Genomic DNA, 72089 nt, shown 5'->3' on the forward strand with positions numbered 1-72089 from the left:
GATTACCATTAAAGGTTCAACTACGGGACTGAGAAACTCATCATTTGCTTCGTCTGCTAGTTCAGAGATGAAAAAAGTACATATTCCAAGACATATTTTTGTTACCCGGAAAATGACACCCTCAATGCCTTATTACCCATAAACTAATCTCCTTCATACTAAAGCTCTTTGTTTCAGGCATGTGCTTTTGTACAGGCCTAAGGAGTTATTGCAGAAGCAAACCCATTTGTGTCATTTCATTCACTGCAGCAGTCAGTCTTGTGGAAAGTTGTATTCTTTATCAAAGCATTTCAAACTGGCAGCCAATTTCGAATCACAGAAAGTGGATTAGGGAGGGGGGGGGGGGGGAAATAAAAAAAAAACACTGGGATTGTCCCCCTAGGAATTGAAGCACATGAAAGACTTGCGCATTTTCATTAAAGGCACTTGTACTGTAGCGCAAATGAACTTTTACAGGATCAGCACTGGCTTCTGTTTCCTGGCTTCTCCTTTTTGTTTTTTTTTTTTTTTTTTGCATTCCTTCATTATTCATTGCTTCGAGAGCGTAAAGGATCCGAAAACAAACATGCCAGGGCGTGCCCTCCCCCTCTGCGGGCCAGAAAGCTCTTGAGTGGACTGGGTTGTGCGCTGCCAGGCCCGATTCCAGTGAAAGGCTTCTGGCAACGTCCCTAAAACATGCTCAGGAAGCAGCAGCAGGAGACAGAACTCCGTTTGCAGTTCCACCGATGTGTGTTGGCCCAACGCTACCAGGTCTACAGACACGCAGAGCAGAAACACTGCTGGACTGACGCCGCCTTCTAGATTTCACACACACACACACACACACACACACACACAAATTAGTGCAAATCAATTACATTTCTAGACAAAAGTACATAGCAGGACCGGGTTTTTGATGACCACAGCAGGGCACATGCTGGCTGAGGTCTGTAGGATATGTTGCGCGAGATCAGAATTTCTAATTCTGCAGACTTTGTTTACCGTATGTGTTGGAGAGAACACGTCATACTGGCACCTTTTCAAACATCATACTCAAATCAGTTTAGTAGTGGTTAGGGGCTCAAGTGATTTAAGACGTCACCAGTATGAAGAAACAATCTGACTATCTAGAGGCTGGCGTGGTACTCCTACAAGTGTTGTTTTGGTACTACTGCAGTGGGGGAGGGGGTAGCGATCTTTCAAGAGCTGGCTGTGGAGGGTCATAAGGCAGAAGAATAACCAAAAGAGGGGCAAGAGGGGCTCTGTGTGTGTGTGTGTGTGTGTGTGTGTGGCAGAAGGCAGACCGGGCCCTGGTCCTTCACGCAGCCAGGCCCAGGTGCCAAACCCCGGTGCCAGTTTCTGGATGGAGCAGCACTCATCCGTGTAGAGCAGACAAGCCGAGGGCTTACAAACAAGCTTCTCTCCCCCCCCCCCCTTCCTTGCACTGACAGCTACTGTTTTAGACACATGACAAAATGCTAAGTTACAGCTCGACAGACAAAGGCCAAAACCCCTGTACAAAGCATTCGGTTTACCATGTTGCAAACTCAAAACTTTTAGCACACGGAATTACTGACGTCCCTTATTTTACTTCTCTACTTTTTACAAATTTTCATAAGAATCTCTACATATATATATATATATCATATTAAGAAATCTATGTAGATATATTTTAATATAGACACCGCACAAAACCGAAGGGTAAAAAAATAAATAAGTTGTTAAAGTCAAGCCAAAATTTTGTCTTTAAACAACTACTCCCAGAAAGAGAACCTAGCACTTCAACAATGTTCCTTTGCATTGATCAGTGTTTAAGTTAGATGTACAATACTATGATGCACCTTTAAGAACAGGTGCCGTTGATCCCCATATTCACAGGTTGCGCGCGGAGACTCGGTGGACACGGTACAATCCCTTAGGGTGAGCGGTGCCCAGAGGAGGTTTGCAATTGCACATCACCTCCTGTACTCTGCAGCAGGGGGTCTGACACAACTGCACAGGTGATTCCTACAGCTGTGGCCCATCTCTTGTCCTGCACAGCAGGGATCTGGGACAGCTGTTTTAACGCAAGCTCTGCGCCGCTGTTATGGCAGACTGGGCATAGATGGACTCTGGGCTTTACTGTCAAGAATACCGTGACAGCTCCGTTGTAACAGACAAACATTAAATGTGAGCACAATAAAGAATGCTGCTGCCAGGCAGAGGGGCATCAAGTCTGGTGAGGATGGACTTGCGTAGGAGCCAAGGGCACCGGGCCAGAAAGCAGAGCTCCAAAACACAGTGGGCCACCAAACCCAAAATGACAGCATCAGCATCCCTTTCTGTCTCCTTCCCTTGAGGGATAACATCATTAAGTCATGTTGTCGCTCACGTTCCTCTCCGTTTCTCAGCCATCTATTCATCATGCAAGAGGCTTCATCGTTGGTGATGGGTGGAACGGCCATATCGTGGTCACTGTGCTTTGTCCTCCGCGTACAGGCATCAGTGAGTGTCAGTCAATTGTTCAGAAACCCCACTCACTTTGTGGCCCGTAAACCCTCAGCCACCCAGTCCTGCTGAAGACTTTGGGAAGTCCAACATCCAGCTGGTTTCTATTGTAACAGACAGATAGGTGGAGGGATTCTGGTGCTTGAGTCTGAGGCATGAACCCTACAGTCCAGAGGAATTACTCAAACTCACACCAGACATTCACAGAGGGTCGAGGCAAAGCCAAAACTAGGGAGGATAAAGTCGAATGTGTCACTTGTCATTCAATCACTGAGCCTTTGCGTGCATTAGTCTGCACACTTACATGTGCGTCTGTCTCAGCACGCAGATGTGGACTAATGATCAAGCGTCTTGCCGAACGCAAACAAACCGTCGTGCGTCCACATCTGTGTGTCAGGAGACAGTCAGTGGATGGTGCATTATCTCCGGTAATGGTTGGGTGCATCGGCAAACATGTACTTGAGCCTGTAGGCTTCCGCGAGCAGCAGTCCCACTTCCTCATTGCCCCAGTGTATTGTGGGTAAGTTCTGTAGCAGCATGAGCAGACCCTGAAAGAGTCCCAAACAGGATGCCCATCACAACACAGAATTGAAATGGGGAAAATAAACAACCAAAGACGGGAGAACAGCATGGGCAACCAGTAAGAGAGGATCTCCTATCGAACCACCGAGGTGCAAAGAACCGCTTGGGTGTGAAATCTGGCTACTGAGTGTTTCTTAATAGGAGAGCCAATTATTCTAATTTCAATAAGTATCTGACAAGGCAGGACATATTCACAGGGTGCCCTTTTGTGTATTTCTGACACGTGGGCGCAGCTCGAGCCGCTCTCTTGCGCACACAAGCACGCACACCCAGAGAAAGAAGACATTAAGGGTACCTGGAAGTCTACCATGGACAGGATCTCTTTGCGCCACTCGATCAGGAATGCAGCACAGACGTACAGGTGGAAGTGGGAGAACCCGTCAGCTTCAGCCTGTAGAAAAACATGGGGCAATCAGCTAGGAGAAGACTTTCTATTCCCTCCCCCCTCTCTCTCACACACACACACACACACACACACACACACACACACACACACACACACACAGAGACAGTAAAACCTCAGCAACACAAGTCTGTGTGAACTTTGAGGATTTTCCCCTGCTTTTTGCCTTAGAGGCAAAATGCAAACGACAGTACGCTCTGCTAATCCAGGGTATGAAGCAGGGATGAAAACAGAAAACTAAAGGTAGCGCAGTGTCGCTGTCATACGTGTCACACGTCACCCTCTCATCCGATACCTCTCAGCGTCTGATACGACCTCTCCTTCTCTCTTCCACCCGCCCTGCGCACCGTTCACTTTATCCACGGGAAATAAAACTTTGGTTTTTTTTGGATTCACTTGTCCCTCCGAGACTGGGTGCGAATCGTTGTTTGCGGCGACACGATGATGAAAGCGAAGGTGAGAATGAGTGGTGCACAGAGAAAGAGACAGAGACACAGAGAGAGAGAGGTGGGCAGCAGTAAAGATAGGAAACAGCTCCAGATGGAGTGGAAGCGAGGAAGTGTGACAAGGCGGCAGCAGCGAGTTAGCGACAGACAGCGCCGGAGAGAAGCGGCTCGCTCTGTGGACCTGTCTGGCTGCCCTATGGTGCACCTTGAAGATGTGCGACGCTAATGGCCTGGAAAGTAAGACGTAGATGCTTTATCTCCTAGCACAGACAGCAACACTGCTCCCCTCTTTGTGTCCCGCGCCTCTCTCTTCTCGTCTTTGTCTACGGCTCTCTGCGGGTGACTAACGGATCTTCGCAAGCAGCCTTTTGTGCTCCTGCCCTGACACCACAATTAGCAGAGCGATGCGATAAAGGAGCGCCGAGGAGAATGGCTGAAAGGTGCCGAGGACACTCTCCGCATTATAAATTCTACTGCGAGAGTCTTCCCCCATTGCCAACCAGGAAGACGCGCCACAGCTGCCGGTACATTCGCTCGGTCACAGTCACAAAATAAACAACGTGAAAGTGGGAGAACGTGTTGCGAGCCCTGGAAAACCAAGCTGGAGTACAGCTGTGTCGCTGCAGGGGGGACACTCCTTATACAAGGCACTGCTGCATACAAATGGATTAAGACAGGCAAGGTCTTGAGTGTTTTGACTGCGGTGCCTTACACCTCCGCAGCTCCGAAGTTGGCAGACAAGCGGATGGCTGTCCGCGCATATAGAAAGAGCGACGAGAGCCAGGAAACAGTTCATCCAAAGATTAACCTCAACAGGAGTACCTTGCACTATTACAACTGCACTTGCTCCATTTGGTTCACTAAAATTGACTTTATTGATGGCACTCCCTGCACCGCGTTTGAAGGGAACTGTTGATGGCTTGTCTGGCTGATGCTCACTTGACCTCTGACCTTTGCAGTGATTGAACTGCAGGAGCATGAAGAGGGATACAAATTCTAAGATTTGCACAAGAAAGACAGGGAAAAAGTCAATAGCGAGGAGGAGATAAGAGAATAAAATATAAAACTGAAAAAATGAAAGGGGCGCAAGTGTTGCGGTCACCTTCCACTACAGCAACAGTCACCTGGGAAAGGAGAATAGACTGCAGGGACTCTGTACCCTACCTCTGGAGTGTTCATCCATACCGTAAAGACCCACCATCGCTCAGGCATCATTCAAACTCTAACAACACTCAGTCATTACCATTAGGATCAGTGGCGTAAATCTAACGATAGTTACTCCATCAATCTTGACAATGTGTTTTCAACACCTGAACAGACTAGTGCTGATCGTGAACTGGCAATAACTAGAAGAATTCATTGTTTGGAGAGTTTGTGCATGGTTTTAAGGGTGCCTGGGTTTTACAAGCAGACTAAGGGGAATGGAAAAAGAGCATCTGCATGTAACTATTACGGATGAGCATACTCCGTAAGTAGCAATAATTAAATGTCTCCTTCAAGAACTTAAAAAAGCAGGTACTACAATGAAGCAAGATTACCATAAACGTTAAACTCGTACAATTTGATGCTGAATCACTAACTCAATATTTGCATGTCTGGATGTTTGCTCACATTACCACGCAGACAACTGTTTTTGCTTACCATAACAGTTTTTTATTTACTTTATATGCTTGTATAGTTAATCCACTGTTTGGCCTTTAAAACTTCAAGTATTAAAACCTAGAGGCTGGGGAAGCTGCAAATGTTTTGTAAACTGCTAATGATGAAAAGGAGTGGTCAACAGCAGGCAGTAAAAGCAGAGCAAAGGAAGTGGGTGGAAACACTTGGGGCAGATCACCTGGAGGTGCCATCTGGTGCTCTCTGAAACATCACTAACTCTATGTGGTAGGGCCACGCTGGTGTCTTTCCCCAGGGAACTGATTGTGTTTAATAAGGACCCGAGTCCCTCCGCTTCACCCCCCCTTAGCCCTGTCTGCTGCCTGTCGTCAGTCAAACTCAGGGGACCTTAGGTGTTTGAGACAACAGTATGATAGGTTTGTGCTGCATGCCTCTACAAAGATTCTGCAGACTGAGCAGAAGAATCTGCAAATGGCACAGCCCTGAACATGCCCACTGGGAGGCTCTCCACCTTTATTAGAAGGTTTCTTGCTTGCTCTATTTCAGCTTTTTATTTCTTTCCTCCACAAAGCTCTGATGAGCTTCAGCAACCCGTGTGTCAGTTTTTAAAAGGGGGGGGGGAGTCACCCTGCTCATTCGGCTTCCTTGACTGAATCTTGTCTCATCACCTTAGTGACTTCCTCCTCCATTAATATCCCTGCCTCTTGCTCCAAGCTCCGAAAGCCTGCATCTGTTCTCTTTCCATTCTCCATTCACATCTCATGACATTCTCCTTTCTTCTCCATCTGTCACTCATACGATTCACCCCCCGTCTTTTCTGAATCAATATTCAAACAGGCTGCTGTTTTAACAAAGGAGCTTTTATCATCTGGTGATCATGAGCCATAGATGTTTACATGTTTTCAGAGTGTAAAAGTAATACATGTCCTGCATATGTAAAGGATATTGTGCAGCTACAGTCATAATGCTGAGGTAATTTCATGCAAAGGTGTATAGATGCAGTACAAAGAGGTTGGGCGCAAATGACATCTCTCGCCTTTTGAGTTAAGGGTGTTCGGCTGTTGTTCTGCACCTGATACGTGTCCCAGAGGCGGATGGTGCAGCGTAGGGGTAGCTCCCGCATCAGCAGGTTGTTCATCCACCGGAAAGCAAACTGAAGATACTCCACCTCGTACCTCTGGAAGTGGCTGTGCACATCCTCTGTTGGAGAAAAAGATGGGGGACAACCGCGTGAGGCAGCAAACGGTTAAGGAACTCAACGACAAAGGCTATGAGGTTCAACTCCCAGCAACCTTACAGGAAAGAACTCAATTGAGTTACTTCAATAAACACCTTAGCCATGCAATGAGGGTAAGACATAAAATTGAAAGCTACTCAAGTCACTTTGGAGGGTGAAGTCAGCTAAATAATGCAATAATTTAACTGCTGTATTAGCTCACGTTTGCAAAAGCTCTTTAAAGTATCACGGCGTGATGCCATAACGGTAATACAAGGACTTATGTCAACATCTCGTGTTGAGGGACGTGCCTCAGAGTACACGGGTGTTTGAGCACGTTAAGTCCAAAGCTCCTTATAGCATTTTTATTGCAAACATGGGTTTTATTGAGGCTGGTCCATATGAGAGGCTGTCTTGCACCTCCTCCTCTTGACTCCATCCCTTCCCCAGGTTCACCATGAACAGGCAGTGAGGAGCCTGTAGTCTCACGCAATAAATCACATTATCCACTGTCTTTACCTCAAACCCCAATTAACCTCTTTATCTCCTCAGTCAGGCGCCCAGGCTTCACCCGCGTGCAACACGCATCTTAATGATGCGCGCTGAGCCGCAGCAGAAGCAGGCGTTCCACCGCTGCCCTGTCAATTTGACGCTTCAGCTCTGAGGCCATTTGGTGCATTAAATGTTCCGCACGGTAGACTGGGTCCTCATCAGATTTTCACTGCTTCCTTCTTTTTCCTGCTATTGATGTCTGTGGGTTGCCCGTGTCGTCGAGCAGTTGCTAAACGGCAAAATGTTAGAACCCTTGGCTCCATTGAAGCGCCCTTTCGGGACTTTTCTAGACTTGTGACCTTGTGATGGCAACACGCTTCCTCTGGGCATCTGTTTACAAAGCTGCTCGGTGGGCACTCTCGGCTGGTGTCGGTACACTCGACCCAACATCCACCTTCCTGCTGGCGGATGTAAACTTTGTTTCTTCTCTCCATTTAACCCATAACTCTCTGTCAACTCCCTCAAATGCTGTTAAAAGGCATCGATAAAGAAGAATAAACCATTCCCCCAGCCACTTAAAAGAGCGAGGTGCTTTGTTTTTAATGCTCGACTTCGCTGTAAACAGACACCAGCGTTTTCTTCTGGCTTCTCTATTAATCTGCTGCTTTAGACAGAAAGAAAATGAACTTCCTAAAGAGAAAATCATGCTGCCATTACTGATTAATGCCAGGCTGCCTACTGAGGACATTGACTGAAACACTGAACAGCTGAATAGAGGGAGAAATAATGAAACCCTGGGAGCAGCAGCGGTGCTCCTGAGTTTGGGTAGAACAGCATAAATATTACTGCTGGGAACTGCAGAGTACCCTGAGAAGGGATGAACAAAGGGAAGAGGAATATGCGGCACAATTGGAAAAACAAAGCACTATTAATAATCACAGTGGAGTTTGTCCACTTGTTCCTCCAAAATGTGTTCGGTGCGGTGGCAATTCGTGAAACTGGTGCTACTGCTGTAACCGTTCCAGGCTGGAACCCAGAGATGTGAAGCCAGCTGCCCAGCTACTGGGGCGCTGTTCAAAGAAAGGAAAATGGATTCACTTTAACCCACGCACCCCCACCCCCCATTTCCCCTCACGCTCTCTCGCTCTCCCTTCGAGCCGCGCACTCGTCGTCTTCTCCCTCTCTCCCTCGATTTCTCTCCTTCAGACACATTGCCTCTCTGACTCAGTGCGACTTGGAGGGAAATCAATTTTCTCCTCCCTGTGGGAAGGTCAGCAGAGGCCCATGCTCCACCGGTGCATCTGATTGATGACACACAGACACAACTTCACTGCATGACTTTTATGGGCCCACTGTCGATCACTATTCAACTTATTATTACAGCAAACAATAACAAAGGGAGCGATAATGGCTAGGTGGTAAATCATGGTGCGGATATGGTGTGGAAAAGACGTTTAAGACTTCCCAGTGTAGGACATAGTCCAGGGCGACCTACTAGAGTGTGGTGACCCCATCACAGAGTTTGGAACATGCAGGCACTGGTATTGATTCATCAGAAAAAAAAAAAAGAACTTGAAAAAGCAAGTTTGTGGACAAATGCTTTTGAGAGAGGAAGAACTGACTTTATACACATTTCCTCAGTTATGCACAATAACTGCACAATTACTATAATGCCTTATACACCTTAGGGTGGAGTATTGCAAAAACGTCACCCAGCATGACTTTGAAGAAACAGAGCCATGATGACCCTTGATGGTATGAAGATCTCACCATCAATCCTGCTGACCAGCTCCTCCAAGGCCTTGACCTTGATCTGGATCCCAGGCTGAGCAAAAGTATAGTTATCCTGTCAGAGCAGAGAAAGAGAGAGACAGGCAGGCAGAGAGGAACAAAAAGGACAAGAGGTTTAAAAACCAACAACCAAAAAAAGGGCACTGATGAAACTGTTCCCATGCTTTTAAAATGGAGACCTGTTTAAATGATTAGTTTATACTGTTGTAGGATGAGGTCCCCAGATGCATTCCAGCTTAATGCCAACTAGCATATGGTGTGTAAAACTTCAACAGCACTAAATATTTACTCTGTTTTTTAATATGCATTTTATTACATTTAAGATAAACTGCTTCATTTAGCGGTGTTGTGGGTGTCTCATGTACTCTATAGGTTCAACACTGTTTTATAACTGCCTTTTTTAAAATGGTCTGCATTGCACTTTCCTCTTACCCACCACTATTCACTGAAAAGAGAACTCCCAGAAGCCTCAGCTTCTCCTCAAGCCAAGTTTAACCAAAGACCTTTTTAGCAAGACTGTAATCTTGTTAGCCAAACCTGTCACGCTGATCGCAGCGCATTGTGGGCCAAGAAAACTAGATATTTTTAAATGAATGGGAAATTCCTATCTCTCCGTCTTCCAAGCACATATTTCTAAGATCACAGATAATGCATTTTAAAAAAAAAAACTACCGTTGCTATACTGTAATATAAACATAAATTGCTCATCCCCTCCAGCAGGTTACAACATTTCAAAACATGCACTAAAATACACTGGTCTGTTGCGAATATTTGCGTATCCATCATGAAGTATCAACATATCCCACGCCGCTTTGTGCCATCCATCTGTACATAGCCTGTTAAGATTAGTGCCTCCTCAAACTTTAAGGGTTTTCTCTGTGGACATCGCTAACCAGCTGGGATCTTGTTAGCTACCATCTTTGATTTCACTGATTTTGATGCAGTCAAGGCAAATAAAATCAGGATACAAGCCTCTCTGTCTACGAGCCACAGATGAAGGCCGTTGAACTGGAAGATACACCCAGTCTGCAACAGACAATGGGCTAGAAAAGGGAGACAGCTTTTAGGGAAGCCCTATATTATAGTGGGTATGTGAGTTTGGTTAAGTTTTCTGCCAGTTTGTATGTATGCAATACAGGGTTTTAGTCATTTAGAAGTACTTTCTTGTGCTTGGTTTCTAACGCAGGCATCATTTGTACCTGAAAAAAGCTGTCTCCCTCTTCATCTTCTCACCTCAAGTTTAATCTGTGGAAATTCTCTGAGGAGAGAAGTCCAACTTTTTTGTAAACATTCTGAGTTTAAGAAGGGAAAAAAAAAAAAAACGTTTGCACAATGCAGACAAATTGGTCCCATTCTTCACTGTCGGGCACAAGTAATCAGATCAGTTATAAAGAGGGAAAGAAGAACGATGTTGAAAGACAGACAGGAATCTACAATGACCCCAAGTTTTTCACGGGAACGAGAGGGGGAGACTGCAATATACTCCTCACGATGGAGAGGTCAATGGAGGGGAGCTTTGTGAGCAGAAATGAATAAAGAATCTGACACAAAAGTTACATTTTCTGATGAATACATAATGAGGAATGTCTGATACAACTCAGGTGTTAATTCTCATAGCACTCTAGCATAGTAAGCCAGAGCGTTAAGGTACAAATGTCTCGGGGAGGTGACATACACGAGTAGAGAGAGGAAAGAGCACTGAATGTAAACTGGGAGAATTCATGGAAGAGGCCATGGGCGGAGCTATGGGACGAGCAACAGCAGAATGAGGGCGGCAGGCTGTCGAGAACACTGCGATGCAGCTGAGAATAACAAGAGTAAAACGGACACACAAAGGGGATGAGACAGACCTGTATTCCATCCAAAAGCTTGCTCATGCACCAGAAGCTGTCTGCCTCGATGTTTCTCTGTATTTCCAGAGGTAGTGACGACACATCGAAGTTCTCCACATCTTCCTCTGTGTGAACACACACATACAGAGCGCGGTGTCAGCTCGCTCATCGAACAAGCTGGGATGCACAGTGGCACAGTTCTCTGGTGTGCAAGGGTTAGCAGTGACCTGCCTGGTGCCCTATGCATAAGGGCAGTGAATGGAAATACCTGGGGGGGGATCAGACATCCATGCCAGCATACTCGTGCTTGACATTCATTGCTTCCATCTCTGGAGGTTCCTCACAGCTCTGACCTTTAAAACGCTCTTTAAACATCAGAACTAAGCCACAGTGATACACCAATATGATACTGAAGCACTGGGATTTACTCACAGACTGAAATTGTACTCAAACAGAGGTGTTCTGACCACACCCAACAATGTTGTGCACAGACGAACAAAGTCCAGGAAAGGGAATGCCATCCTAAAACCCTGAGGTGTACTTCAAGAGCTCTACTAAGAGGTGTGTAAGGATGAGCAAAGGAAGCAGAAGAAAGGCGTTTGGAAACGGAAGAGCTACAGACTTAGGAGAAGGGGCATGAATTTTTCATATGGAGAATAACCTTGCTGACATTTGTTTATTTATGGCAATTCAACAGACCAGGCAATGTTGTATTGATTAATAAGACGTTTCGTTGTTCATCCTCGGAGGACATGACGCTTGAACAGTTGTTGCATGCCAATGAAAGCTCTACTGGATTTGGATTTCAATGACAGACAGAGGTGATGTGGCATCCTGTTAAATCACACACTACAATGCACTCTGCTTTAGACAGACTAGCATATTGAAGGATTGATTGCTGAACAAAATGTGACAGACACCCCTTCCTCCCATGTGTGTGAGTTTTAAGAGTGAGGATGAGAGCAAGGGACTCACAGGTCTTTAAAGTAGGTCTTTTCTCACCACTCAGCAGCAGCAGGGATGGTTGTTGGATGAAAGTCTTCACAACACACTCATCAATCCCTCTGACACCTCAACCGAAGTTCCTGTTACATGTATGTGTCTCACTGTCTGCATTTGTGGTGGGCCTTATATCATTAGTTACTTCTATTAACCTAAACAGTCTACGTTTTTCCCTTACCCTGCGAACCCAGTGACGGGTGGCAGCTACTTGACAATAATTCTCGGTAAAGGTCTTCTCTTTACCTTTGAGCTCAACAAAACATGGTCCTCTGCAGAACTATAGTATGTGTCCAATGAACAATGAATGATCTGCATTCAAAACACTCAAAGCTGTACAAACGTCCTTCACTGGTCATTGACTTTGTCAACGTTAAGCTTAAGGTGATCTTGATGATGGAAGGGCTGGAGCTAGAGAACATGTCATTGCAGAGCTGTGATCCTAGATGTGTCTTTCCAAATTCTCCCTGGGTAAGAGAGGTGATCACCCTGTGAGTTCATTTGAGTTGCTCCTAAATCACTGCCATGTGACAGTGAAGCTCATTAACACCTCCCTTTCCATTAGAGGCACAGGGAACATAACAGCCTGCCAGGTTTCTCCTAAACAGTCTATTCATGGGTGGGTTGGCAGTTCTTCCACACTCCCTTGCCAGTCAACCCCCTTAAAAAAAAGAAGAACGGGGAGGGTGGGGGAGTGCCACTGAACCGTACACAGCATTATGGGAAGTGGCTCTTTGGAGAACCTCTCTGCCACACTGAACATCTCTGCAACTACAAGAGAACATTTTGTTCAGTGACACTTTCAAAATTCCACCTGTAAACATACTCCCATATTCAGATCCATGAGTAAGGAATAAATCTTGACAAACAAAAACAACTTTAACCTCATGAACCTTGGCTCTTCTGCCTGAAGAGGTAAACAGAGAGCTTTTGAGGTGAGAAGATGAAGAGGGAGATAGGAGGATGAGTGGAATGCAGATGACCTGTGCAGGGAAGGCACAGATTTGGCAGACTGAGGAAAGAATCACAAACGTTATGATGGTAGAGATTGAGGGCTGACTGAACTCTGCAGGGAGGAATCCAGAGGGCCAAGCACGTCTCCAGGTGCCACCACTCTCCGTTCATTTAGGATTGTGTACATAACTTAATAGATATAGAAGCAGCTCTGTGGGGGGGCTTGAGGGGCGAGACCCTCACCCTTCATCTTTCCAGAGCTGCATGTTCAGATTATGTGTATCATTCGCGGCTATCGATTGGCTCCCAAGGATCCCTCCGCTTAGCCATCGCCAGCTCTGTAAACAGCTAAATCCGCCGATCAATGGAGCTCATTCCACTTCAGCTATTGACCAATAGCTGCTCCTACTGCGGAGTGAAACAGGCAGGCAGTGGGATATACACAAACAAATTAAAATGAATGGGGAAATACGGAAGGAGAAAAATGTATCCAAATGGAAAAGGAGGTGTGAAAAATCTACTTTCCAATAATGAGTTGTGGGAAAGCAGAAGAGGCACGTGTGGGGTGCTGGATGACTGGGAAGGGAGGCAACTGTTATTGATCGGTGCTGTGGGCCAATCTGGGTCCATGTCCCTGAGTATAGAGGGGTGACATTGCTGGGGTGGTGCAGACGGGAAGAGATCAATTGGCTGTCTTTGTTCTTCCCTAATCCTTAACTATCTATAAGTAATTAACCTTCGTCGGAGAGGAAAGGAAATAAATAAGGTCGGGGGGTGCATTGGAGGGGGGCGGGTTCAGAAAGAGACAGGGAATGGCAATGAGCGGAAACTTTGCCATAATTCTGCCTTTATTCTGAACCAATACCAGCAACAGCTGGACCAGAGGTTGGCAGACTGCCAGCTATTGGTTCCACACAACCTTCTACTGTCTTAAAGCTCAATAAATGGGCTTTGTAGATGAAGAGGCACAGCTATCCATATCATCCAGTTGCATATCATTGTAAGAACTAATAACGGCAGCATGGCATTCCTCGTCGAGGATGATGCTATAAAGATGCTAAGCAGGAACTGGAACAGTCAGGACGTAAGTGGTGTTGAAGAGCATGATGGACCCCATTTTGCAGAGATCAACATGTCAAATTACCACTGCTCTGACCTGATGATATAAAGGGACTTAAGCAGTCAGTCAAAATAAGCCCATATCACTAAAAACTGAAAAACCTTGCATTTCTTTAGCCAAACAGTATCAGGAAAGTTGGCAGGTGTATAACTCCATATTAGTTATGAACAGACATGCGTCAATGTTAAATGTGTACACTTTTTTTTTTTTTTTTTTTTTAGAAGATTATGTGCTTAGTTTACAGCTATCATTTTATGCACCTATAATTTTGTGATCAAGGGGAAAACCAAAAGGAAACCATGTGTTCTGCCTGCTCTGGAACGGGAGTACATTTTCTGCTTTCTCTACAATACCAGGTGGAGGTTACTGAAAGAGTTTACATTGTGTAACAGGAGACCATTGAGATCCCATCACCCCAAACTTGCTGGCTCTTTATCTGCCCCCCTGCCCCCATCAGTGAAATCCCAGTAACGCATTCTGGTCACTCACAGCAAGCCATTTGCCATCAATTAGCCCTGCTGCTTTGTAAGACCCTGCTGGTTCATTGTTCAAGACACTTTCTCCAACATCTAGAATTTTGCTGTTCTGCCATGGTAATTTATAAGGACACTGCTTTTTGCACTTGTTACTCAAAACAAGTCTCAAAACTTGTCAGTAAAAGACGTGATTTGGTTAAGTGCGGGCCATGTCATTTTTCAGCAAATATCCGGAGGACAATATATTCAGGAAGCTCTACTTCAGACATCTCGGTAACTGATGCAAATTGGAACCACTGACCAGTTCCAGCATTGCTATTGCAGGATTGTGTCAGAACGCTGGTGTAAAAGTGCTTTTTCCATTTCCATACACCATTCTGCCCTCTTGAATCTTTCTTGCCTCAGTCATCTTGAAGGCATCAGTAAAATAACAGCCACGATGTTTTTGTTTAAACGTGAAAGATTCCGGTGTCTTAAGTTCTTCTTCAAAAGCTCCTATGCGGTTGTTTATTACTCTCAGGTGTCTCTGAAATTCACGCTTCCATAAACGAATAGTAAAATTTCTCTAGTTTCATTTATTTTCACTTCTACTTAGTTTCTCTTTTAATGCCTTCAGTTTACTTGTATTCTATCTCCCTGGGCTCTTTATATTTGTAAACCACACAATTCCTCCCCTCAATCACCCATGTCTTTTGCCTGCAGATATTTCTCCGTTTGTTTTAACCCTGAATGTATTAAAAACTGTCTGCATTTCTCTTGTATTTCCACCACGCTATGTGACAGTTTTACTCAAATGCAATTTCAAATCCACGACTGTTGGATATTTCTATTGATGTCTCACCGATTGCTCTTTGTCCTGGGTAAGAATGAATGATACTGACAGCCTTGGATGCTGGAAATTTTTGGACACATGGCCTTTTGACACCAGAAGTGAACCAAAAACCCCGATTCCTAATCTGAAACTTTGCTGTGCTCAAATCTTAATCCACATGGCTTGCATCAGCTACTGGATGGCCATCTTACCTTCATATTTACAGCTCTCTCCAAAATAACATTAACTCATTTCATTAATAAAATATAATACTATGCAACACCAGTTGAATTTCAAGTAAAATTTTAAATGATTTTTTTTTTCCCTCTTCAAACCAAAACAGAGTTAAAACTACTGTGTCCAAAGTACAAGGAAGGATTTCAGTATTCCCATGTAGACAAATAGATGCTTTTGCTAGCGCAGTGGCTGTACTTTCTGAAGGAACTGGGGAAACTCAATCAGCATCTTGACAAGAATAATTGAAACCATCAATTGGAATGATTAAAATAAAGGCCAGGAAATTGCAACTGAGGATAGTGCTGATTGAAATGGTGATGTGAGAATCAAATATGTGAATGCCTACAGAGAGATGATTAAAAGTGCAAGGAGCACCTCTGTCAAACACAGAGCAGGTCTGCTTCGAAGACTTACCCACAAACTCAGAAAGGAACACCACAAAGAATGGAGTGACCAGGTCATTGATGCCTTGCACATAGCCGCTGGCTGGGTGACGAATTGCCCAAATGAACAGGATCCTCTCAAACACCTGGAGCAGAAAGAGTCAAGGCACCCAGATGTTCAAGATGAAGGCATCAACATGCATCCAAACAGTGAGATTGTAAGCACTCAATACATTTTTATTTAAGTAAAACATCAATATGTTCAACGTAATACGTGTGACCAATATGCATCAATATGCAGTACATCAGCCTGTGTATAGTGTGTGCACTTCAGATGCGCATTATCATCAAGCGAGCACTTGAAAAATACAGAGGGGGGGCATTTTTCAGGAAATAAACCATTTGTGGACAGAAGTTGAGAACAGGTAAAGTCTGCCATAAAAGGTCAGTGTATCAGAACACAGAACATGTTGATTAAAAAGAACACGGTAAAATCCTGTCCTATGCCCCCTTTCCCTCTTGACACAAGAGTCTATTCGTGTCCTCATTACAGAGCAGCAAGATTAACATGGTCCAAGTGGGGGTGGGCATCCCTCACGTTGGCACAGCGATGAGCAGTCCGGAGGGAAGAGACTGGAAGCGGAGGCAGAAGGGATGCGCGTGCCTGCCCTCCGGGGGAAAGCCAGCACAGCGGTGCCCCACTAAACTTCAGCCCCTCCGGAGCTTCAGCTGGAGTAAGTCGGAGTCCCTGCCATGACGGATGGATAAATAATAGATGTGCTCCCCTGAAGGAGACCGTGCGCAAGACGGCAGTACCACCACGCAGGTTCATACCGCAGCCACATGTCCAGGTCAACATGGCCCCTTTTTAATTTCAGACCTTGCTCTTCCTCCCCCCTCCTTCTCCATTGTTCTCTATAATTGATAACTGTCAGCTTTGAGGCAAATGAAAAATAAATGGGACTGACACACAACCCTGCGTTTAAAAAAAAAAAAAAAAAAAGAAAAAAAAAGGCCAAGTGAGGCTAAAGGTGACTGAAGGGAGAGGAGCCTGTGTACCTGTGAAATCCTGTGTATATTGAATTCCAACACCTAGAGGTGCCTACCAGCTCCTGGATGAAACCGAAGACCTCTCTCCACCCACCTTCTGGATCCCTGTGGGCTGCTATTCCAACTGACTTCTGACACACAACTGCAGGAAACAGTTAATTTGCCTCTTGTGAATATCAACAAACATCTACCTTCGGCCAGTTTCTTAAAGCTTCGCTGGTCACCCCTTTCCCCATAAGCTTTCACAACAGCTCTCAAGTCTTGCACATTGTCTGTCTCCTCTTCCTGAAGATTACGTGTCACTCTTGAAAGCCAGAGGCCGTGGCCATGAGAGTGATACTTTCCAGTTTGGAGTAGCCCATGGAGCCTTAAGAGATTCATCCACTTATGCTTCTCCTGCAGAGGCAACTCCATCCATAAGGGTTCGGACTCACATGCATACCATATGGGCTAAGCAAAAATACACACACCGTAAAGAAAATATCTTCCAACACAATTATTCCAGCACCATATTAAACTTTAATGCAATTTCCCGAAGTTCAAGGTAAATTGAATTATCGGATTTTTGCATATTCTTAAAAAAACATTTAAATGAAAAGCAAGGCTATGAATAGTGATTGGGAGCATATGAGAAGTTCTGTCTGCTGCCCTTTGACCCCTTGCCTCTGGTCCCACTCAATTAAACCAAAAACCAACAGAGAGCATTATGAGGGGTGGAGGCATTCTGCACTGTCACAGCGCTCTCCGCAGGAGTGTACGCTGCACAACACCCGACGTTATGAAGGTCCCTCCTGGTAGTCACCGAACAGCAGCTGTCTTCTTATTCACAATGGAACAAGTTTTCAGAATGTTTTCCTTTCAGGGTAGTAAACTGGAAAGCAAGGCATGCTGGGACTCATTCACCCTTTTCCATTTATTAACATCTATTTTATACAGGAGTTTAAGTGTCTTGTTCACGAGTGAGGGAAAAACGGAGTGGCAGGTTGACGGATGGATCGGTGCGGCATCCGCAGTAATGCGGTCATTGTACCGGTCTGTTGTGGTGAAGAAGGAGCTCTCAATTTACCGGTCGATCTACGTTCCTACCCTCATCTATGGTCATGAACTCTGGATCATGACCGAAAGAATGAGATCACGGATAAAAGCGGTGGAAATGAGTTTCCTCCGCGGAGTGGCTGGGCGCACCCTTAGGGATAGGGTGAGGAGCTCAGTCACCCGGGAGGAGCTCGGAGTAGAGCCGCTGCTCCTTCGCATCAAGAGGAGCCAGTTGAGGTGGCTCGGGCACCTGTTCCGGATGCCTCCTGGACGCCACCCTGGTGAGGTGTTTCGGGCATGTCCCACTGGGAGGAGGCCTCGGGGCAGACCCAGGACACGTTGGAGAGACTACGTCTCCCAGCTGACCTGGGAACACCTTGGGGTTCCCCCAGAGAAGCTGGAGGAGATGTGTGGGGAGAGGGAAGTCTGGGGGGCTCTGCTTGGACTACTGCCCCCGCGACCCGGTCTCGGATAAGCGGAGGAAGATGGATGGATGGATGGATGGATATTTTATACAGACACCGTAAGGATCTTTCAAGATGACAATTAGTGGATTTATAGGGCAGTTCGGAGGAGGAGGAGAAAGAACGTGTTCTCGAAGACACGTCACACACGTGAGCTCGCAACATCCAGGTCACCAGCTCCCATGGATAGAGAAAGAGCGCAGCGAGCACTTCGTACAGTACCTACATTTTCTCCTTTTACACTTCCTGAAGCACAACTGCAGGAAGAGAACAGGAAGATCCTCTGTAGCCCCTCCATTAACACTAATTACCCTTTAACCCCATCATTTCTTCACCCATTTCATCAGTTCAGACAAGATACACTTCTGAATACCTAAATTGGCGTTCATTTTAAAAAGCCCGTGGCCACGCAACAGAATAACGTAGTCCGGGTGTCAGTGACCGCGGTCCTGATTGACCACACGCTGGTTTTTATTAAAGAGAAGCTCTTAATTATTCAGTCTTGATTGAGATTTTGATTGAATGCTTAGAACACGTTGTGCAATTCAAATGACATTAAGCCAAATGTGCTCTCAGTACATGCTATCAGGCTGCAATTATGTTAATTTTTTTAAAACTTACAAATGTAGGCACAGGACTTCCAGTACAATACGTTCCCTTTATTTTCTCAATTAAAAGAGGAAAGAATAAATTAGTATTGGTCACCTTCCCCGTTACACAGACCCTCATTATGTGGATATTCGCTTATCCAGACTATAGTAATTTGTACTGCAACTCAGAAGAAGGACTCCTTGGCTATCTGTGCTTTTTAACCTGCAAGTGCACCAAATCCAGGGTGAGAGATCTTTGACCGTACAACCGAAATAAGATTAACTAGCCCCACTGGATAAACACAAAAGCAGTCGTGAACAAAGGCTAGAGATGGCGGGAATGTGCCCTATCTCAGTACACGTCTACAGCAGACCACGCACTATGCGTTTGCAAGTCACAGAAGCATGTTTGTCAATGCTGAAGTGTAGCGAGACGGGTAAGAGAAAGATTAACTGTAATCAACCATACAAAGTGTTGTAAAACTGACTTCCTGCACATCACATCGCAGCAGAACTCCTCACCGAGTCAGACCATTCATAAATAATGCCCATAGAACGATTTTCTGTTTCCATTTCCCACCTTGACATTCTATTCTTAATGTCTACTACACACATAAACTCTTTGTAAAGCTGAAAAAGTATAGTTGCAATTGTTCTTATATTACCATTTATGTGTCACTGTGGAAATGTTTATGAAAATTAACTGCCCACAGACCGAATATCTGTAACGTATCCAATTTAGTCACATTAAACTACATTCACTATTACACACACACACACACACACACACACACACACACTAATATACACACTATTGCACCTTCTGAAACTCAAAAGAGGTGACTAATCTGATTAAAAAAAGAACACTGATAATAAAACATAAGGAAATTAATCCAATAAGAACACATTATTATGACATGTTTTCTCATTATTAGAACATTACTACTCTTCCCCCCCCCCCTTTTTCTTTTTTTAAATATACTTGTGTGGGTCTGAGATCAAAATTAAATTCATTAAAATTTTTCCCTTAAGGAAAAAGAAAAATTCCTTTAAAGAATAGCTCCTTTGGTATCTTGACCCCTACTTTATGCACAGATTTCGGAGTGATTTTGGTTCCAATACTGGGACGTGGATGTAGTTTTAGGCTTATTCATCCATTAGCACTCAAATTTGTTCATAGAAACTATGTTTGACCAATTATTTAAAAAAACCAAAAGCCTTTATCTTCCTGCCATTACACCACTTATTTTCAAATGAACATTAATTCAGTTTCAGACTGACAAATGATACTGAGTTCTGATGTAACGGACTAGGTTGAACTTGAACACGTGACGCGTTCAGCCCGAATCCCAATCGGGGCTTGCCTATTACGAGCTCAGCTCGACTGAAAACCTCGTAACCTGCAGCAAATGCGGTGCACAGAGAGCTGACCAACTTACGAGTCCTTTTCTGGGAATCACACTGGTGTGACAGCCTTTTCTGCAGCACTCACCTCCTGTACCAACGGCTGCTGGAAAAGCGGGATCAGAGGGTTCGTCCTGGGAATATCAATATGGATCTGGAAAAGAGAGCAACGCAGGAACTGCTACTGTTATGAGTAGAGGCCACCGACACACAGAAATACTTTCTTTCCAAAGTCTCCCTTTCCTCTAGTGGGAATGGTCTAGTCTTTTCATCTTTCCATTTTATTCAGCTTCAATTCCTCCAAGACCAGGGTTCATACTAGTTCCTCTGCACCTTCAATGCCCTTGCCAACTCTCTCCCCCATCACATACAAAGAACATCTCATTGTGAAGTCATAATGGCTAGGTCCAGAAGGGGACAGGACTGTGGGGCAGATCCAGGCCGGTGGCTCCGGCCAGCCTCTTCCTGGAATCAAGGGGCTTTATGGAGCATTAGCCGCGAGCTCCAGACCGAAGGGGGCCGCTGTGACGGGATCCAGAGGTCCCATAAATACACATGATGACCGTGGCCTGATTTACTCTGGGCATGGCGATGGAGAAAGCACAGGGGAAACACCAAGAAGGAAAAGGGAGAAAGGCAAGATAGAGCACTAGTCCTGCACCATTAACTTGAGTTTTACAGCCTGTAAGGGTATTGATTTTGCCCAGACTCATTAACGTGATGTAGTAAAAGAAAAGGGAGAAAAAAGGAAAGAACAGAAAAAAAAAAAAAATTTCTTTTGTAAGACTTTGAATGATTCAAAAAATGGCAAACACAGATGCTGTTTTATTCCCTTTTGGTCCTCCTCCCCAATCCGGCATGGTGTGCATCTTCTTGTGGGCCGGCACAACCCATCGAGTCCTGGGCTCCAGAGTCCAGCCGCCTTTGAAACAAGATCCAAAATAGTAGGAAAGAGATGCAAGGCTGTGTGTGTGTGTGTGTGTGTGTGTGTGTGTGTGTGTGTGTGTGTGTGTTAAAAAAAAACACCAGTCTGGTCATCAGCAGCCCATGTTAAGCTCAGACCCCTTCCAAGCAAGTTCCTGAATCCTGTTCCGTGTTTCACCTTCAAAAGCTCTCTTGGAATATTTATACCAAAGTTCAGACCCGTCCAGGCCCGTAAATATTTAACAGCTTTTGGGAAGCTGGAACCAAACTACCCAAACAAAATAAAATTAATATTTAAAAGAAAATCTTTTTTTCCCTTTGAATAAGGAGGTATGGAATTCAACAGGCTCCTGGTCATCAGCTGTGAAATGAAGGGCAGCAGGGATTCTTCCAACTTCACTGTCAAGCAATCAATCCCCTTGTTGGTGTCCAAAAAAAGTTTTTCCCAGTACAAATTACCCCCCCTGCTAACATGCCACAAAGAACACCTTGAACAGTTATGTTAGCATGAGAAGGGGGGGGGGGGAGGACTGTCTCTGAAAGCGAATGCAGGTTTAGGAAGTGATGCATCAGGCACTAGGAGATTTACAGAGTGGGATGTCACACAAAAGTGGAACTGTGCCAAGGGCTCATGGCCCCTGGTTACATTTCTTTACAGGTATGGTCAAGCAACGGGTCATGTGACCGCACCTGTCAAATAATCGCTTTCCCCTCTCCAGGGAATTCGGCTCCCTGCGCAGCTGCTTCCAACGGCCCAATAAAACCTGCAGAAGCACTTCACATGCGGTTCATGCTGGAGGGTTCACCCTGGATCATCTTCTTCCGTTGCAGTTTGGGGACAGTTACTGGAGAATTTTACGTTCAGTTGTGACTCAGCAACAATAAAAAAAAAAAAAGTCAGAATAGAGAAATACCACCACCAGAGTAACCTGTTATGTGATGCGTTTAATTCTAAACTGCAAGAACAGGACAGCAACGAGGACGAGCGAGAAACTCAGTGTGTGACATCAGCTACCATCCATGCAGCCACACCATATCCCCAGAGTGGTCCAGACTGCTGGGTGGAATGATGTACCCAGTAGCCCACGCAAGGCCTGTCATGGCTGTAGTTCCTCCATGAGAGGTCTGAGATTCCCACTCTGACCAGTGCAAGAGGTCACCAGTGCTACTGGGGATGGCTAAACCTTTGGATTGGTACACATTCCACAATGGACTGCCAAATTCCCTGATAGGTTACATACTGCTGCGGCTGGAACATCCGTGCAAGTACAAGAAAGCCTTGGAAAATGGGAGTCAGCGTGCTGGGAGACACACACCTGCCTGTAGGTGTCCCTGTGATGCTCGTCCGTTCTCGAGTGGTAATACTGCTCGATGAAGCCAAAGTACTCCTCCCTCTTGCGCTTCAGGACCAGCTCCCTCCGCTCCATGTTAGCAGGTAGGTACCCCTGAGAAAGAGGGACACAGTGGAGGAGTACATGACCCAGTGCTCAAGTTGACAGCGCCTCCCTTCTGTAATTCATTAGGGCAGTGAAGCCAGAGTCTGCCTCGGGCGCTTGCCACATTAGTCCCCGATTGAAGCTTAATCCCCAAATCAAAGCCACTGACAGCACACAATCACAGTGCTGGACACAGACACACCCCGAGTACTGCTTGCCAAACATCGCAAACAGCGGTTTTTTCGGTCTTCTCCAGCTCTGTGGGGAACATTTATCCCAGCTCAGCGCTGTCATTTCCATTGCTAAATCCCATTTCTTATTTAGTTTAATCCTGTTGTGTCTGCATGAGACAGAAATAAATTAAAACCTAAATGCTGCCGTGCACATGCAACCGTACCTGTGTCTGCAGATGTTTACATTTAAAAAAAAAAGACATAAGTATGTATTGAATTTTAAGAAGTTAAACATCCCTCCATTTCAATGACAGTTTTGGTTAGGATCACCCACTTCCTCTCTTTATTCTTTTATATCCTACTCTGCTCATTTCTCTCCCCCTCCCACTTTCCTCCCCAAAGCAAATTCAATAACCAACTAATTCTAATGGACTTCACTGGCATCGATGCAACGTGCTGCTGGGGCAGTACAACATGCAGAGCATTAATGAACATTTACAGAAGGTGGGGGGGATACTGCACAGATTGCTGCTTCAAGAACCGACTATCAATGCTGTAGAGCAATCTCCTCTTCTTGGATCTCCTCGCCATTATTCGACAAAAAGAGCATTCAGAAAAAGCATAACAGCTTTATGTTGATTCTGCTCATCCAACCCGCACACCTCGCAGTTGTCGAAAGCAAGGGAGGATTTTCGGAGGCAAATGGGAGGCAACAGTTACTGCATTACATCAAACAGCGGTAGTGTCATTCAGCGGCGTACCCATAAACATGCAGCCAAACACCACCAGGGGGCGCTACTGTGCGTGCCTAATTTTACCCACACAACCGCTTACCACCAGGGGGGAAACTTCAACAACCATGTTTATGGATTTTATTTTAGATTTCTAGGCTATTAGCAATATGTATGTATATACACACCGTATAAATAAATCAGACCTTCGACTTGGGCTTAGATTTGTAGCCATCGATACCCCCGCAGTCCTTACTCTGGATAATGTCTGATTCTGAGATTACAGTGCATTAGGTGACATGCAACATTAAAAATGACAGATTTGGGCCACTACCTGCCTTCTGTGTTCTACACTGTTTAGGCTAAAAGCACATATAGATATGCAATGAGGAACAGCAATTCTTTTTTACATTTCAGCTGAACGCTGCTTACCTGAGTAAATTCCATCAGCAGGTTAATTATCACCGTATCACACAAATAAATGACACGGAGCTCCGAGTGCTACACGGGCTCCTCCAAGAGTCTCCATTCCCACTGTCCAGCTGTCGCTCGATATTAATAACCCGATCAATCACATTTTTAAAAAATGGCTTTGAATGATCGATGTGTCCATATTTGGTTTTCAGAAATCTCAGGGTAAGCAGAATACCTCGTTTTATTTGATTTAAGGTTTAATAAAACAGAACCAATCCATACATTAATAAATTACTGTAGACTGTACAACGTGTCCACCTTGTCTGAGGTGACCTACGGAATGGCAAGCTGTCCCGCCACGTGAGCTGTGTGGGTGCCAGGGGTCCCTTGACTCTAAGTCACAGCGTGGACCAGTGATCCCATAGCAGCGATGAGCTCATCAAATATTAATACACCCGCTGAGACACTGCTGGCTCGCTCGCTTCTCTGTCCTCGCACTTTGCTTTACCGGCGACACCCGGAACGCGGCGTGTAAAATGCTGCGGATTTGCAGGCGCACCCTCGCTTAGCTGGCAACCAAAGAAAAATGGGAAGGTAATGAAAATGACAATTGCGCTGAATTAAATTTTTGCTGTTCTTCCCTGAATGCTGGCGTTACTGCTGTCACACGGAGGTGAAGGCACCACCTTTGCTTATTCCAGCGCAGCGTGTGCAGTCTCTTTAATAAGAGTGCAAGGGGCCGGCTGCTGCTCTGCATGTGGCCCTAACAACAGTCCTGCAACAAACAACAACCCAGCTGGGGGAGGGCACACTCCACGGGGGAGCCTTGGAAAGGTAGCGGTACGGTCGCTCGTCGGCGCCTGGGATATCGGGCTGGAGTTACAGCAAAACAAGTTGTGTTCCCAAACAGAGGGAGGGACTGCATCCGAACCCGGGTGGGGTGGGGAGAGCTGTGAGCCAAGCGGTCTCCGCAGCGCTTTGAGGAAGGAGTAGGAACATGCAGTGCCACCGAAGCCAACCGAAGGCTGATGGGACCACTGTGTGACGTTGCAGAGAGAAAAGGCGGATGGAACGGCAGCAGACCCCCACCCCTCCAGCACCCCACACCACGTTCCACGCATACGGGAACAGAAGGTCGGCGTCAGGGAGATAAATATTCAGATCCACATTAAAGACGGGCTTGGTTCCAGGCCTGAATAGTCAATTAGTGGCAAAAGAAAGCGGGAATGTACATATATAATTAAATAAAAACAGACCACGATACAACCAGGAGTGTGTGCCAGAAGCAGTGCCTCCAGTCCGTGTGAACTTTGTGTGTGTGTACGAATGAGATAGGAGTTGTGCCATCTCCCTCTCTCACACTCACAGAGTTGGGTATGCATTACTGTACGAAAGACAGGCTCCTTTGTGTAATGTAGCTCCTGCAATTGCCCCCCCCGCCTCCAGTGGGTGTCCACTGAACTAGTGACATCCAGCACCAACTCCAAGCACTGCAATTCATCCTATGTATAATATTTAGGACCAGCTCTACGAAGTCATTAGTTTTGACAGGGTCACGGAGTCAATCAGGGATTCTTAACCTTTTTTACCCTCACACTGCGGATGAAAGTGAACCTGATGTTCACACCCCCATCCAACCCCACAATCAATGAAGTGATTGCAATATATTTTGTGGGAGACACCTCCCAGCCCGCAGGTCAAGAGCCCTAGACTGGAAAAATGTTTGTTTTGAATCTCCTTCTCCTTATACCCCTGAGAAGGTACTTACCACAAATTGCAGGAAAAAACTACCTTTGTATAAAATGGGTAAATCATTGTAAGTCCTTAACACTGAACTCTGCTTTAGAGAAAATCATCAGCTAAACAAAAAATAAAACAGCAAGACTTAGGCGAGTTGCTTAAGGCTAAAAAGCAGTTATCCTTGTAATTTGAACTAATTACCTTTTGGTCCTAAATCTTGTTTCTTAAGCATGACATGACTTGATTGTGTGCCGGTGAACAACAAGTGATCATTGGTATGCGTGGAGCCCGCTTCTGCGAGCGTTGGGGCTCCGGGCTCACGCTCATCATCGTGTGTAGAGCCATTCCAGATGCGTACGCGAGAGGCTTGCTCGCTGCAGTAGGACAGGAGCCAGCCACCCTTGAACTCACGCACAAGGAGTCGCCTGGATGGAGCATGTTTTGCACACGTATACATGTGCATGCGTGAAGTTTGCCCCGTGTCCGACTCCTCGCCCGCTGACAGGTGAGCAGCGAAGACAGGAGGAGATGGCCGCACCGATCACTCGGAGCCCATGTACAAACAGGACGAGCCGAACGCCAGAAGGCTGACGGCAAAAGGGTGACTTCGGAGAAACGACACGCAAGGGAAGTATGGGATACGGGTCCCGATTAACAGTGCAAATCTATCTGTCCGTTTAATATTCGCAGATGAAAAGGAAGACAAGCAAACTGCTCATGAGGCTGTAATAAGAATGCAGCAGGGAAGCCAACAAGCTGTCAAACAACAAAGACCAACAAAAGTCATAAATCTATCCAGGTTCGAGCCTCCACCTGGGAGGAAACACCGATTTCACGCAGCCCTTATGTAACGGGATTCCTTACAATGAAAAGCAGCTGCAAGTTTACGAATGCACAACCACTTTTTCGTACAACAGGCTTTTTATTCGGTACAACATTACGGGATCATTTTAATACCAATGCAGGTATTTTATTCTGTACAATAGCTAATGGTATTATACATTTTTGGACTGCGGTAAACACTAGGTGTCTCAAAGTTGTGTCAGTCTGCCATTTTATTTTAGTTTAACATTGTCACGCTTTTCCGCAACAAGACCAGTTATATACCATTTTCTATTACATAAACAATAACTTAAATATCAACCACAATTCAAATAGCAGAATACTATTAATATATTTTAATTACTACATTAAGCTGCTTATAATAGCTATCAATATGTACCCCTTGGTAAATTTTTACAGCAGTAATTAAGGGTAAGTACCTTGACCAAAGATACTACATCAAGTGAAGGGATTCTAACTGGGGAATCATTAACCAATAACAATAAACATTCAACTGCATCATTTAAGCTGTACTAACAGCTTTAATTACAATCTCCTCACATATATAACTTTTCATACCTTAACATACCTTTCAAGTTTGTACTATTACTTAGGTAACTTGTCTAGGAATCACTTTTTTTCCATGAGAAACAGACTTGAATGGGTCCTCTGGTTTCCTCCCACAGTCCAAAGACATGCTGTTCAGGTGAATGTGACTAAGCCACCCATAGGGTGCGAGTGACACCGTTTCACTGATGTATGGATGAGTGACCCAGTGTAAGTAGTGTATCTAGCAGTGCAAGTCACCTTGGTGAATAAAGTGTGTGGGATAATAACATTAGTGTTTATCCGAAGTCGCTTTGGAGAAAAGCGTCTGCTAAATGAAGTAATGTTAATGACAATCTGACCCCTTCAAAACAGAGGAGAGAAAAATAAAATTTCCCAATAGGGCGATTTCTCTGAAAGAATTATGCCCGTTATGTTAGAAATGAGTGTACTGATGGATTTACAGATTGACCCACTTACTGATCATCCGTTGATCGAGCGACAGCTCACTTACTGCCTTAGACTACTTGTACCTCATCCCTTTGCAGTCCCTCATGAGGAAGGACATTACTATGCTCTTTACACCTGACCTGAGCTCTTTACTCTAAGTTCACTTATAGTATCCAAGTATATGAATGCATAAAATCGCAACGGGTGTAAGCCACAGTGGTTAAAGGCATCTGCTGCTGAAACGCATAACGTAAGGTTTCATGACATAGTCTTAAGTTTCTTGTCTGAACATCATCATGGCAAAATCTGGGAGGGATGCCTATTCTTCCTTGAGCGTGGGGATATGTGAACGTGCAGCTCACGCATGCCGTTACAGATGGCCTGCCGACAAACTCGGAGCGGCACGGAGGCTCACCGACAGAAGTCTCCAGGTAATGGGCCGCACCTCCCTGGGGATTCCGGACCAGCTGTGCTTCCTGAGCTCCTCTGTTGGGCACAGAGCAGAGAACAGACATCAAAACCACTCACCGCTGAGTGCCACTGAGGGAGAGCAGCGCCCGCTTTTCAAAAGATGAGCATACGGCACCAGCTCTCCAAGAAACAGCAACGGCCCTTTCCGTGAAAGGGAGTCCAAACAAGAAGAAAGGTTAAACAGGCGATGTACGCAAATTAAAATGGTTACCCTCTTAGAAGTTAAGACAATCAGCAATTATCAGATTAAAAAAAAGCTTCAATGAATAATGATGATTATTATAAGGTAATATAACTATAATAAATCAGTTAAAATAATAAAAAGAGGCACATTAATGATAATTAAAAGCATTAAACATGCTAATTATTTTTACACGGCATTTATATTTTTATGACCCAGCCATTGACTGGGCCAAAGTTAAGTTATGAGAAAAGTTAATTAAACATAAAGTTTAAGACAAAGGAGCAAACAGGGGCGACTGAGTACCAAGAGGTTTGCAGAGGAGCATCTTTTAACAAGAGAGCACAGCATCAGTCACTCACTCTTAGGACTTGTAATCCTGACAACCCCAGGCCTCAAGCGCTGCAATGTGTGACGGTGGAACACTATCTCCCCCCACTGGTCATTGATGAAAGCTGCCAGGAGGTGCAGGAGTAAGACACTGCAGCTATACTACTCAATGCCATACACCCCATCTTAGACAGCCTCTGACTTGTTCCATATCCCTACAGCTGAGAGTTGCTAAGCAATGGAAACCATGCAAAATAATTTTACATATGTTTGCCGTTGCTGTTATGGCACCTCCGTAGCTAAATAAAAAGCACAGAAGAACTTTTTGAAACTACCTGTGATAAGGGCAGCATGTCATTTCATTTAAATGGACAAAGCAGCACTGACCTCCTCCGGTATAAGAGGAAAGCTCCTAAATGCCTCTGCATGTCCTCCCAAAGCAACACCAGCCCAACAACCTCTGAGCTTCAACCCGACTCAATCATCTCCGAGTTCAGAGATGGCACTTGGGCAAACACCAAGGGCTTCTGAGTCCATGGGTCATTCTTGCAAATGAATTCAATACAAAATATCATGTTTGTGCTGTGTTGTGGCATTATTTACATTTACCGATTGTGCATTAATGGAGAAATCTATATGGAGTTCCTCCTGTAATGTACACTGGTTTCTACTGTGGTATGTGACAAATTCACTGTACCCTAGAATCAAGTATACGCATCCAATCTCCTGTTGGCGCAATTGATTTTTTGTATTGTTCTCCGAGACGTACGTCGCTTCGGAGAAAAGTGTCTGCTAAATGAATGAATGTAAAAGTAAACATCTCGAGACGCGGTCGCCGCAATCGCTGCACTGTTGCTGCCCGCAAGTACAGAATAGCTGGACAGTCCTGCAGCGTCTTGTCTTACCAAGACATATGGCCAGCGAGCGGGACCGTTCTGCATTCCTGCGGCTGGCTGCCATACAGGATACAAGCTCACCTGGGTTAATCTTTAAGGCCATTCCCTCAAAGGCTCACAGTACTGCTCCAGCAGACAAGCTGAGCTATTTAAGGAAAGGAGCAGCGTGTGGAGAACCCGGGTTCTTGGTGCACTTTTGTCGGGACTTACTTTCCTTCCAATAACACCTGAGCCACGTCAGATGTCCAAAATATGTGCGAGTAGACTTTGCGGAATATAGTTAGCAGGGACAAATGTTAAACATTTTAATTAGTTTTCCTTTTTTTCTTCAAATTAACTTAAAGTGCCAGCAGTTGTTTTGCAGGGGTGGAGTCAACGGTTCACTTAACTGAAATCAGAGACTGTGAGACATCTCTACAAAAGAGGGTGAAGAAATGTGTTTGTGAAGCTGCGTTTCTCAATGGATCGGCACACCCTGCGGGCGCTGAAAACGTAGACGTTGTGGCTGACACCTCACACCCATTGCGTGTGGAATCCTCTGGCTTGTGGAAGAGGATAAGGTGGGGAATGAAGCGATGCTCACCGAGGTCGGTGTTAGGGCTGCCCAGAAGCTGCCGGAACTTGTCCAGGCGGCTCTTCTCCCGTACGGCCATGGGCGGGGCTCCTGAGGCGTTCTGGTCCGAAATACGAGCGACCAGCGGGATGATGGGACGGATCGGGAGGGACTGTTGTTTCTGAAGGGGAGAGCGAACTGCGGGGATGGGGTGACAAGAGTAAGGACAAAACAAGGCAGTTGGTTACACAGTGCCGTCTTACACAGGAATAGCAACCCTGGACAAAGAGTGCAAATGCGGGGGATTATTCTGCTATTCTTCTGAATGCTGAATCGCGTATTTTCTTTTTTCAGTATCAGAGCAAGAATAAATGTGCAATGGCCAACGGATTAGCTTCCCATGACCAGGCACAATGCCAGAGCTCCACAAATACACCTAGCAGGGGCTTGCAAAGGATTTCAGCCTTTGAACAAGTCATTGTTCCCCTCCCAACACGCAGTAAACATCAGCCGATCGGTGCCCTTAGCCAACTTTGCCACTACAGTGAACGGCCCTGATTCGAGGTATTGTTGACAGTAAACCGGTTATCCCCCCCAGATGTCTCAGATTGCAGGGAAAACAATGCATAAGTTGGGGCAGAGCACAGCCTCAGTTTGGGAGAGGCCCAGGTGTGGCGCTTCCGTTTACCCAGAAGGCAACACGTGCGCCTTCGTCTTAGATCAGCATCCATGCGGGAGTCTCACCTGTTGCCTCCACACGTATCAGTCCCTGACTAAGGATTGAGCAGTTGTTTTAAATAAAATAAAATAAAAAAAATAACAGCATCAGGTCCTCAGGCTTAAGTGCAGTGTTGAAGAAACACTGGTCCTTGACTTACAATGGCCATCCCATCAACCTTATTTATCTCATTTTTTGGAGACTGGGCATTTTGTGGTAACATCTAACGCCACCGCTCCATCTGCTGTACGACAGCATCGCCCGGCACCTGTATTTCATATTGACTCATTCACTGTGTCTATGAGCAACTGCATTTTATTTACAAAAACATTTTCAGCACGTTTTGTCTGTGATTCAGTTCAAGGTGCCTTTTTTTTTTTTTTTTTTTTTTAAAACAATGAAAAGGAAAAAATTGGAAATAAAAGTGAAAATACTGCATTGTCTATTATGCTATATTAATATTACTTTAACATAAATCATGTGTGAAATTATCAAAAAATAAAGCCCTTATACAACACAGCCCTTATGCATATTAATTGATTATACTGTACTGTTAATTGTTTATCTGTATGGTTTATGTAGTACAGTACAAGAGGGTTTGTAATGAAGTGGACTTAGAACCCTGTAAGTTGAGGCCCACCTGTAATTTTATAATGCAATCATACTGAATGCTGCACAGATATCTCTCAAAAGCTATGATGCTAAGATCTTTGACAGCTGAAGAGTGCTTCCTGTGTTTGAGGAACTCCAAAGCGTGCAGTTTAATTCAGGTCACGACAGACACGTTATTTATTACACAGGGGAAAATCTCAGTGCGGCTCACCTGCTGATGTACTGAGCTGGGCTTCACTGTTGGACTTGACCACCCTGCCGTTGGTCTGCTGGCTTCCAGTCCTCACCTTGCCTGGGCCATCCTCCTCTTTCACCACCGTCCGCCTGTCTGCAAGCTGGCTCTCGCTCATGCTGAGGTTTGCGGATGATGCTGGGGCAGAGGGCTGGGGAACAGGGGGTGTGGATGGGGGGAGGAAGTCCTCGTCCTCATCATCGCCTATGTCCCACGCGTCATTGGTGCTCCGTGCAAACTCGTGGAAGCTGGAGACTTTCTTGGACTTGATGGAAAGGGCGTTGGTCTTTGAAGCCTCTTTGAGAAACCTGCAAATACACCAGGCGAGAGACAGAGTCACAGACATGGAAATGATTCCCAGCACAAAGGCAGGGAGCACTGCACATTTAGGTGAAGATTCAAACAGAGGAAGGAGAAGACAATATGGGGTAAAGGACTCAGCAAATGGCAACCAGTCGTGCTGAGAACAAATGGAATGAGTTTGTTTCCAAATGAAGCAGCAAAAAGGGAAAACAACTCATGAACGCGATTTCGGAGAAAGCGTCAGCACAGTAGACTCAATCTTCATTCCTGGTACGCTGCATACGCAGGCTTCCAATCTATCCCTAATGGCCTACTTCTCCACACAGTATGAAGTACCTATTTTTTTTTTTTTTTTTGCCAGAGGAGTGCATTATATTAGAAAAATGAAACTATGTTCTTGCTCTTTAAAAGAATACTGTATTTAAGTGCAATGTGCAGGAGAAATGGACAAACAACACAGAAAATGAACTTCTAAAAGGTGCAAAGTGGAAGCAGAGTACAGACCAGAATAATAATGGGGAGGTAGGAATGATAATGTGCACCAACATGTCCCTCCAAGACCAAAGCCTGGGACCTCTACGCTGCACTCATGCCTCTAGTTAATGTTAATAAATTGGAAAAAATAAAATATTTTTAAAAAAAACAGCAATACCAAATGGATATGAGCACTGCAGTAAACATGCGTGGTCAATTTATCCACTGAAAGAATTAAGCAATGATGTATGTTCCAGTGTAAAAATTCAAAGCCCTATTAAGAAACTGAAAAGTCGTGGGGGGGGGGGCACATAAAGACTAAAGGCTCTACTTACGGGCGGTGTATTCGCGGGTCTAGAGGGGGGTGTTGTGCTCCATACACCGGCTGCAGACTGCAGGGGAAAGAGAGAGCAGGCTATGGACACTACTGCAATGATCCCGCAAGTTGGTGCTGATGACAAAGGGTACACGGATCACACGTGAGATCACGTGTGCGCGAAAATCCCCAATGAAGACTGTGTGTACAGGTTTCAAATAACTCGGGTAACAATGCATCTGTTTCCAAGCACCTACAAATAAATGTGAAGCCAGCAGCGATGACGGTGATGGTTAGGATAGAGGACCCATCCATCATCAATATCTCTGTCCCAGAAGCACAGGGCAGGGCACACAAGTCTACTGCTGGGCCAACTCACCCTCTCACACACACACACACACACACACACACACACACACACACACACACACACACACACACACACACACACACACACACACTAAAAACAAGGGCCACCAATTCAAAGGGCACACTGTGGGAAGAAACCTACGCAGCTAGATCACAGCAATACATCTCAAGTTCTTGTTAAATTGTCCTTTTTAAATTTCAGTTTCTTGTTAACCGGTTTAAATACAGCGAGAAATTTTTCTGACAACTATAAGAAAGACACAAGATTTACTCAAAATTAATCATCAAGCACCACAGAAGCCAACAAAGATATTTTAGCAGTCGGTCAACGCAACAATCGCTGTTGAGAATATGGTTCGATGCTTTGATCCTGGTAACAAGTTTGCACAAGGTATCAGCATGAGGGCAAAAAGAGGGATCGGCGGTGACATCGTGCAGAAGAAGCGTGATCAGAAGGAACGAAGGCAACGTGTCAGGATCTGCTGCAGTGATACAGTGCCTCTCCCCAACGGCTGCATCACTGTGCGGCTCATTTAGCAGCACGAGTCCTACCGGCATCGTGCCGCAGCCCTCTGACACTGCGCACCAAACCACAACCAACAAGATGCAGCCCGACTATCAGGATGTTCAAATCATGCAACCTGAGCGGGATCAGGGCGAGGAGACAGCTCGGACAGGGTGCTCTGCCCACGTAACTCTGCTACGCCTCTCCTTTACGGAGCGCTCCAGAAGCCCGTGTCATCTGAACAGCTTGACATGGCAGCCTTTGCATTTCCACCTCCCGTAGAGCATCCTGTTTGGTGGGAGCTGGCACTCCCTGGGCACTCGCTGTGTGAGCAGCCTGTACACTGTGAGCAAGAAGCGCTTGTGTGTGTGCACGCATGTTTTATACTCTAGAAACGAATGGAGTAGGTTTGAAGCTCACCTCCCTTGAGCAAGGTACTTACCCCAAATTGCTCCAGTAAAATTACCCAGCTGAATACATGGGTAAATAATTGTAAGTCGCTTTGGAAAGTATTGTCAGATAAACAACAAAATGTTTATCATGAAAACATAGGGACAGCTAGCTGCTCCCTTTGGACCCAAAGGTCACAGGTTTCAATCCCACCTCCAGCTGTAGCACCCCTTAAGCAAGGTACTTACCCTAAATTGCTCCAGTAAAAATTATCCACCTGTATAAAATGGCAAATTATTGTTAGTCACTTTGGACAAAAGTGTCCGCTAAATGAATAAATGTCAATATAAACTCCTTAAATGGCATCCGTGACAGACCAAATAAATGACCACCACCCTCACCCTAATAACTACAATTCACTTTTCGAAACAGGTACAAGCGAACTCATCTTGCGCAGAAAGTACAGAATGACTTTAGGCATTTTATTTTGAGAGACAACTGGGTCATGCAGAACTCAAATTTGGCACAAACTTGTAAACATGTCCATAACTGTTTTCCCAAATGTCCAATCTCTCTGGGCTTATTCTCCTTGCATAGCGATAATCCAAACGTAACAGCCGCGCAATTTTTTTCTTTGGCATAAATTTAAAATAAGGAACTTACCTATTGAAAACTGAAATGAATGAAGTGCATGTCAAACACTACGTTACCGTAATGGATTCAGAATATTAAGAATGTCAAACAAATTATACCAGCTTCATACTTTTACAGCCTAAATTTTTGAGATGTGATTTAGTAGACAGAGCAAATGTTGGAAATTGCCATATGACTTAGGGCAGCAGTGTCAAACTCATTTCACAGAGGGCTGCTGTGTATGTTTGCCTTTAAAATGGACACAGAGCCCCTGGACACTTTTCAAGAGGAATAAAGGAAGCGCAGATGGAGGTGTGATGTGGGATTCATCCATATTAAAGGATCTTTTCATTGCCACATCTGCACAACTATTATCCTCCATCAGCCTACAGTTAAGGCCACTAAAACTGTGGAACAGTGCAAGGCCAACGTTGCGGTGCTTGCAGATCTAGATGCACGGCTCATTAGTTTTCACGAACCTGCTGGTGATGAGCTGCTGAGGCTGCTGCCCATGCTGCTGCCTTTTTATGTGTACTAGTATTGCCTGAAAGTATGTGAACCCTGTAGGGATGGTCATTATTCTAGTATCAAATACGAAAATAAATGCATGAAATCTAAATTTCAAAACGAACATATGAAATGAATGAAACAATTTGCCGCCTGCCTCTCAGACATCTCTGCCTAGATGCCTGATCACCAGCTACAACTCAATCTCTCAGAAACAGATTCTTCACCGCCCAGCTGATCCATCCTCCTGTCAAGAACTCTATCAAACTGGACAACTCACTCATTTTGCCAACCTCACTGGCTAAGAGCCCAGGAGTGATGATTCACTCAAGTTTGTGTTTCTATCAACACAGACCTGCAGATACATCCTGCATAACACCCGCAGGATCCGCCCCTATCTAACAAACTCTACACAGCTCCTGATCCAAGCCATGATGTTATACCACCTTGACTACCCCAATTCTCTCCTGTCTGGTCTTCCACCCTCCTCCATCAAACCTTCTCAGCTGATAAAGAATGCTGCTGCACGAGTTGTGTTTGACCTACCAGAGCGTTTCCCCGTATCTCCCCTCGTCTCTCTGCAATGGCTTCCTATAGCTGCCTGGATCAAATTCAAAACTCTGGTTACTGCCTACAAAACAAGGAACGAATCAGCTCCCAGATATCTACAAGACCCGATAACTCGCTACACCCCAACCAATCTATGATCATTCACCTATACGCGCTTGATGGTCCCACGTATCAGATATGATGGAATGACCTCCCCTTCTAACTCAGAACTACTAAATCTCTCTCTACGTTTAAGAATGGTCTCAAAACTCTACCCTTTCGGACTCACTTTGCCCTGATCTCGTGAACACGTGATAAATTATTGAACATAAACATGTTTAACAACTTGTTCAATAATGGAAAAGCCTGTATGTAGCAACTCAGATATAAACTGGTTCATACAGTATGGTGGAATATTAGAAACTGACCGTACTGAAGAATCATGTGTTTGCATCCAAGTCTCTCCTTGTGCTGATGTGTGGGACTCTACAGTTCTCTGAGATGTGTCACTTTGGAGAAAAGCATATGCTAAATGAATAAATGACCAATTTACACACCTGATTCTACTTATTTACTTTAACCAATGCAATTTGGGGTTCACTCCTTATTCCACCAGCGCTACTTCTGTGTTTCTACTACACACAATTTCCTCTAAAGAAACATAAGAATTAGTCAATTATATTTACATTTAGCAGGGGGTGCAGTAGCGCAGAGGGTTTGGCCTGTGCCTGCTCTCTGGGGGGTTTGAGTCCCACTTGGGGTGCCCTCTGATGGACTTCCCGTCCTGGGTGTATCCCTTGCACCCTTCGTTGCTGGGTTAGGCTCCGGCTCCCCGTGACCCCGTATGGGACAAGAAGTTTCAGATAACATGTGTGTGTGATTTAGCAAACTCTTCTCCAAAGCAATGTACATCTCACAGAAAATACAATGGGTGCAGTACATCAGCAGAAAAAGAGATCCAGGCACATGATTCTACAGTTAGTTTACTTCCCACCATATGAACGAATGTACATCGCATGAGTAGTTGCATGAAAGTTCATCCAAATATTGACAATTCTTAATCACATTCCTACTCATTTTTTTCAAAAACATTTACATTATACACCAGTAGCTACATGAAGGTTTATCCATTTAATGGTTATGATCCCAAAGTTATAGAACATGAACATTTTTACATTACATGATTAAGAGATGAAGGGAGAAATGAGTCCGGAAGTGGCAAGTTTTAAGATCCTTTTTAAACGTAGAGAGAGATTCAGCAGATCTGAGTGAGAGGGGGAGGTCGTTCCATCACATGAGAGCCAGAACCAAGAACCTTTGTGCTTTTGGGCGTTTTGTACGTGGGACCATCGAGAGGGCAGATGTGAAGGAGTGAAGCAGTTGGGTTGGGGTGTAGCAGATAAGGTCTTATATCTGGGAGCTGTTCCATTTATGCTTTTGTAGGCCATAAGCAGAGCGTTGAAATTGACAAGGGCAGCTATAAGAAGCCACGCAGAAAGACGAATAGGGAAGATATGCGAGAACGCTTAGGTAAGTCAAACAACTCATGCAGCAGCGTTTTGTATCAGCTGGGGATGTTTGATGGAGGGATATCACCATGGCCTGGACAAGTAGTTGCACAGAGTCCGTCATTAGATAGGGGCGGATCTTATGGATGTTATGCAGGATGCATCTGCAGGTCCGAGTTGTAGCTTCGATGTGCTGAGAGACACTTGAGTCAGTCATAACCCCTAGACTCTTAGCTGAGGAGGTACACAAAAATCTGTGAGCTGCCCAGTTTGATAGAGAATTCATGACAGGAAGACAGGCCAGCTGGGAGCTGAAGGATATCTGTTTTGGAGTGCTTGAGGACGAGGTGGTGCTCAGACATCCAAGTAGAGATGTCCAATAGGCAGGCAGCGATGCGTGAGGAAATGTCTGATGCTCCAGGTGGAAATAAGGGGAAGGTTATTACACACTTATTTAATGAGAAGCAGTCTTTCTCATATGAAATGTCCATTTTGTGGACAAACTAAGGGACATGAGCAGTTCACACTTTAAAGCAGCACTGTATGTATGCAGACAAAAACTGCTATATTGGACTAGGTGGCTATACTTTGGTAAAATGCTGATTACTGAACATTGCTTTGGTGAAAAAAAGTCTGTAAAATTAAAAAATGTAAATACCACAGCTAAACTTTTACTTTGCTTTAAAAACATACCCATTTAATCTACTATAAAGACTGGGAACAAATAGTTCAGTGAAATAAAATACTGTAACCTCCTGATATTAAAGCATAAAAGGGGTGAACTTGCCACTGACTTTCAAGACATTTTAAACTGAAGATGTACAAGTGGATTAATAAAATGCATCATCTATTTTTACTTCAACTGACAAGATGGGGGGGGGACAGCCAGAGTCAATAAAATAAAGTGATGTCAAAAATCCATTCATCCAACAAACTTACTTAACTTGGTGAGGGTCACCATAGTCATACCATGACTAACCCTTAACCAAGTGGCATGGCAGTGCAGCAGGTAGCTCTGGTGCCTCAGAGTTCCTGGACTGGAGTTTTGAATCTGGGGTAGAATCCAGCTGTCTGTGGAGTTTGCATGTTCATCCTGTATTCGTCCGAGTTTAGCCCCACAGTCCAAAGACGTGTGAAAGAATGCTGGGGTAAACCAGCAAGGTAATCAAAAACAAGTGCTCATAACTGATTTCACACAACCAGGAGGACACAGTTAGCCAAGGACTAACTATACCTCCAATGATCTCACTTGTTTCTGCTCATCACCTGAAAGGGTTACAAAGCCACTTAATATTAACTCAATCATTTCTCACTGAACAAGAGCACTTACATACAGTGTACATTCAGCTGTCAGTATAAGCAAAAGTGGGCATCTCCAAAAATCACCCTACAATCAGACTGTGATGCTCAGAGAAACTGCAAAGAACAAAAAAGCTACATCCAGGAACCACAGGCCTACGCCTGGTGAAAACCAAACAGCACATGTCACCATGGGAACCTCCTACCAGTTGTCAAGCGTGGTGGTGGAGGGATTGTGATCTGGGGCTCGTTTTCAGTACGTTTCCCTCTCTACATCAGCATATTCTGGGGTAAAGAGGGAGGCAATCCGTCCGACAGCCGGAGCTCTAGCACAACTGAACAATAAATTGACCATCGAACAGCTGGAAAAAGAGGAAAAGAGTTTTCGAACAACAGAGTCGACGCGCCACCGAGATGCTGTGCTGGGACCATAGGAGAGCTCACTGTACATGAACATCCAGAGCCATCAGTGAGAGGGACACAACTCCAGGTGATGAACTCAGTGAGAAAACGCTCCTGTTGCCAAAGGGGTAACTTCCACACCGCAGCAGGTATCCACACACTGCGCTGACTTACTCATGCATCACTCCTGCATAAAAGAATAAAGAACGCATGCCCCACGTGTTACCTGTCATAGGGTAACATGTCTCTGCGGGCTTGGTGAGGACCAGATGAGCGTCATTTTTGTTCAAACGCGAAAAGCCTGGAAGAACTGAGGGGGGAGTCACCATTTTTTTCCCACATTGTGTTTTGACAGACTTTAAATTCATTCATCTGATAAATTTCTCCAAAGTCACAACAACGGTAGGCTACTTACACTTATCATTTCTACAGCTGGGTAACTTTTCCTGGAGCAACTGAGGATATATTATATACACCTTTCTGAAGGTACTAGAGAAAGAGGGGGGATTAGAACTCGCAACCTCCGAGTTCGACAACATTCCTGTAGGAAAAGTGTTAGTAACTTCACTGACTTAATCCAGTTTATGAAACAACAAGTTAATAATATGCAGCAAGTCCGCAGTGGAGGTCTAAACTGAGGAGAGACAAGGCTCTTGGCCAGTACTGAGTACATGGAGAGCCACAGGGCGCCATACTCTCTCCATTTATTTAGGCAGCTCTCATACTGCAAACGTTCACACGAGCAAAACAGGCGCCATATGGCAGCCGCCGCATGACACCAACACGACACGGGGCCCGGCGGGCAGAACAACATGAACATGTTTCTCCAGTCTCTCTAGGCTCGTCTTCGAGCTGGAGGACGGTCGGACCCCCGACAAAAGTTCAGCGTCACCCCGCCGCCGCGGTCGGCGCTGCGGCTACGCGGCCAGCGACACCGCCGCCGCTGGCCCTGACGAAGCGAAGGTGCCCAGTCGCGCGCCCTCAATCTCCCGCGTGCACGTCTTTGTGTGTGCATGCGCGCGCGCGTGCGAGCGAGCGAGCGCCGCGCGGACACCCACCTTCCGGGAACCTTGGCGCTTCTCCTCCAGAACTGCAGCTTGTTATCGCTGGCCATGCTCGAGGATCGCTCTCACCGCGGCTCCGTGCAACAAGTCACCATCCGGGGAAACTCGCCCCCGGCGTAGAGGACAAGCCCACTTGGATTCGGACTGAAGCGCTACACTTACACTAACTGTTTTTAACGCCGCTATATTACAGTTATTAATCGAGCGCAACGAAATACAGCGATGGAAGCCGCCATCTTGGAGAGTAGTACTGGTGGTGTGTGATTGGAGGAGGGGCATGACAGGTGCAGAAAGGAAGACCAATCAGAGGGCTGCTGTCACACGGGGGCGGGAGATGATGGTTGATTGACGTCACTGGGCAGCTACAGGTGTAGCCTGTTAGGCAGGTGCAATATGATGAGTATTAACCGCGCTATTTGCCACGTTTCCTTTGACGTTTTAACTGTCGCTAACGTTCCAGCAGTTGCCATTCTTTTGATACCAGTTCAGCACATTTGAATTTCTCTCAGAAAAAAAGTAGTTTTAAAGCTGTTGCGTAATGTACTATTTATTTGTCATATAAGCTGTTGTTCTTGTCTTGTTAATAATGTTCCTTTGTCAAATAATTGTGTCCTTGGCTGACCTCGTGTTTCAGCCCCAACACCATTCTTTCACACTGGATTGCCATCTTATTATTATGAAATGGAGAGTCAAATATGTACTCACTACATAAGTGTGGAGGAAAAAAATCCTGTGTGGTGGAACATTTCAAGAGTTGGGACAGTTGATAGTGTAGTGGTTAGAGCTGCTGCCTTTAACCCCCAAGGGTATGGGTTCAAGCCTCAATTTCAGCTGTAGTACCCTTGAGCAAGGTACTTACCCTGAATTGCTCCAGTAAAATTACCCAGCTGTATCTTCCTGCCTACAAATCCATCATTAGAACTGTTTGTAGCTCTTTACAGGACTTGATCAACTGCTATTCTCAACCCAGGCTGCTTTGCTCTTCTACTTCTCCCCGCTTGGTGGTCCCATGCACGAAAGGTAGAGCATGGAGGTTCTCAGTTCTGGCTCCACTGTGGTGGAATGACCTCGCTCAGAACTGCTGAAACTCTTGTCTACGTTCAAGAAGGGTCTGAAAACTCACCTCTTCCGGACTCACTTTGCCCATGATCTGTCAAGCTCGTGTATCGTATAAACGTTCACGTACCTTAACTTTATGATCATCCCCAGATAAGCTTTTACACAGCCGCGACTCCTGTATTGTATGTAAATGTTTGTGTACCTTTAAAAAAAATGTAGGAAGGTGATCAGGATTCGTCTATCCTGAGTTTTGTGCACCTACTCATGCGATGAACATCGATGCATAAAGTAGAAAGAAACAAACTAGGTTTACTTAACAATCACATGTCTGCAACTGTCTCTCTTTCTCCTAATGTAATGCACAAATTGTATTTCTCTGAGATGTATGTCGCTTTGGAGAAAAGCATCCGCTAAATGAGTAGCTGTAACAATCTTAAACACTCAGTGAGCTCACTATGGACATCGAGGGGGTGATAAACAGAGACATCCTCGAAAGAAACACTTGGTACGTTACCATGTTGAATATGGTATCCCGATTAGGGAAGAATGAGGATGTCTCATGTTTTGTAAGAAAAATTATACTTCCATTATCTGTAATATTTTATTGTCATACATATGTATTGGTCTCATTGAGGGTCACTACTGTTTTCTGTTTTTAAACACTTGCCTAGATAACATTCTGTTCTGTTTAGTTGCTTAATCATCTGCTTAGTAGTTAATGTATTGTACAGGTCACCTCAGCATCCATTTAGGGTAGTTATAAAGAAGCAAGTGTTCCAACCAGTTTGTCCAATCGCTTTCATTGTTGTAGGTAATTATCGTCGCATGACTGTATGAGGTTACTTATTTGTGTGTTTTATTATTCTTTCCACCCGCCGAAGAAGGCCTATGGCCAAGACATGCTTGTGTCAGACTTTTACTTTTGTGTATACAATAAAAAAAAAAAAAATCACTGCAAGTTGCTACTCTAAGTGCTCGTCTTGTAGGACTTATTTCTTTGTCTTGTTACTGTCATAGATTCAAACTTTAGGCACTTGTTTGTCTTGGATGAAGACATACACAAAAATTAATAATTTTAAATTCTTGGCAGCGAACAAAGTTAATACATGTCCAATAGGCCCACAAAAAAAAATAGAATGGACTTGGACACCCGAGACGTTGGGGAATGCAGGTGAAGCTAATCCATGTGATATGTGTGCAATTTCTGTGCGTATCACCTGTCATAAAAACACCTGCATGCAGGGTTATACATTTATTTACTTAGCCAATGCTTTTCTCCAAAGCAACTTACAATGTTAATATGAGATAGATATTTACACATTTATACAGCTGGGTATTTTTACTGGAGCAATTTAGGGTAAGTACCTTGCTCAGGGGTACTACAGCCAGAGGTGGGCATCAAACCTGCAACCTTTGGATCCAAAGGCAGTAGCTTTAACCATGTTTTTTTCTTCTATATAGTGCGTACAATATTTGGTACTTCTTCTTTACAAAATTTCTAATAAAAAAATCTAGTAGACTGATAAAATCTAAAAATATTGTACTAAATGGTAGGCCATTGTAAGCTCCTCTTTTTCCAAAGTGTTTTTTTTGTGGTGTGTGCAAATAGCTAAAGGGTGTACAGTGTTTAACCGAGTCAGTCGTGTACTATGAACAGTCACAGCGCATGGTAGCTGCGAAAACATGGGTTCCACCAGTCAATTCCCCCCTGCCCTCCCATGATGCCTATGCTTTTCTGTACAGTGTCCAATGTACTAGTTCAATCTATTATTACAGCACATTAATACTACTGATCAAACGTAACTGTGTCCGAACGTCCTCAAAATATAGCTGCAGAGCAATTATACCGTACGCATGAAGAGCGTCGCGTAACTTGTGAGAGAATTATTTTATTATTTTGCTGGCACTACAGATGTGGTAACATCAATGGACAGGGGTGGGATATACTGCCTTCTAGCTGACAGGAAGCCAGTTTTGTCTAAGGAGACCTGTCTTGATATTTCAAGGATTATATTACATTCATATTGTGGTGCGTGGCGCTCTGGGTTTGGATGGGGCGAAGAAGGATGCACAGGTAGTGTTCATTTCAAAATTTTATTAGAACAGTAACACACAGGGAAATAATGCTCTCAATCCAAGGACCCTCTTTCCTCAAGGAGCTACACCTCAAATTAGCTTTCCTAACCTCCTTAGCACCCCCAGGATCCTCTATTCTACCAAACACAGTCACCCCATCATTTTGCCCGTAAGTCCCCCCAGTGGTTGCACACCTATCTTACTAATTTTTCCCATAATGCAACTATTTACAATAAACATTTTTCCCGCTAAAACGCGCAGTAACTCAGGTCGTTACAATATTAATTTACATTTATGCATTTGGCAGGTGCTTTTCTCCAAAGAGGTGTACACCTCAGGGTAAATAAAAGAGCATTCAGCAACGAAGCTCTTCAGATACAATTATCAGAGTTTATTCCAAACTGCTGGTACACACTTTACTCTGGGGTCTAAGGCAGCCATGTACACGGTTAGGTTTGTGCACTAACTTGCTAAGAGTTTTTTTTTTTTTTTTTTTTTTTTTTTACATTGAATCATTTAGCTAAGTCTTTTCTCCAAAGCAGTTTAAAATGATTTAGGCATTTATATAGCTGGGTAATTTTTTTTACCAGAGCAGTTCAGAGTGAGTACCTTGCTCAAGGACACCATATTAAGAGGTGGGATTTGAACCAGCAACCTTTGGATCCAACAGCAGCAGCTCAAAGTACTGCACTTCCTTACCTTTCACCCCACATCTACCCCCCTGGGAAGCTTTTACTGGAGCGGTTCAGGGTAATTACATTGATCAAGGCTACTACAGCAGGAGCAGAGATTCAAACTCAGCACTTTCTGAGTGCACGATAACACCCCTCACCAGTACTCCACCTGCCTGGGATGAAATGTTTCCTCTCCTGAGAAGGTCTCCGTATCCATGTCCGCCCACAGAACTGCTCCAGGGCCGACGCTCAGAGTGAGCCCACGGGCCCCACCAGCCTCCCGGGAAAAGTGGCACAATCCACCCATGGTGCTTTGCTGCTAAACTCGTTTAGTCACCGCTGCTAAGACAGGTGTGACGCACATTATGTTTTGTATAAGCACACGCTGCTGACCTCGCCCATGTTCACATTTACATTTACATTTATTCATTTAGCAGATGCTTTTTTCCAAAGCGACGTACATCTCAGAGAAAATACAATTTGTGTATTACATTAGGAGAAAGAGAGACATAGTTGCAGGCATGTGATTCTTAAGTAAACCTAGTTTGCTTCTTTCCACTTTATGCACCGAAGTTCATCACAGGAGTAGGTGCACAAAACTCAGTATAGATGAATCCTGATCACCTTCCAACTATTTTTTTTTTTTTTTTTTTGTGAAGGTACAGAAACATTTACATACAATACGGGAGTAGCGGCTGCGTAAAGGCTTATCTGGGGATCATCATAAAGTTATGGTGCATGAACATTTACACCAACTTAAGAGATCATGGGCAAAGTGAATCCAGAAAAGGTGAGTTTTCAGACCCTTCCTGAATGCAGACAGAGATTCAGCAGTTCTGAGTGAGAGGGGAAGTTCATTCCACCACAATGGAGCCAGAACTGGGAACCTCCGTGTTTTACCTTTTGTGCACGGGACCACCAAGAGAACAGAAGCAGACGAGCGAAGGGGTCTGGTTGGGGTGTAGCGGTTGATCAAGTCTTGTAAATAGCTTGGAGCAGTTTTATTGATGCATTTATAGACAATAACCAGGGTCTTGAATTTGATCCGGGCAGCAATAGGAAGGTAGTGCAGAGAAAATGTTTACCTGCCAGGCGGAAACATCTCCTCTACATGTTGACCCTGCGAAGCCCACACAATGGGAGCATCCTTCGTTCTCCTCCCACCCGCCTGCTGCTGCTCATCGTCCATCACTGCGTCATCCGCCGATGGCCTGCTGAACGTACCTGCTCCTGCACTAAACTACAGTCACCTGCAGACGATACCGTGGCTAAAAGGAAGTGAAGTAAATCGGTGTACTGGTTGCATTCTGACCAGCGCTGCAACACCTTGCCAGGTGTAGATGGAATCAAAACATATTGGCAATACTCCTCAAGGTAATTACACACTTTTGGTTGTTACACCCCCGGTTGCACCGGTGACTCTGACAAATGCGCTCTCATAAAATTTCAAAATCCGGCTCCTTGGAGCGAAGGCCAAGCTGACAGACGTGCGTGGGGCGGTATCGTCCGGCTTCGAGGCTCAACCGCAAATGCGGCTCCCAGGTGACGCACCGGGGCGCGTTCTGTCTCGGGAGGTAATCCGAGGACCGAAACTAGAGCGCGGCTTCGCGGTCTTTGTTTACCATTTTTTCTTTGTCGCGGGAAACGGGAAAAACGAGATGAGAAAGAAAGGTACGTCTCGGGTTCGGAGCTCCTCGGCCCCCGAGCACGAGGCCGAGGCCCTATCGCACGCATTCCTTTCCCTCCCACGCCTCCAGAGCGCCTTCGAATCTGTTTGAATTGTTTTGCCAGCATCGCATCGGCTTCCGCAAGCCTCAGGTGTGTCATCCTGGAGCGGCGGCATGGGCGCGTCCCCGTCTCTCCTTCCGCCAGCGCACCGTGGTAAATGTAAGCAGCTTACGTGGGACAAAGAGAGGGAAAGACGTCCAGTTCAATCGGCTTTCTGTCCCGAGTGCAGAGGATCACCGGTCGCCACCCGGCGAAGCCGCCAACGGCACCTTAAAATCTGTGACACGTTATCAGAAAGTCAAAAAATGAATCCTGCTTGCGTGTCACTCTGGGTGTGTGAACGGCTTGGGCTTCGGGGTTGAGGAGCTTCCCCACCGCAATCGTCCTTCGAAATATTGCAGGGGCACGGCCTCCTGTCGGCACGTTCGCTGCGTCTCGCGCGGCGGGGTTGTGTTTCTGGCAATCCGATCCCGTCACAAGGGAGAGCAGATTTCACGCGACCGCGGCTGCGAGTTCCCCGGCTTAGAAACAAACAAACGGTGAGCCAATCAGGCGCCGGCGGAAAAGCCACACTTGTATTTTTTTATCACGTTGCAGTTGCCTGGTCATGCCCACACGCACACAACACGAATTTCATTGTTCATTCTTAATTATCTTACGTTGCCGAGTATGTCGAGATTGGCAGTTGGGTACTTGCATCCATGCGGATTACAGCGTGGCTTTATTTACTCTACTGCAGAGGTTTTAATAAGGCAGCTGGTAGTGTAGTAGTTTGGGCTGCTGACTTTGGGTTTGATTTGAACCTGACACTGCTGGGTGAGCAAAGTACATGCCCTAAAATACCCAGCTCTGTAATGTTGTCAGCTTGTGAACAGCTGGTAATGTAGTGCTTAGACTCACTGCCTTTGGAACCAAAGGTTGCAGGTTCAATCCCACTTCCAGCTGTAGTACCCTTTAGTAAGGTACTTACAATAAACTACTCCAGTGAAATTGCGAAGTTATTTAAATGAGTAAAAAAAAACAGGGCGGCAGAGTGAGTAGCGCTGCTGTCTCACAGCGCCTGGGTGGTGCGAGAGGATGTGGGTTCCATCCCCGCTCAGTCTGTGTGGAGTTTGCCATGCTGTTCATGTCCCCCCATAGTGTGTGAGTGATAGAGAGAGTGTGTTCAACTGATGTATTGATGAGTGACCCATTGTAAGTGTATCTAGCAGTGAACATCACCATGGTGAATAAGGTGTGTGGGCTGGTAACACTACACAGAGTTCATTAGAAGTCGCTTTAGGAAAAAAGCATCTGCTAAATAAATAACTGTAAATGCAAAATAATTATAAGTTGCTTTACAGAAAAAATGAATGAATAAATCTAATGCTTTAGAAAGGAACCTTAGATAAATGTTAATGGGATATTTTTCCCCGTTGCAGTTCTGCAGGTGACCACGCGGTGGCGGTAAAGGACAGGGTTTTACCAGAATTGACGCGAAGGGACCGATTCACGCAGCACTGCGGCTCATACGAGGAACCTTCTAAAAGACATTTGAAATCCCATCTGGCTGCAGGATAAAACTAAATCCTCACATATGTTTACAGAATTTCCACCCTATAATCCCGAATCGAGCACAGAACCAGATCTGTCCGCACTTCTTTGGAAATGTGTTGTAAATTTAAATATCTTTTTTTTTTTTTTTTTTCCCTCCTTCACCTTAATTTAAACACATTGTTGTATTAATTGTTTTCTTGCCATTACTTTTATGAGAAAATAATGAAGTAAACTTAAGTTTGAACAGACACAAAATTTACCCATTGCAGGTGTGATTGATTTCACATTGAAATGCTTATAATAATAACAATAAGGGCTCAATCTCTGGGTTACTTAAGGGGAAGCACCATCATTTGTCCATAAGTCATGGAACCTTGATGTATTTTACTCCGAAGCCTAAATATATTACTGTTTTGTATTGGGTCAGTGGTAAAATATATAAAATAAATATAATTCAAGACAACAAATATTTTTTTCCTGAAACTACTGAAAGAGGACGGATTTCTACTTGTTTCAATGAAAAGAAAGGATTCCCTAGTAAAAAAAAAAAAAAAAAAAAAAATGTAGTAGGAACATCTTTCCTAATCAATATTGTTATAATCCTGCTTTTTTGTCATTTTAATGACTTATATTTTCTGCCCAGAACATGAAAGTCTGCTGGGCGATGAAATTCCATGACACATTTTGTGTGGGAGAGTAAGAGGACAGTAAAGCACAGACTCACAGGGTGTTTGGGGATTTTTTTTTTCTGGAAAATTTAATTACATTTTCATTTTTTCGTGCTTATTTCACAAGTAATACTACCTAAGTAGTCATGAGAGGTTAATGGGTGCAGCACATATTTTCTTTGTTTATTAAGTGGAACCGGTAATAAATCTTTGGCTATTTCCATGCAGCTGGTGGTAAAGCTTTTTGCCATTTTTACTCTGCTTACTGGACGTTCCATAGCGGACTTGCGGTGCAGTTTTTTAATGAATGAACTGTGAAATAGGGAATGAGATCTTGACCACGCGGACAGCGAAAGAGAAGGAAGGAAGTATGCGTGGCTCCCCAGTTCGCTGCGAGCGCAGGCCCTGCGGCTTCGGCGGGACATCGTGTTCTGCATTTCCTCAGAACTAGCAGAGGGAAGTCAGCAGTTAGTGGTGATTCTCCGAAAAGCGGAACGTTCGGGGGGGGGGGGGGGGTGATCTGGGCCCTGCTCTCATTGTGGCGTCACATGCGCTGCGCCAAAAGACTTCATTCACAACCTCCATGCGAGTGGGTTACGGCACAGTTTTTTAACTCTTTTCTAAATGACACTCAACCATTCATTTATTAACCACTTACTTCACGGCTACTGACCAAAACTAATGGACGGCACAGCGAGCGGCGCTGCTGTTTCGCATCACTTGGGTGATGTGAGAGGATGTGGGTTCGATCCCCGCTCAGTCTCTGTTGAGTTTGCATGTTCTCCCCATGTCTGTGTGGGTTTCCTCTGGGTGCTCTGGTTTCCTCCCACAGTCCAAGGACATGCTGTTCAGGTTCACCCATTGCGTGTGAGTGACACAGAGAGGGTGTGTTCCACTGATGTATGGATGAGTGACCCAGTGTAAGTAGTGTATCTAACAGCGTAAGTAACACTACATAGAGTTCAAGGGAAGTCCCTTTGGAGAAAAGTGTCTGAAAAATAAATAAATGTAACTACACTCACTATAATCATTCCTGAATTCCTCAAAATTCATGGGTGAAAAAAATGCTATCAAGCAGATAATTGTGTTCCAGAAGCTTCTGAAATCCCTTACATGCCTATTCTGTCTCCACATTAATACACTATACACCAAAATCAGACCGTTGTTTATTTTCCATGCTTTTATTCTTGTTTTTTCATGGTTAAACTGTTACTTTAATTTACACTGTCAGGATTCTTACATATGCATACATAGCGTTGCAGATGTGTGCTGTGGTTATGTGAAAAATGCATGGTGTCGATTTTTGTGCAGCGCTGGCGCACGCCTTGCGCTGATGCTCCGCAGCATCCTGGACCTTCGGTCTGGTCCTCACTGCGTCTGCGTGAAGTTTGCGTGTGCTGCCTGTGTTCACGTGGGTTTCAGGCGCAATAGGGAACCTGTACTACCTCATTCTGTGCGTCTATCTTGTGATGAACCAGTGTTCCATCTGGGGGGGTCCCTGACTAGTCAAAACCAACTGATATTTGTCTTTGATGGTGGTGCTTAAGTGCTGCATATCAACTAGGGGGGTTGGACGTTCCGATCCCACCTCCTGCTGTAGTATCTCTGAACAAGGCACCACACATTTGCTCATTTTCTCCAGAGTAACTTACAATGGTAGTCTACCTTTAATGATTTACCCATTGATACACACACACGTTTTCTGAACCGCTTGTCCTATATGGGGTCGCGGGAACCAGAGCCTACCCGGCAACACAGGGCGTAAGGCCAGAAGGGGAGGGGACACACCCAGGACGGGACGCCAGTCCGTCGCAAGGCACCCCAAGCAGGACTCGAACCCCAGACCCACCGGAGAGCAGGACCCAGTCCAGCCCACTGCGCCACCGCACCCCCCGGCCCATTGATACAGCTGGGTCATTTTTTGCTGGAGCAATTTAGGGTAAGCCCGTTGCTAATGGGTACTACAGCTGGAGGTGGGATTCAAACCTACAACCTTTCGGGCAAAAACCCTCAGCTTTAAGCACATTTGCATAGATGGGCAAGAAGTTACAGGCAGTTTGATGTCTTTGAGGAAGAACATCAGCTAAAGACACACAAACCAGAGCCTAATCTGGCCACACGGCTGGAGGGGGAGGGGACACACCCAACAGAGGGCACCAGTCTGTTGGAGGGCACCCTAAACAGGACTTGAACCCCAGACCCACTAGAGTGCAGCACCTGGTCAACCCCACTGTGCCACTACATCCCCCTATCAACTGAGGAATGTAAATATTGCTGTACCTTAAGCTGTATTTTGGAGAACTGCTGTAGACATATTAAAATGAGTTATTTATGGATGTATATTAGCATAGTGGTGGTAAATTCTTGGGGGGGTGCGGTGGCAGATGGGGCTTGGTCGGGGCTTGGTTGGGGCCTGCTCTCTGGTGGGTCTGTGGTTCGAGTCCTGCTCGGGGTGCCTTGTGACAGACTGGTGTCCCGCCCTGGGTGTGTCCCCTCCAGCCTTGCACCCTGTGTTGCCAGGTTAGGCTCCGTTTTGCCCCGACCGCCACTTGGGACCAGCGGTTTCAGACAAGGTGTGTGTTGTTACCTCTGAGATGCTGGTTAAAAGTTCCTACCTGCCTCTTTATGTCCCAGAAGGATGCTGGGTTTGCATCCCCCGCACGGAGTTCTTCGTCACAGAGGTCAGTGATTTGGACAGTTTGGAATGGCGGTGGAGGGACACCGGAGGGCTGTGTTGAGCAAGGCTTTCAGGAAGGGGTCATTCAGTCAACAGAGCTCAGTGTGTCTGTGCTCTTGCTGTTTTTCCCAGTTATCAGCCTTTCCTGGCAGTGTGCGCCGCTGTGTGTTTTTTCCCGTCGGTCGCCCTGATGGATATACGCTGCTATTGATTCCCTGATGTGACACATTCCTGGATGGGGGGTTATCACAACAAGTCCAGGGCGTACTGCAGCGGGCCTCATCAGCATAAAGCAACCCCCAGACGGGAAATGTTGTGCTGTCTCTACCCCCGCCACCGTTTCCGGGAGAACGGTCTTATCCGGGATGGACGGCGTGTTTTCCTTGGAATGGGGTGTCCACGAGCGCGAAGTCAAAGGGTTCGTTCACTCGTTTTCGGCAGAGCTCATAGGGGATCCGGAGACGGAGGGTCCCCGTCGAACCTCGACTTTGAACGTCGGCCGATGCTCTGCTGCCGTCCGTTGAGCCAAAGTCCACAACATTTCTGGAGAGCCCTTCTGTCGGAGGTAGTCGGTAAGATCGGCGACGGCAAACGCTGTGAAAACTGGCTGCGGCTCCCGAGCTACGGGCAGTACATCTGAGCCGATGGCCCCGTTACGTAAATGGCCCACTTTTGTGCTGGTGAGGGGCCCCAGGAAGTGGGTCGTGCCGTGGAGGAAGTGGGTCACGCTCGGGAAGAAGTAGACCGTGCCGCTTCCTCGACAAACCGCCAGAAAGTATGCGTCACCGAAGGTGGTCCTCTCCCCCTCTAGTGCCTGTTGTTTCACATGAAAACAACTTATGGGCTGAATTACAACGTTAACCTACCTACCCGTTTAGACGGCTGGGTAATTTTAGGGTTAGTACCTCGCTAAAGGGTGCTATAGCTGGAGGTGGAATTCAAACCTGCAACCTTTGGGTCTAAAGGCAGCAGCTCTAGCGACTACACTGCCCTGGTATTTAGTGACAGCTTGTCCAAGCTGATTTATAATATTTGATAATAGGATGATTTTGAAGGATTTACCCATCTAAATAGCAAGTTATTCTTACTGTATCATACACCTTGTCTGAAACCGCTTGTCCCAAGTGGGATCCTGGTGAACCGGAGCCTAACCCAGCAACACAGGGCACAAGGCTGGAGGGGGAAGGGACACACCCAGGACAGGACGCCAGTCCATCACAAGGCACCCCAAACAGGACCCGGTCAAATCCACTGCCTCATCACACCCTCTCCTTCTGTATCAATAAATAGGTAAATGCTTTGATCAAGGGTACGACTAAAGGAGCAGGATTCAAACCCAGAAGTTTCTGACTGCAGGCCCATTTCTAGACACACTTAGCAGCACAGTGTCAAGCAGGAGAACTCGATCAGTCGGGGGGCCAAGACAGTCACCGGCGTCCCGGGGGATCCTGGGCGTAGCCCTACGGCCGACGCCACCGCAGCGTTCGGAGCCGACGATGAGCGACCCTGGTGTTTCGGTCAGCGTCACAAGGGCACGAACTGACAAGAGGGGCAGTTTGGCGCCTGGTTTAGGGGATCCACACCTGAACAATGAGGGACATTAAAATTGCGCCACGTTTTCTGCAGCTTTTCAGTACGGATGCTTGCAACGTGTGAACATTGCGACAGCGGTGAGGATGGGGTGTTCTGGAGAGACGGTCAATGACACACACCCACACAATCCCAGTTTGTAGCAGGGTTCCTGAGAGCTGGTGATCAATAAATGGACCTTTGAAGTGGACGGTGTTTTGCTAGAGGCGTCCACCCTTATCGGGATCAAAGCGCGAGGGAGCCCGGCAGCCCTGGCACTTCCACGCCGATTGCCGTGCTTTGTCTGTGTACAAAGGTCTGCGGCTCCAGATAAGAGGACACATGCCCAGGGACACACACTGAAAACATACTATTGCTCATTTATTTGAAGACCTTTGACTGATTTTTATGACAAACACAGAGTGGCACAGTGGCAAGTGTAACTTGTAATAACATTGAAAAAAAAAAAACAAACATTGAAGAACAACCTAAAATAAGATGCATACAGACATACACAGAAACACGGCTACACACGCGTGGTCCCACTTTCGTGTAGCTTTTTAAATTTTTCAAATTTTTGTAGTCTCTTTAAAATCCTTTTTTTTCAGTTTAAATGTGATCCGTTTGGATCCATAAATTTGATCAATTTTTCGGTTTAAAATTTTGCCAACTATTTTAACAACTTCGGAAAAAGAAAGTTCTTTTTTATTTATTGAGCTGTTTTTTTTTCCCCCCCGCCAGAGCAACGTACTGTGATGCTTACAATGATTTGCTCATTTACACAGCTTGGCAGTTTTTACTTTGTCAGTTGAGGGTAAATACCTTCATCAAGGGTACCAAAGCTGCAGGGTAGGGATTCAGACCTGGCTCTTTTCACAGATCTGTTACACTACGTGCTACTGTCATGCATACATACATACATACATACATACAGATGTACATACATACATACATTCTTACGTACATACAAACATACACACATACATACATACGTACGTACATACATACAGATGTACATACAAACAAACATACATACATACATACGTATGTACATACATACTTACATACACACATACGTACATACATACATACATACATACGTACGCACGTACATACGTACGTACATACATACTTACGTACGTACGTACATACAAACTTACATACGTACGTACGTACGTACAAACATACACACATACGTACGTACGTACGTACATACAAACATACACACATATGTACGTACATACATACATACTTACATACACACATACATACGTACGTACATACAAACATACATACGTACGTACATACATACATACTTACATACGTACATACAAACATACATACGTACGTACGTACATACATACATACTTGCACACACGCATACTACAGGGGGTGGGAAATAACGGAATGCACACCCTGAAAAAAAGAGTTTAACTTTAAAGTAACTAAATCACAGTTGCGAATGCAGCTGTAAAGGAGAGTCATTATCAGAGTAATAAAAGTCACGGAGAGTCACTATTTTATATTGGACTGTTCAGTATGTGTCGACTATAAAAGAGGTCTGGCAGTTAGTACGTTGGTCTATGAATTTTTAATCCAACATGAGGCAACTAATCATGTTCCAAAGAGGTCACAGAGTTGGAGCCTGAAGTGCACGTGCCTTGGTCACAAGCATCGCAGAACTGTTCAACATGCCAAGGGGAAGAGTGTCAAAAAAACATAATGACAGTCCAGGTGTCACTCAGTTTATGAATGTGATTTGTTCAAAAAACCATTTGTATACAAAGCGTTCATATCTCGAAACCAAATGTCCCATTATTTCTTATTGGAGAAATAATTATGCATTCCTGTACTCTTACACCTGAAATTTCACAAAATTTGTGATTATTCAACCCTTTTTTCCAAAGCAACTTATAGTTATTTACTCCTTTATACAGCGGGGTAATTACTGTGCTCTAGGGTTTAACAGTGGGAAGGGGGGATCAAACCCATAACCTTTGGATCCAAAGCACCAGCTCTCCTCCATGCAACTTTGATACAACATGAACAAGAAGCAGACTAAATAGAAGCGGCACCATCAGTCCTTTAAGTACAGATCCTAGTCCTCATGGAGAGTAGAGTAAAAATGTCCTTGCTTTTCCTGTCGCCTAGGAAGGACATATTATAAGAACATTCAAGTCAAGGACATCAAGACAGATGAAACAGCAAAAATGTTATTTTACTTTATTTAGCACGAAGTCTGGCATTTACAGCACTGTACAGTAGTAACGTTTTCTTTATGTTCTGCATTTGTCCACATAGAGAAAACTATTGTTTCATGGATAGCTAAGTAAGTAATTAAGGAGGTGTGGCCTTTTCAATTGGGTTAGTTAAAGGTTGTGGAGTGGTGCACTTGCAGTTTTTGCTGGTAGGCATGGAGGCAGTCCATGATGGTTTGAGTTTGTGAAGGTGGTTGATCTTTGCAGGTATGTATGGAACTGTGGTTTAACTGGGGTAGTTGAGGGTGTGGGGTTGCAGTATTCGTTGAGGGTGAAGGGCATCTAACGTGTGCAGAGCGGGCTGGGTCTGGGATGCCAGACTGCACTGTTGAGCCTTCCGGAGGTGTCGCGAGCCTAATTCGACGAAAGACTGACGAAGGGAGGTGCCCACTTGACAACCTCGATGATATAACCATGTTGGCACCCTGTGGTTGTGTTGGTTAGGGAGGGAAGATAAGCTTCTTGATCTCGAGTCATGGAGATGTATGATGGCAATGTTGGATGTTGTGCCTCTGTGACCCAGTTTCAACAAAAATTGTACATCGTGAGCTTCATTAATCTGGCGTTTATGGCAGGGCTGCCATTTGGAATTGGTTTGTATCCAAGGCAAGCACAGAATGCCATATAACCTGGTGCGAGGAGTGCAAAGCCTAGTGCCCTGAGCAATGGAAAAATAGAATGTCTGATAAGCCATCATTCATCCTGTTTTCTACACCTGGATGTTGGAGAAAGCCAAAGGATACCTTCAGCCCACCCTGTTAAACATGGTGAGGGATCCATAATGGTATGGGCAGCTATCTTGTTGAAGTCCGATGATTGCTCTGCATGGTTGTATAACAGTTAAGCAATATGAGGCCATTCCACAGGATGAGGTGAAACCTGTGTTGCAAAGATTTCCCACATGATGTTCCCATTTTCCAGGATGATGAACACCAGGATGAAGTGAAACACCTTCTGTGGCCTCCCCAATCACCAGATCTAAACATCACTGAACCTCCAAGGAAAGTTATGGAGTGTGGAGTATGCAGTTGACTCCCACCTCTTTCTTTCCTCCAGAGCCATGGAGGCTTTTCTTCTCAAAGAAAGCACAATATCTCACTACACACAGTTCAGGACATGTATGACAGCATTCCAAAAAGAACTAAAGCTGATCTGAAGGCAAAGGGTAGCTCAACTCCTTAAGGGTGGAGCAGTTGCTAGCATAGGGGTTGTCGCTGTTGACTTGGGGCCCTGAGATTGCATGTTTGATCCCCCCCTGCAGCTAGAGTACCCCTCAGCAAGGTCCTTACCCTAAAATTGCTCCACTAACATTACCCCCACTGTATAAATAAGCAAATAATTGTAGCCAGATTAACATCATAAATTGCTTTGGTGAAAAGCATCAGGTAAATACAATAAGTCCTTCATATTACTATAGCCACCATGTATCACTCCACATACATGCACATGTACAAAGTAACTTCGGTTGACTGGAATGTACACGGCATATGAAGCGGGATGTCTGGAGAACAAATTTAAGTTAAGCCCGGATTTTGGTCACAACTGTACTATATTTGGTTTCTATGCTGGGATCTGAGGGGACTGTCTGCCTTAGAGAATGATCAGCTTGCCCCTTGTCCTTCAGAGATATTTTCGTGTTTCCAACAAGAGCAGTCTCTCTTTCCAGGTAAAGGTGGGGGTGGAAAGAGAACCAAAGTTCATGTGGCAGGTTAGTACAGGCTGAGGTTGGATTGGCTCATTCTAATGTCAGAGGCCTTTGGTCTGACCTTGAGTTTTATATCTACCATCCTCTGCTTCCCTTCTCTTCAGGTCTTCACACAATGATCTCCACGTGACATGACAGCTATTCTCAGTAAACGAAACTAAACATTACCTAGGAAGCGGTTTGCTCCGTTGATTATTACGCTTAAATGTGTTACCGCTGAGCGAGAAAATGGCCATCGTTGATCATATTGTTGTGATTTTGTCATTTAAAAAAAAAAAAAAAAAAAAAAAACTGCCTGATTTCTTAGAGTGTGCTGAACAATGCTGTTAATCCGTCGTATTGCATTATGATAACAGAGGAGGGCATAAATAACCCGTTTCATCAAATTTTGTTCATCAGGATTTCTGTGTTAAGTATTTCAACAGCCTCAGGAGAACTTGTAGTCAACACATCTTTGCTGACATTGTGTCTTTCTCTAATTTTCTGTTGAGTCAACCAGAAAATGAGGCTCATCTTAATGGGGGGGAGGGGTGTAAGCTGTAGTTTTTAGCACACGAAGACAGACTATTTTAGAATTTCGAAGACAAAGGTGCATAAAATCTTAAATGAAAAAAGATCAAGTTGTTAAACCTTCATGATGGCAGGGTTAGGATTTTGTGGAAATTATTTGTTGAATGATTTTTTGCATATTTTCAGAACATTTAGCCACTAAACACATTGTCTGAAACTGCTTGTCCCGAGTGAGGTCCCAGCAAGCCGGAGCATAACCTGGCAACACAGGGCACAAGGGACACACCCAGGATGGGACGTCAGTCCATCACAAAGCAACCCAAGCAAGACTCGAACCCCCGACCCCCCAGAGAGGAGGACCAGGCCAAACCTGCTGTGCCACCCAAACATGTTTAGCAAGCAATATATTCCATTGCATAATTAACTGAAGACATCATCAACAGCTTGGAGTTTTTTTCATGAGACCGGGGATGGGAATAGGATGGGATGAAAATTAAATCTTTCGATTTCCCGAACAATGTTTTCATACAAGGTTTGCAGACACCAGGATGCCCCATCCGTGTTAGAATCCCACAGCTTTGCACACCAGGATGTATATTTGTATCGCTACAAATAACAAATCTAAGGAAACTTGAGAAATGTTTAATAAGTTTGCTGCAGAGTCCTTACGAAAGATTTGGAAGGATGATGGAACTGGACTCAGTGCTCTCCAGAGATGCTCTGCTGCAAGTCTTCCAGAGTCCTGATCTAAATGTTGCCCCCCCCCCTGTCATTCTCTCTCTTTGTGCAGAAGGTACTATTTGCTTAGTTAGGACCATAAACCAAGTATCAGAGAAAAAAATCAGAGTGCACTGGACAGTGAAGCCTGTATCAAAGTACATAAATTGATCCACAAACCAATGCAAAAGAAAAGCCAAAAACCCACAGAAATCTTATTTAATAGGGCATTGGGTATTTGTTAACCTGCTCAAAATCCAAACATCCAAAGGTGTTATATGCATCATGATTAAAAGTCACTTTCTGCACCTTATGCACTGTTTTTCCTTAATACTGTATACAGGTTCATGTTTGCCCTCCTGTTCAGGTGGATGCACAAAACTGACACAGGACTGGGTGTTTTTTTTTTCTTTTTTTTTATGTGTACTTTGGTCATTTTGGTTGAAACATTCTGATTTCTGATCTCAGATCGCTTGCATCACGGCCTTTGCGGCGGGAAGCAGAAAGCGAAGACGGTTGCGGTGAAGAAAATCTGTGAATTATAAAGAGACTGGGGGGCTTCTTGGCAACGAAAGGGTTAACGATTGCAGTCAGATAGCGCTGTGTGTCAGTGCAAGAAGACACAGCCCACGAGGAGAGACCGGAGGAGGCGGGGGGGGCAGGAAGTTGCAGCACCAGCCGCACACGGCAGAGCGGATATCAACCTGAGTGGGTTAAAGAGGAAGCCGCACTCCAGGGTCGAAGGCCACATAAGACGCATTGTGCCAGTTTAGGGATCATATCCTGTTTTTCAACACAGCAAAGCTGTTGTTCGGTCCATCCAGTCCTCCTCCCTCCCGTAAAAAGACACACATGTTTCCAGTTAATTCATCTATTTGTTGGTGGGGTTCAGACGTTGGGTCCAAAGGCAGCAGCTCTGACCGCTTTGCTACCAGCTGCCCCACCAAACAAGGAATGAGACAAAGAACGGAGCAACGGTGACATATTTAGGCGTCCAGCGAAGAGGATGTGTGTAAAATGCACCAGATCATAAGTAGAGCTTGAGATGGAATTGATCTGATTCTCTTCCACAGTGTTTCCAGCTTGTGTCTGGTGTTCTTCAGCTCTGGAGATCAATAACAAGAGGAGGAAGATTGCACATACAGTATACGGTACATCGGATCAATTGGTCAACAGTCCACGTTGAGCATGGAAAGTGTTAGCGGGGATGAGACTTTTTATTTTTTTTTATTTTCAGCCGTTTCAAATTTTAATGTGCTTAATAAAAAGTGTTCCGTTTATTTTAAAAGCATTTTTCACTTATCGAAGCCAGACTTTCACGAAGCCAAACTGAAATAAAGGGGGGATGTCTGTCATACTAAGCTTTTCCTGATTGTGACTAAGTGGTAAGAATGAAATTGGATTTGAGAGCAACTTGGGCCTCCAGCTGTGATTTTAAGCTGAGCAGCCGCTGTTCACACATCTGGATGAACGGAGGGGACGCTAGTCTTGCCCGCAGCCCTGCGGACTGGGGCAGTGATGCTCGCAGCAACCCGGCAACAAAATCTCACTGCGCTGCTGTCGAAGTGGTAAAAAAGGAGAAGTGCTATTGATCATGTACAGGTTAGTTGGGGCATTTAATATGCAGAGACACAGGTCGGCCCACGCCAGAAGTTCCAGATCGGAGGTTCAATAGCAAAATCATCCTCGTATCGTAGCGACACATCAGTTCAGCAGGTGGGGAGCATTGCTATCTCGGCCCTAGAGAAGCAGCTGAATGGTATGCATGGAGCAGCTGCCGAGAAGACCAGGTAGGAGCAGACGAGGCTGTCGGATAACAGCCACATGCCGTTAAAGCTCAGAAAGCAGAAGCTGCTCCTCCGGCACCTCCTCTTAACGTCAGAGAACGTGGAGAAACCTGACAGGAATGAGGAAGTGGATCGCAGCGTTACGGGAAACCTCGTGGGATGGCTTAGTGGGAAGAGGCGGGGAGAAGATTTGAAAAGAAAAAGAATGTGTGCGCAGGTTTTCCGCGTCTATTTCGAAACGACACCTACGAAAGCAGAAACAAGACCGCTGCTGAAGACGGAGCGCCGTTTCTGAAGATGCAGTGAAGTCTCCTTGGACGTTTTTAATTATGATCATTACAATGATCATCTGTTAACTCCGATTGCTATCCAGTACTTGGCTGACACCTTTGCCCAAGGTGACTCGTAACGTTAGGCTTGCGCACTTAAGCTACTTACAACTATTTGCCCCTTGATACAGCTGAGTACTTCTTGCTGGAGCACATGCGGGTCAGTCCTTTTCTCAAGAGGCAGGCATTCGAACCCGAGTCCTTAAACTGCAACGAAACTGCTCTAATCATGATGCTGCAAACCGCCCCAGGAATAATTGTTATTTCATGCATTCTCGCACCCTTTATAATCCTTTGGCTTTTGTGCAGCGCTTTAACAACACAGAAACTGAAAATCATGGCCAGCGTGATTCACGGGTTGCCAAGCCGTCGATCCCGGCAAAAGCGCATGATATTATTTTAATCCCCTCTGCCCACATGGGGGAGGGGGTCACAAGACCCCCAAATGCAATTACACTGAGTTTTTCAGAAGGAGGGGGGTGTGGTGGTGCGGCAGGTTTGGCCGTGGCCTCGAATCCTGCTTGAGGTGCCTTCCAGTGGACTGGCGTCCCGTCCAGGGCGTGTCCCCTCCCCCACCAGCCCTGCATTGCCGGGTTAGGCTCCGGCTCACCGCAACCCCTCTCGGGACAAGCGTGTGATTCTCGGAAGCAACGCTGTAAAAGCTTAGCCCAAAAAAAAAAATGTACTGGGACAAAAATCTGAAGAAGATGCAGGTTTGAATCCAACCTCTTTAGCAAGGTACTTACTCTAGTAAAGTTATCCAGTTGTATAAAGGGGTAAATGATTGTAAGTTGAACTGGGGGAAAGTGTCAGTTAAATGAGTACTAGGTGGGCCGCTGATTCCAATGCCTAACGCGAAGGAATTCTGGGATACCGGGCTGTCGGCTGCTTGCTCCTGAAGTTCCGCGGTGAGCGGGCTGACCTTTTCCCTAGATGACAGATCCAAGCGGAGCGCTGCGCGGCTCTGAGTCAGAGGGCAGGAATGCGCCCCGGCCCCACGGGACGTGTCCACACAGGATGGCTGTGCGGGAGCCCGTGGGGGTGCTGGGCTCTGGGCTGGCCAGTGAGTCAGGATGATGTGCTCGTACTGTTGCGGCCCGCCCGAGCGTGGGGGTCTCTTGGGATCCTGCAGACAAACAGTGAGTCACCCCCCGAATCGCAGACCCCTGTGTTGCTGGACCCAGCTGCAGGAGCGGCGGTTGGCCCTCTATTCGTACCCTCTTTATCAACCCTAGCGGGTGAGGACACCTGAAAGGAATGCTCGAGCCCTGCCTTTTGGGGAGGCTGTGTTTGTTTCCCACGCGGAGCACCATCCCGGGGGGGGGGGGGGGGCCGCGCTGTAGGAACCCGGTTGCCACGGTGACGGAGAAACGGACACTTTCTCACTTTCTGGAGCGGGTCAGGGCGGTCTCGTCTGAGGGCATGTGGGAGAGCGCGTGCATGCGGGAACGGAGCCGACACGTGGCAGCGATCGCACACGCAGGAAGGCCGTCTAGGATCGCACCCAGGAGAACACGATGGCCCTCGGGGCACGAGGTGCTGGAAGCTGGCAGGGAACACAAAGTTCTCATCTGGGTACACATACAATACCAGTCACTGTGGCTCCCTCTCATCCTCACACACAGCTGTGCCCATGGGTGCAGAAAAAGGAGTGTTTGTGCAAGACAGAGTCAAGGCTGTAGGAGTAAACCTGCGTGAGATGGCGATGCAAAAAAGGACGGCATACACGCGCGCATCCGCCGGATTCCTACATGGACTGTGACTCCATGGGATGTGTGTATGTGCAATTTTGAAAGCATCTGCAAGAGAGTTGTGTGTGTGTGTGTGTGTGTGGCCACATTTGACTGTGCTGGGGGGTAACTGCAGGACAGCTGTAGGATGTTTGTTGTCAGAGCCCAGGCAATGACCCAGCCTTGCCCTCTAGTTGAAACTTCTGATGGGGTTATATTATGGGACATTGCAATCACCAGTTTCTCTTTCTGTTTCCCAGAAGCCAAGAAGAAAATATGGGGAAGGGAGGAGCTAAGACAAGGGTTGTGAAAAACACACACACACACACATTTACAGAACCGCTTGTCCCATACGGGGTCACGGGGAACCGGAGCCTACCCGGCAACACAGGGCGTAAGGCCGGAGGGGAAGGGGACACACCCAGGACGGGACGCCAGTCCGCCGCAAGGCACCCCAAGCGGGACTCGAACCCCAGACCCACCGGAGAGCAGGACTGCGGTCCAACCCACTGCGCCACCGCACCCCCCGTTGTGAAAAACATTTGTTTCCTAATGTTGTTTCCAATAACTGCTGTATGCTCATGACTAAGTTTGGTTCAGGGTATCACGAGGCTTTCCTTATCAAACAATAAAGTGTTTGAAGTGTCCACCACTCAGGACGAAATATTTTTAATAAAATCCAGAAAAAATGTGGCACTGTTTTAGGGGACTTAAGTCAGCCTGCAGTAATATTAGCAGATCTGCTCCCCGATATCTGCAGGTCCTGATCGCTCGCTACATTTCATCGAGGCTGCCATGCTCCTCCGCCTCGGGTCCCTTGGCGGTCCCATGCCCAGGAGGTCCAAAATCAAAAGCCCAAAGACTGCATCTAATGTGGTGGAATGAGCTCCCTCTCACCCTCAGAACTGCTGAATCCCTCTCAACGTTCAAGAAGGGCCTCAGAACACATCCCCTTCTCATCCTCTTTCCTCCTGAGCTGATCAGCTCCACAAACTTGCGCTATTTCACGGTTTAAAAAAAGAAAAGGCATATATAGCATTTCCTAGAAGTTCTATATACGGCTACTTGTGTAACGTACACTGGCAAAAATGGTGGTATTGGACTTAACAGTTGCACTTTGAGAATTGTGCATCTGCACGTGTGTCTCTCTGTCTGTTGGTAAAATGCGCTTTCGTTTATTCCCAATTTGGAGAAAAGGGTCTACTGAATAAATAAATAAATAAATAAATAAATAAATTAGTGAATGTATAATTCTGAGAGTTCAAAAGCTCTAGGGCAGTATTTCTTGTGGCATTCTTCCTCTCCTTTGCTCCCTGTCCTTGTCCCACAGTAATCACGCTGGTATCATTTGACAAGGTTGACAAATCCCATGCCTCTCCGTCATCAATAACCAACGTAAATCTGCCCTCCTTCCAACCCTCGCAACCCATCCTGCCGTGCAGAGAGTTGGAAGAGCAGTGCTGGCCAGACAAAGTTCAGACGCCAGGCATGGCCACGCTGGAGCTGCTAGGATGGAATGTGTATGTCAAACACGTGAAACATGCTCATGTTTTGGTATTTCACAAGCACGCCAGGAGCATAGAGGTCAACTGCAGGAGTCACCATTACAATGCATATTACAGCGCCTGCAGGCAGCATGGTGGCTGGAGCTGCTGCCTTGTGCTTGAAGGACCTGGGTTTGGAACCCACCTCCTGTTGCAGTACCCTTTACCAGGAGACACACCCAAGTTGTATGAATGGGTGAATCACTGCACACAGCTTAACACCGTAAGTCGCTGGTGGAAAGTGGCAGCAAAATTACGAAATTAGTAAGTTTCATCGTGAGATGATTCATCGGCTGGTATCGTGGGGTAGGAGAACTACGACTAAATCTCAAGGTGCATAAAATGGGCATAATGTGACATTCTGAGAAAAGTAAATTGCTTCCGCTGCTACTTATCTGGACTGTAAATAATTTATTTTTCTTTTTTTATGGCACCTCCAGTCAACGACATAGGGGGCACCGGAGAAGGAATTTACACGACACCGTCATAAATGGCTCGCATATATCAGGACAGTGGCATCAGCACAACAAACTATGCCGTTATCTGTAGACATCAACCCAGGGGAGATAAGATGTTCCCAGAAGAGATCTTACTACGTATTTATGACCACTTGTCATCCACGATGCGATGAAGCCTCAGATATGCGCTCCAGAGATCCATGTCGCAAACCTTTCACAGCAGCTCAACACGAGACCTGATAGGCTTAGTTTAAAACGATTGTGCAGTATTCACCAAACGCAAGGCGAAATTCGTCAACAATCCGCACTTATGTAATACAGGTGGCCCCCGACTTACGATGGGGTTACGTTCCGATAAAACCCTCGGTAGTCGGAAATATCGTAAGTCGGAATTGCACTTCGTACACCTAGCCTACCGAACGTCTTCGCCTCTTATCCTTTAAGGTGGTCGAGATCGTCGATCGCCAAAGTCCAAGTTCACATGCGAAGGCCACTACAGGGTTGTCACCTTCATCAAAGTCAAAGTGGCTTTATTGTCATTTCAACCATATACAGCTGGTACGGCATACAGTGAATACAGTATACCAGGACCACGGCGCTACATAAAACAACACACACTAATATACATATAAACATACTAATTAGAGTTTCTCCTCAAGAGTAATTGCCTTCCTCTTTTTCTTCTCACCTGTAACATGAGACACAGATGGGTGTTTTGTAGACATGATGGATACACAAAACACAACGTTGATACGGGGGGGTATCCCAAAAAAATGGTGGCAGCACAGATCACTGTCGAGTATCGGTTGTATACGCTAGTGAGCGTGGTGCAGACTGCCCAGCATCGCGAGAGAGTGTTGCGCCACGTATCGCTTGCCTGGAAAAAAATCGAAATTCAAAATCTGAAGTATAGTACCGAATGTCTATCGCCAGCTCACCATCGTAAAGTCGAAAAATCGTAAGTTGAACCACCGTAAGTCGAGGAGCATCTGTATCTAATGAAAAAACGCAGTTGATCGCAGCAGTCAGCCGATGGCACGTCATGGGGGTTCCCCGAAATTTAAAGGTAAGATCTCATACTGAGAGCACTGGAGAGCACTGTGTTTGAGAATGTCTGCACATGGTTAACAATATTCGCTGGAGAAATAAAACAACTGCGATTGATGATGGGATTACAGCCTGATGGGGCCGTCAGTACCCGGGAGGTACCCATAAATTCGGGAAAACGTGCAAACTCCGTACAGAGGGAGACAGAGCTGTGTTTGAACTCCGCCTCGGAGGTGCGAGGAGTCAGTGCTACATGCTATTGTATACTTCTTACAAAAGAATACCGTGCATGCCTACCTGCACACTACATAGATAGACATCTAGAGTAAAAGGAAAGTAAAATGAAATCAGTTTATGCTTCAAAAACTATAACACATATTCCATGTTGCTAAAATGTGACATTTTATGTATATACCTAGAAAAAAGGACTCCTGGTAATGTAGTGGTTAGCATGACTGCCTTTGGACCCCAAGGTTGTAGGTTCAAGTCTTGCCTCTGGCTGTAGTACCCTTGAGCAAGGTACATACCCTGAATTGTTCCAGTAAAGCTACCCAGCTGTGTAAATGAGTAAGTAATTATAACCTTGATGTTGTAAGTTGCTTTGGGGAAAGGTGTCATATAAATGTATATATTAAAATTACAAGGGTGGGGGGTGTAACAAATAATGCCTCGCTCTTCATCGCCGTTGAGTTTTGTCTGTTTCTCGACAGTAGGAGTCAGATGCGGCCCATGCAAATCCCCTGCTTGCCTCATTTCGAAACAGGTTTGCATGCGTTGGGCTCCTCCTGATTTACGACCCCAGTGGAAAACGAGATGAATCGACCCTGGCGGAGATACCGAAGCTGCCCGTTGGTGACCGAGCCGAGAGGCTCTTCATCTCCGTGGCGAACAACTATGCTTCTCGAGCCATGTCCAAACCTCCTCCCCCGAAAAACCCCGAAGTGTAGCCCATGGCACTCCTACATGCCTCGTGAGACACTTAAACTAAAGGTATCGCGAGCCATTTGATCAAGCGTGGGTCAGCCAAGGCAGGGGAAGGAGGCTTAAGACAGAAAAAAACATCATTTCCAAGAGAAGAGAAGAAAAGCAACATCGTGCTGAATGGAAAATACCGCATTTTCCCTTTTCAGCTCAGTGCTCCTATGTGCAGCGCCGCTCTACGAAATTCAAATGCAAGCAAAATTTTGATAGTATCTCAAGAGGGAAATCACTTCCAAGGTATAATATTTGACTATCTCTCACTTTACGGGATAATTATAGCAAGAGGATGGAGTGAGGCGGCAAAGAGCAGCCGAGGGAAAGCGAAGAGCTCGTTTTTTCGGACCGCTAACAATCGCACTGATGGCGATGCATAAGAACCGTTCTTTCGGTGCCGGCACCGGACACCTGGATTATCGGCTTTCGACGCACAGCTGCGGATGTGAAGACGGTGGACTTGTCAGGAGCCATTGTGTGTGTGTTTAAGTGAATATATGCGTACAAATTTCTCTTTCTAAGGCCTCGGGTGAATCACAGCACACGAAAAAAATGGTGGACTATGAACAGGGGAATTATAGGAGACAGAGGATGGAGGGTAAAGATGGCGAGGGGCTCCAGGCTGGGGGTCCGAGGACTCACTGGTGTCTGCACCCTGGCATCGGGACTGAGTGAATTACCTTTCCACACTCAGTCACCTTTCCACACATTTACATTTATTCATTTGACAGACACTTTTCTCCAAAGTGACGCACTTCTCGTGGAAACTACAATGTGTTCGTTACATTAGGAGAAAGAGAGACACAGCTGCGGACGATTCTTAAGTACAGTTAGTTTCCTTCACCATATGAACCAACGTTCATTACGCGAGTAGCTGCATAAAACTTTACCAGAATATCACCGATTCTTGATCACCTTCCAAGTAGTTTTTTTTTTTTTTTGAGATTCATATAAACATTTACATTACATTGCAGGAGTGGCTCTGTGAAGGATTTATTCATTTGTCAGATACTTTCCGCCAAAGGGACTACCAGTGAACTCTATTTAGTGTTATTGGCCAACACACCTTATTCACCACGGTGACTTACACTGCTAGATACACGACTTACACTGGTACACACAAACTCTCTCTGTCACTCACACACTATTGGGAACCTGAACAGCATGTCTTTTGACTGTGGGAAGAAACCAGAGTATCCAGAGGAAACCCACACAGACATGGGGAGAACATCCAACCTCCACACACACTGAGCAGGGATCAAACCCACATCCTCTTGCACCACCCAGGTGCTGTGAGACAACAGTAGTAATTGCTGAGCCACTGTGTCACACCTGCGGTAACATATTTCCTTAACTTCTGTGGCACTGCAACACACACACACACACACACACACACACAGAGTCTAAAACCGCTCATCCCGAGTGGGATCGTGGCGAACCAAAGCCTAAGCCGGCAGCACAGGGCGCAAGGCCGGAGGGGGAGGGGACGCACCCGGGATGGGACACCAGTCCATCGCAAGGCACCCAAGCAGGACTCGAACCCCAGAACCACCAGAGAACGGGACCCTGCCAAGCCTGCTGCACCACCGTGCCCCCTCCACCAACAAAAACATGAAAAAGCAATTTCGAGGCTCCATTCTCCTATTTCGAGGTTCCCTTCAGATACTAGAAGTGAGAAAAGGATCCAATCAGATTCAATGTCAAATAGCTGCGAAAAGCCCGAATTTTGGAAAGAGGCAAAACACCTTTTCGTACCACAGTACCTCCTTCACACTGCTGGAGTTACTCATCAGCCAGTCCACCCAGCCTCTCTGAAACCCACAGGCCACCGAAGGCCAGATCCCTGCATCACATCTGCAGGCCACATAGCCTGGAGGGCAGAAGCCCCCACAGTGTAATCGCCTTTGATTAAACATGTACTTTTATCCCGATAAGCTGCTAATAGTAAGATAACCAGTTTCGAAGACGGGATTTGTCAGCGGACAAGAAGACAGTCTACGCCGTGTCTGCAGCTTAGCTCCGATGTCTGGCTATCATCTGCGACTGACCCAAACCACCAAACCTCAGCGGAGGGGAGCCACTGGTCAGTTCTTCACCTCTATGCCGACGGCTTCCAAGGGCTATGGAGGACCAGGTCACCATGACGACGTTTACTTAATTTCGGCTCATTCTCTCCCGCCGCTCGATGAAGATCTTACTCTGAATTTTAGCTCAAAAACATTTCTCACGTTGCCTTTTAGGAAGTAAAATACAGCCATAAAGCAATAATATTGTTGCTGTACAGCTGGTTAATATTTATACTTTTTTCGCTGGCACACAATGATGGGAATACTATACCAAACTTAGTACATTTTACCCATTTATAGATGAGCAATTATTTCTTTTTCTGGAGCAATTCAAGGTGAGTACCTTGATCAACGGTACCGCGGTATAGCACAAAAGCTATACCTGCTGCAGCACTTGCTGCTCATCTGAAAACGTGTTTCCTTGTAAGAGTAAATGACAAAGTCCTTTGACAGCTTACTAAGGTGCTTAAAAAACAGCTCCCCTTTTACCTGCTAAGTGCAATCTTCCCTAATAACGGTGGATTCTTACCCTACAATTACGTTTGTGGACGAAAGTGGGTAGAGTGTTGTGTCAGTGGAAGAAAAAAGCCAAAGCCAAGGCTAAAAAAAAAAAATATTTATTGAAATCGTATAAAAAATAACTTTGATTAATTTACAATTCTAATCCAATTCAAAAGGACTGGAGAAAAAGCTGCAGTCATGCAACTCATAGTGAAAACATATATACAGGTGTGGGAAGGGCATTTTGAACCCATTAAAAAAAGCAGACATTTACAGATAAAAGTAAACAAACTGTTTACTTTCTTTTCAGCAGACATTCAATACATCATGCATTGAAAACAAGTGCTCTGAAAATTATTTACACACATCTGCTTCAAAAAAAAAAAACATGCAATCCATAAATTAAAATATACTTAAATAATTTATGGGCCCTTCAGTGTGGAATGAAACAGATGGAAAAAAAAAATCTTTATAAATAAATAAATAAATCCCACAAAACTGAGAAACAAAACAAAACAAAACAAAACAAAACAAAAAAATTTTACAACAGCCCAATCCAGGAATCTGATGACAGAAACAGAACTACAACAGTACATATATACATTAAATCAGCAACAGAACACATGACATTAATGTAGCATTTGTTACCGCGGTTGCATTGCTGTGTGCGTTCGTGACTAAGTGAGTTGTACGCGTCTCGGACTTTCGAGGTGAGGATGGAAGAATGCGTTAGTGAGGTAAAGCTCTCAGATGGCGTTTGCACAGGCTCTCCGAGGTCGTCCGGTTGATGCTGACAACGCAAAAGTGGGCGGGGCCACAGAAACCCGCATCAAAGAGACTGAAGCAGGATAAAGTCCGGGTCCAGTTAAGGAACAGAGTGGTATCGCATTTGTAATTTTCAAAATTCAAGTATAACCTCAGTCCCTAGTGACGTAACTCACATAAGGCACAATATGTTAATCTTTATGCATCTGAGAAAGTCCAGTACTGTATTACAGTCCGCTTTATTTCTCACCTAGGCTCTTCTGTGTTCCCACAACAGTGAGAGTACATTTGCTAGCTCCAGAGTAGCTCACGCTGTCACGCCAAAGGTGTGGCGAGCAGGCGCTCGCTCACTACTGGCCAGCCTTGGTCCTTTCTGTTAAACTGGTTCTGATTGAGCAGGGCACACCCTGGAGAAGCGCCGCTGAGGTCCTGAGCTGCGTCGCGTGCAACCGTCCTGCACGACGGTGCATCAGTGCATCCAGGAGGACAGAGGCACCTCCCTTGCCCACAACCTCACCTGCTCCCGTCTGCCCTGCCCTGCCCTGCCCTGCCCGAACACCGCCAAGGGTGTTTAGGCTCTTCCCGCAGACACTTCAAACCAGTCCGGGTGGGAGAAACGCAGGTGGACACTTTCGACACCTGCGCCGAGCTCTAACTCCCAACCGGCTGCGCCAGCCCCACCCAGTCTACACTGGCACTGTCCACCTTTACACTGTCTCCATGCAAAAACAAACATAAACGTGAACATTTTCTTTCTCCTCTAGAGCCCAACTTATCCTCACAGAGGAGAAAACTCGAACTGGCGCTTCCTTCGGTCACAGTCATCCAACTGTCCTTTTCTCGGTGCAGTTCAGTGGTTGATGACAGGCTGTTGGAAGGCAGTCGACTCTGTGCTCAGGCTGTGCAGGCGGATGTCTGCAGCATCCGTGGAGGCCACCGGGCTCTGCATCCAGGGATGGTTGACGATGTCCTCGAAGGAAGGCCTCTCCGATGGCCGCAGTGACAGGCACATCCTGATTAGCTGCTGGCATTCTGAAAATGTGGGAAAACTGCCATCAGCACTGACGCAGCAGAAAGCGAGGCACGGGTGACGTCAATGCTCAAGGCTACTGCGTGACTTACCTGCGGAGACCTTCCTTCGGAAAAGAACCTGACCCCTCAGGATCTCTTCGTCGTGCTCAAAGGGGATGTCTCCGCACACCATGTCATAAAGCAGCACACCAAGGGACCAAACCGTCGCCGAGCGACCATGGTACCGGTGATACTTTATCCATTCTGGAGGACTGTACACTCGGGTCCCTATTGGGGGGGGGGGGGGAGGAAAAAAAAATTAAATTCCATTCGCCGTGATCTAATTGCAAAAAAAGGTCATAGGAAATTAAACATAAATATTTAATTCTGAACGGATGCCGTACAGCACGGGGAGATAAGAACACATGGAGCCCTGCCCTTTGTTGACTCATGCGCACGTGACGGTGACAATAGGCGTGTGCACGCGCGGGGCCCTGGGTTGCCATGTGACACTGTTTACAAAACAGTGTCGTAAAAGTGCCCGCTGTGGCCGACAGGGGGCGCTACGAGCGAGCCGAGACATGGGCGTCCATTTATTAAGAGCTGAAGCAGCCAAGCCACGAGTCGCAACAACATCCATGGAAAACACAAGCAATATTTTCATAATGAAACCGATCGAGTACCAAATAAACGTTTCATTTTCGAGACTACGCCACATTTGACGGTAATCGGCAAATACCGCGCCGTTATGTTATCATTACACTAAAAACACACACGGCAGGATCATTTGTGTCGTTTATGTTGACATATTTTCTGCAAAGTGACACTGGCCTCGAGGGCATTACGAGTTTGTATATTAATTTTGCGGAAATGATCCAAAAATAGGCCCGAGGGTGACACGTTCGAGGGGGCTCCGCGCGGGGAGGGCATCCCCTCTTCAGGGGGGCTTTTGTTTCCAGGAGGAGGCGGAGTTTCCGCGGCGCACCCGACGACACGCGGGACGGGACACGCGAATTAACACGCGCTGGCCCACGCGCGCGGGTGCCTTCGGGCGCTCCGACGCCCGTCGCCTGCTCAGGTAACCCTGGCAACGAGGTAACGAGGTAACCGAACGCGCCCCGCTCGCTGAGCCGCGCCGCGTCGCAGTTTGGGGAGACACCGGCGTCCTCGGAGACCCCGGGCCGTACGCCCCCTAGCGGCCGACGTCGCCACCACGACATAAACAAACCCGGGATCTTACCGTCGAAGTCGGTGTAGACGGTGTCTTTGAGGAGAGCCCCGGAGCCGAAGTCGATGAGCTTCATCTCGCCGGTGCGCAGGTCGATGAGGATGTTCTCGTCCTTGATGTCCCTGTGCACGACGCCGCAGCTGTGGCAGTGGCGCACCGCCTCCAGGATCTGGCGGAAGAAGTTCCGCGCGAGCTCCTCGGGCAGGGCGCCCTTCTCCGTGATGAAGTCGAAGAGGTCCTTCACGTGCTCGGGTCGCTCCATGACGATGATGAAGCTGTCGGGCCGCTCGTACCAGTCCAGCATGCGAATGACGCCCCTGAAGCCGTTGCCCACCTTCTTGAGGAGCAGCACCTCCATGGGCACCCGCGCGCCGCTCGCCTGCAAAGCGAAGGAAGCGCACATGACCCGTGATTCACAGCAGTTGAATTAATGACACCAAGCAGCACCGCGGGATCCACGCGAGTTACGATCTCTATTACGATGAAGACGCGTACAGTACAGTACAGTACGTGCACATGATTTCGCGGGAATTTCGAGCATCCCTTACCAGTTCTCCCCATTCTGAGACGCGGTCCTTCGCCACATGTTTGACAGCGACCTGTAATTAAAACGCAAAAGCACGGAGTGAGTGAGTTACTCGCTGTAGATCCGTCAAAACGCCTCGGGTTCCAATTCAAAATATCCGCTCCAGCACCAGCGCTGGATCAGTGGATGAGCTCAGTACTTGACTTGACACGTACCGGCGTGCCGTCGGCCAGCCGCACTCCGGCGTACACGGTGCCGAAGCCCCCGCTGCCCAGCACCGAGCCCACTTGGTACACCTTCTCGAAGGGCTCCCTCTCCTTCACTGTAATCGGAAGAGAAAGAGAGCAAAAATTAGAGGTGCTGCATGGAGGGAGGCCAGGCCAGGCAGGGCAGGTCCGGCGGCGCCGCCCTCCCCGCGTGAATGGATCCCCCGCCACCCCGCCGCCACCGCGGCACGAGAGTGGACGCGCCGCGCGCCAACGTTTCCGTCGTCGCCTAACCTTGCTGAACTTGGAGCTGGATCTTCGCCGGCATGTCCACGGTGGAGATGTGAGCGAACGAGTTGAGCTTCGATAGCAGCATTACTTTATTCCGCAGGAGAAGGAATAAGGAAAGAGGATTTAATTCCCAAAGTGCGCGTGGAGGTCTCCCCTCTTCTCCGCTCGCTCAGTCAGTTCCTCGGAAACGCCACAGAGGAGGGAGCGTCGCCGTGAATGTCCCTTTTCATGTAGCGTTTCAAAAGCACCAAACGGTTTCTGCTAAATATCATAAAAAAATATATGACGCACGAAACAAACCAAAAAACAATAAACTGTATCCAAAATATCAATAATTTATGTTTAAAGTATGGCCGTCGTCTTGAGTCAACAATGACACCGGCTTTTCCTCTGTTGAGGCTCACCCACTAACACTATCTATATATCCATAGTAAAAGGGAGAGGCTACGGCTTCGTACGTCACTGGAGCTCCGCCCATTTTCGCCGTTCAACCAATGAAAATCCGAGGCCGGCTTTCGACAAGGACGCCAAA

At 45.9% G+C, this 72089-nt stretch overlaps 2 protein-coding genes across 3 annotated transcripts; both read right to left on the reverse strand.

Moving 5' to 3' along the window:
* Positions 1-1671: 1671 nt before the first annotated feature.
* On the reverse strand, positions 1672-40310 carry tbc1d22b (TBC1 domain family, member 22B). 2 transcript variants are annotated; one of them, XM_018745700.1, is made up of 13 exons: positions 39911-40306; positions 32710-32766; positions 31577-31905; positions 30066-30233; positions 28020-28090; positions 22609-22737; positions 20457-20522; positions 15857-15971; positions 10864-10970; positions 8993-9068; positions 6587-6714; positions 3344-3439; positions 1672-3014 (listed from the first exon to the last, which is right to left on the reverse strand). In XM_018745700.1, the coding sequence occupies exons 1-13, from the start codon at positions 39964-39966 to the stop codon at positions 2886-2888; spliced, it is 1527 nt and encodes a 508-aa protein (XP_018601216.1). In that variant the 5' UTR covers positions 39967-40306; the 3' UTR covers positions 1672-2885. The 2 variants fall into 2 exon arrangements, with proteins under 2 accessions (XP_018601216.1, XP_018601217.1); XM_018745701.1 differs by lacking the exon at positions 32710-32766 and having other exon boundaries at positions 39911-40310.
* Positions 40311-68221: 27911 nt separating this feature from the next.
* On the reverse strand, positions 68222-71964 carry pim1 (Pim-1 proto-oncogene, serine/threonine kinase). Its single transcript, XM_018745708.2, has 6 exons — positions 71561-71964; positions 71276-71382; positions 71083-71133; positions 70547-70913; positions 69418-69594; positions 68222-69327 (listed from the first exon to the last, which is right to left on the reverse strand). The coding sequence occupies exons 1-6, from the start codon at positions 71640-71642 to the stop codon at positions 69146-69148; spliced, it is 966 nt and encodes a 321-aa protein (XP_018601224.2). The 5' UTR covers positions 71643-71964; the 3' UTR covers positions 68222-69145.
* Between the last annotated feature and the right edge of the window lie 125 nt (positions 71965-72089).

This window comes from Scleropages formosus, chromosome 1, assembly GCF_900964775.1.
Source record: "Scleropages formosus chromosome 1, fSclFor1.1, whole genome shotgun sequence".
In the NCBI taxonomy this organism is placed as follows: Eukaryota; Metazoa; Chordata; class Actinopteri; order Osteoglossiformes; family Osteoglossidae; genus Scleropages; species Scleropages formosus.

Coding starts and splice junctions, on each gene's coding strand:
- tbc1d22b (XM_018745700.1), bottom strand. CDS start 39,966: ATGGCCAGCGATAACAAGCTGCAGTTCTGGAGGAGAAGCGCCAAGGTT. Junction 20,523..22,608: donor ACAGGGACACCTACAGGCAG/GTGTGTGTCTCC, acceptor TCTCTTTTCCAG/ATCCATATTGATATTCCCAG. Junction 6,715..8,992: donor GCTGGTCAGCAGGATTGATG/GTGAGATCTTCA, acceptor TTTCTCCAACAG/AGGATGTGCACAGCCACTTC.
- pim1 (XM_018745708.2), bottom strand. CDS start 71,642: ATGCTGCTATCGAAGCTCAACTCGTTCGCTCACATCTCCACCGTGGAC. Junction 70,914..71,082: donor TCTCAGAATGGGGAGAACTG/GTAAGGGATGCT, acceptor TTCGCTTTGCAG/GCGAGCGGCGCGCGGGTGCC. Junction 69,328..69,417: donor CCGAAGGAAGGTCTCCGCAG/GTAAGTCACGCA, acceptor CCACATTTTCAG/AATGCCAGCAGCTAATCAGG.